The following is a 64,097-nucleotide window of genomic DNA, read 5'->3' as shown; positions in this document are numbered from 1 at the left end:
GTACCTAGACGGTACAAAATATTTATTAAAACGTAAACTAATATATCGTTCATTTTTGAGTAATGCATATACAATTTTGTATTTTATAGTCTCACCTTTGTAATATTAGAATATCTAAGTCGATAATGCAAAATTTACTTAACAGTCACAGTGGACTCTGATTATCAAGACAATTATTTATTTATTAACGTGTGTATAATGAATAATTAAATAAAAAATAATGTAATAACATATATTTTAAACGTGTATATACATATATACTGTATGATCGAAAAAAACGGCCTCTTGTTTGTTTGGAAATGACAATTTCACAAATGATTATTAGAAATTATATTATTATTATTCATTAAATATTGAATCCGTAAGCAAGTGTGAAGAGAATTGGCTAGATTCATTATTATACCGTATAATCGAAAAAAAACGACGTCCAGTTGGCTTGTAAATTACGATCGATGATATTCCCCATATAATTCTACATATAAAATGACATAAAAACTATACAAAACGACATCGAAAAAAGACGGCGTCAGCGATAGCTATGAAATGAAGATCGCTGTCATTTTATATGTAAAATTATATGGGGAAGCCATTCCCCTTCACACTTGCGTACGGATTCAATGAATAATGTAATTTTTAATATTTGTTACCTTCAATCATAAGAATATCCTAATATTCCACAAAAAAATAAACAATTCTAGAAGCTTTGTGTTATTTTATTTATTTTTAAATTTTTATTAATTACTCACTGAGACTATTATTATACACCTAAATTAACAAATTTTTTGAAAAAATAAGTAGCCCACCACAAGTTTGTCCACCCCCAGCAAATCTTGGCAGGTAAATTTAAGTTTTATATAACAACTATACATATAGATTTTTTATCACTAGAATTTTTAATTTTTTTTTAATAGTTTACAATTATTTTACATATTTGATAACAATACTTTATACATTTTTTACATGTAAACTATATAAAAAAATGTTTATTGCAGGAATTGTATTTCCTTGATTATAATTCCCTACGCCACTGGAGAAATCCATGCTGAGTAGCATTATTTATAGTTTCAAACATTAATTATAATAAAGGATATTGAAAATACTACTTGGAATTATTAAAATAGTTTGGTTTGGATGTGGTACAAAACATATTAAAAAGCATTTGACATATTTTACTGCTATAATGAAAAATGTACATTTTATGACCACATAACAAAAGTTGTGTATCGATTTTGGATCTGTGAAATGTAATTCCAGCCACTTTTTTTCTCGCTTCGGCCTTTGCAGCCATACGTTGAACATCTCACCATACTAAACAATACAGTTTATAAATTTAAAACAAAACAGTTGTCACAAAAAACATAAAAATTCTCTCGGTGTCACCTCGAAATCTTGTCACCAAAGTATGGCCGCCGATCGAATTTTGGCCTCACTAACCGATCACGGGAGAATATGCGTGTTAGCTGTCCCCTCTCTTTCCTTGTCGCAACCAAACCTAATGACATAACCTCAAATTTTTAATATAATCAAAACAAATAATATATTAGCAAGCAAGCAATTCGGTATTATAATGAATAATAAAAAAATAAACTGGATAAAACACAAAAATACATTTACGTTCAACAGAAAGGTTCTTCAGAATTTAAAAAAAAATATGAATAATCCAAACCTCATTCAAACTACATCTACCAATATTGAAAGCCAACATGCAAATTTGCCATCCACAAGCAGAGATCGGAATCAACCTGAGATATTTCCAACTGAAAGTTGCCAAAACGATTAGGAACAGGAAGATGTCTGGTTAAGAGAGAGTGAAGAAGAAGCCTCTATTAATGAATGTGGTAAGGAGGAAAGACTTCGTTCTAACATAAGAGAATGAGCTCTGCGCTTTAACATTACACATTCTGCACTTAAAAAGCTTTTTTCTATAGTAAGTTCTTTCATAACTGTTCTACCAAAGTACTAAAGGACCCTAGAACTCTTTTGCAAACTCCTACCACTTTAAATATAGATCAAATTGAATTAATGGGTTTGTTGCAATTTAATACATACAATGACATAACACAACAATGAAGACTAGTTTATTGTTTGGCTACCTAAATAAGCAAAACTTTAGAGGAATATGATTGCTGATTACTGAAAATCCCAGTAGATGGCGTTATAACGCGTCAGTCTGACGCGAATTTTTCAAAAACCCTGTCTTTACGTAATCATTGCGTAGCAATATGATTGAAAATGTGTAATAAGCAAAGTCATTGTGAATTTGAAGTAAAAAAATATTTTCTACGCACTTTTTTAAACTAAAAAAAATTATAAGTTAAAAGAGAAGATTTTAGAAAAAAAAATTGTTTTTAATTTTTTTCATATTGTTCCACCACTTCAAAAAATTCTAAAAAATTCCTGAGTGTAAAGAAGTATAAACGACATTTTCTGACGATTTTTAGTGAGTGACATATTTCATGAAGGTTAAAAAAATGAAAATTTAATTTTCTTTCCTCCGCTAAAAATCGGCTTTTCGTTTAAGAATCATGATCATATTATTTTTTCATGTCTTAGACTTCTAAGAATTAGAAGAAATCATCTTTAATTAATTTTAAATTTTACTATAAAAATAAAAATAAAACTGAAAAAACAGTTTTTTTTGAAAACCTCGAAAACCGTTCAAAAGTTCAAAAGCTAAAAATTTAGGTGATATATTTTGATTCTGCATCAAATCGATCCCCTGAGTGCGAATCAAAAAAGCCACGGGGGCATATTTTTTTTAAATGGGACACCCTATTATAATTAGATTTTTAGTTTCTACGATTAAAATACAGGTAAAATTTAATACACAACTACAATTTTGAGTCCCGTGCTTCAACACATTCATTTCGCAACTTGCTACATAAATAGCTATTAACTAATAATAAAATTGTAACTAACTATTAAACTACTTGTTAAAGGTAAGTTATACATATTTTTGTTTTGTCAAGGTAACTATGATGTTATAGCACAATAATTGTATTAAAAATATGGGTAAAAATAGAACAAATTGGAATAAATCGCAAACTATTAAAAATAGATATATGACATGCTTAATAAAAGTTGAAGATTTTGTAAAATCTATCAGAAAAAATAAAAATATATAGAGTGTATCTTTTAAACAATTTGAGATTTTTTTAATTTTAATATTACTTAGTTGAAATTCATAAATATACAGGGTTGTTCACCACATACGACACGGAGTATTGTAGCTAAACGATGAGATTTTTACAAATTGCAAGTTTTGGGTTCGATGAAGGACTATTAGAGGTACAATTTAAAAACAATTTTACAAGATACAGAGTGTCCCAAATAAATAAAAAATATCAAAGTTGTATTTTTTTAAATGGAACACCCTGTATATTATTACATTTTTAGTTTCTTCGACTAAAATAAAGGTAAATTTGATTAAGGTCTATTATACTTAAACCTTACCGTTTTTGAAATATTTTCAATTTTGTGAAATTGCAGTAAAAATTTTAAGGCTTCATTTCTCCAAGGGTATCAAAGTTTTTAATACTAAATATTTACTGAAGTTTATTTACTGATCAGTTATTGTGTTGCAATAATAAAAATAATACTACCTTATACAGAGTGTCTAAAAATTTAATTTAAATAATTATTAGCTTCAAACGGCAATAACTTCTTTAATTTAAATGGAATGCCCTGTATATTTTAGGAGAATCAGATGCACAATTAAATTGTCTATCAAATTGTGTTATACCATTTTTTACCTATCCCTTCAAGTTTTTGTAGAAAATGCATTTTCTTATAATTTAGACCTCATTTATCAATATATCCATGGAATATTGACATTTTAGATTGTTTTTAAAGCAGCAAATGTACAAAATGTACAGACTAGTAATATTATCGTTTTTAGCAAAACGATAATATTACTAGCCCATTTGTATGCAAAAAAAAAACTATTTAAATCTTTATAAAATAGTATACAATTAATTAAATATAACACCATTATTTCCGCCGATATACTAATTAATTACATACTTAATTGTGTTCGTTAATAAATTATTATAAATAAATGTGGATTTGTGTCAGAAATCAATATAATAATAAGTTATCAAATTAAAGACTCTGTTGTTATAAATAAGCATTTATTATAAAATGAAATATCATTTTTAAGGTGTTACTTTTTATCACACTGTCTAATAACCATACAAAATTCAGTTTTTTAGTATTTGGAGCAATTATTATTAATCAACGCAAACAGTTATTGCCGTTTGAAGCTAATAATTATTTAAAATAAATTTTTAGACACTCTGTATAAGGTAGTATTATTTTTATTATTGCAACACAATAACTGATCAGTAAATAAACTTCAGTAAATATTTAGTATTAAAAACTTTGATACCCTTGGAGAAATGAAGCCTTAAAATTTTTACTGCAATTTCACAAAATTGAAAATATTTCAAAAACGGTAAGGTTTAAGTATAATAGACCTTAATCAAATTTACCTTTATTTTAGTCGAAGAAACTAAAAATGTAATAATATACAGGGTGTTCCATTTAAAAAAATACAACTTTGATATTTTTTACTTATTTGGGACACTCTGTATCTTGTAAAATTATTTTTAAATTGTACCTCTAATAGTCCTTCATCGAATCCAAAACTTACAATTTGTAAAAATCTCATCGTTTAGCTACAATACTCCGTGTCGTATGTGGTGAACAACCCTGTATTTTAAACACCCCGTAGCATTTAACCAAAATATCTTTATATATGTATTTTTTTCATCTCTATAACTCTCATACAAAATTTTGGTACTCCAACTTCAGAAACAATGGCATAACTGACAATTTTTTACCACGCTGCACTGCTATTTAAACAAATTTAAATATTACAAAAACTATTAATTTTAGGTATATAACATATAAAAAAATATAAAATTTTACGCAGAATCTAAAAATAAAATAAAAAATTGGGTGTATATTAAAAAAACATATATTTTATCCGCACATTTTTTTGAAGCACCCTGTATACTCTATAAGAAATTTTAAAATGTGTATCTTAACCTTTCCTATAACTTGTAGTTGTATTTAACATATTTTTGTAAACCTCGAAACAAATGAGATAATGGACTTTACTCTATAGTTGACTCACCCTGTACAGATTAGGTGAAAATAAAAACTCCAGAAATGTTGGTTGCATAATGCGGTAAATTATTTAATTTTCCTTTTTGGAGAACGCCACGCGTACACACCTATACGATATTCACAAAACGTTACAGTAAATCATTCAAAACAAACACAAATTGTATTTCTCCTGTGTTTTGTTCAGGTGTATCCTCCTCATCTCCTTGTTCCTCTCTTGCTGATCAACTTCCTTCTTCAATGGTTCTTTTGATTCTTCAACCACGTCTTCATTGTTGAAGTACACGACCAGAACTTCGTTGGTAAAAACTACAGATTTACTGTTTTGCGGAAAATATTTGTATTTATATGTCTGCTCTTCTTCGATCATCGATGCATCTTCATTATATGAAGCATTTTCTTCTTCGTTTGATTTACTCGTGTTGGTTTTCTTGAATGGGGTTCTGTTACCTTCGGTAGGCATGGAGTGGCTCTCGTTTCTAGGTACTTCGAAGTTTTTAAGGATCATATTTTTCTTTTTGGACTCTTTTCTGTTTTTCTTGTTCTGTTTATCGTACTGACTCCAGTACGACCCTTTAGAAGTACCGGCGCACCATTTTTCGTTTAATTGAGGTGAAGATTTCGGTGATTCGGCCATACGTTGACTGTTTTGATGTAAAAGACAGGGATCTGTTTTAGTTTTCGTCATGATTTTATCAGCTTTAATTAAATTGTCCAGACTATCTCTTGCATTGACTAAACTACTACTTAAATCATTGGATTCGATCACTTCTGATTGGTTTAGTTTTGCCGAATCCGTTTCAGAATTTCCTAAATTATTTTGGTGCAAGTCTTTCGAGCTCCAGGATTTTACCTTGTTCAGTATTTTCTTTTTGATATTCTTTGAGTTCTCTAGATTATTCTCGGAATGGCTAACGTTTAATTTGATTTCGTCCATTGGAGTTTCTGAATTTGAACTGTAGCTCGCAGAGTAAGGGTTTGCATTATTAGTAACATTTGGTGGTTTTTTAGACATTTTATTTAAATTTTGAAAACTGTCAAAATAACGTTTGTCATTTTTTGACTGATATAAAAAAGGTATTAGTTAGGTATATTCGGGTATATTCTAATTAAAATAATGTAATCAATCATATCGACATTGATACTAAGGTCTATAAACCTGACTAAATGAAATTTTGGCAAAAATATTTAAATTGGTTGTATAATTTTACTTTATAGAGCAAATGATTGTATCAGATATTTAATTTAGTTTAAAGCTGCCAAAATTAGTTTAAACCGAATTTTATTATCGCTATGTTGGTCACATTACGCCGTTTTCCGCAAGATTGTCGTTTATTATTTGACAATTATCCTAATGTCAGTCATTATTTTGTATAATATCGTGTTGTTGTATCTTTGTGAGTATTTTCATAGTTTGTTTTTAAAAATTGTACTTTTAAGCACAAACAGTTCTTTTAAGAACTAAATTTTCGAGTTTTTCTATTGCATTTCTTGAAATTGTGTGTTGAAAATATGCCGAAGCATTTAAACAGTCGAAGCAAAGAGCTTGTAGCTTCACTGATACACTATTTTGAACGAGAACAATCTACTTCTTTCTCTGCTTATCCATTAATGGATGTTTGTGACCACACTTTCCATGACTTCCCTATCTCTGGCTGTGTGGATCAACGTCTGTATGTTACTAATGCCTGTCCACTGTCTTATGTTCCGCAGTCACGACATTTTTTTCAGTCCCAAACCTCTTCTGCCCTCCATCTTGCCCTCGATAATCAACTGGAGAAATTGATATTTATGGTTACGCATGACGTGACCCAGGTATGAGGTCTTTTTTTATAGTGTTGAAGGAAGTTCATGTTCTCTATTAATACGTCTTAGTACATCCTCTTTTCTTATCTTGGCCGTACATGGTATCTTGGGGATTCTGCGGTATATCCACATTTCGAAAACTTCCAGTCTGTTTATGGCACTTGCTTTTAGTGTCCAACTCCCACGCCGCACAGTGCTTCGTCCCGTGGACAAAAATCGAAAAAAAGTTAAAATTTACTAATATCTGAATATATAATTTTATACTTATAGGAATGTTCAACCATCCTGTATATTATTTTTCATAAACAGCGTTTTTTGTTAGCAAATATTTTCACTAAAAATAAATTTTGCGATCATTATCTTATCAGTGAAAAGAATAACATTCATAGTAGTTCTGTATATTATGGAGTTAAACGGTACGTACTTAATTGAAAGCCACTATGGATATTGTTAAACAAGGAATGTACTTTAAATTTATCTTCCTGCATCCCTTAAAAAAAGAAAATACCTTGGGGTCTCATTCCTTTTAATTTTATTTTCTAGAAAAAATTCAAAAAGGCTTTACCTGGACATGGAACCTCCAAGAATTAGAGGAATACGCAACGCAGGAGAATCAGGTAAAAAATCTGAACGATGTGAATGGCTTATAAGGGTGATTCTATTATAACTGTCACTCTTCTTCATTTTTTTTGGTAAATATTATTCTAGTTAATTGTAAAAATTAAAGTTAAATATTATTATTCAAACTAACTATTCTAAAACATCAAAAAACATTTGATTTAAAGCCAAGAAAAACATTATAATAAACTTGATACTATGTACCTGTGTACCAATATCCTCTGGTTCATGTATATTTTCATCGATAGGTTTGTAGCTTCTGAATAATGGTCTAGGTAAAGCATCTAGCTCATTTGCTAGTTCAGAATTAGAATTATTAGAGTTAAGCAACTCGAATTTTCATTGGAGGGCATTGTCATATTTATTTCAAACCAATAACCAACGAGAATATTTGTATAATTTAACAAAATTACTGTAAATCACTATAAATAACGATGCATATAACAAAATATGATTTTTCCATACTTGAGTGATATATCTCCACATTTATTGTAGAATTACCCATAGTAGTATCCCGTAAAGTAGGAGTATGGGCTATTCTGAATCTGATTGAAAACAAAGCTTTTGATAAATGATTTTTAGAATGCAAAAATGGCATAAGGAAGAAAAGTCAAGAGTCTCTACGGGAAAAATATGCTCTGGCAGTATAAAATAATCATATTGTGTTTGCGAAAGAGAGATATGCAGATATTCTTTTGTTTCCGGATGAATGTAAAAAGAATAAAAGAGTACTTACATTGGTCAGTACGATGCTTGATATTTTTTTTAGAAAAAAACTATTGTACCTGCCTCTAACTAATAAAAAAAATTCTAACTTAAAATATCGTAAGCGTTGTGTAAATAACTTATTTAGTTATTTGTATAAGTTACGGCTAAATTAAATACTTAGTAATAGTTTTAAAATTAACTAGCTATTTCTGGTTAAAATGAAGATTTGATGTCAGTTATTCAGTCAAACATTATTTTTTTTCCATAGCGAGTTACGTTTTAAAAAATATTCAGAAATTATTATTTCAAGGAATTTATTACGAGTAGAAAAAATTTTGTGCTGGGTTGGCGTTGGTTTCTATGTAATTTGACAAATAAATAAAGCTGTCTCTTTAGTTGTCAGTTTTGAGTCAATATTTTTTAATTCTCTTTCGTGTCGATTGCTGATTGAATTGGAGCCAGAAATGGCTCAAAACGAAATAAGTAAATTACCAACAGATATTCAGGCTGAGGCGACAAACGCCATATCCAAACTACTTCCATTTAAATCCCGAATATATAAGTCGTTTCAGAACGTTCTACGACGTTTTCCGACACCTAACCTCGACTCTTCTCTATTTAGCCAGAGATCATCAGGTATTTCTCTATTTTCTAGTTCTTTATCCACACTCGAGGTGTCCACAGTAAAATTTGTTTTGGTATTCTGTGATCGGGCTACAATATGAGTTGTTTTGTTCTTATGTCGTCCACAATTGTGTGTTCTGCTCCCATAATCTCTCTTACTCTGTCATTGGTTATTTGTTCTCTTTTCGAGCAGATCTCCTCCAGTAATCTATTTCGATCGCTAACAACAAACAACAAACAAACAAACAACGCTTTATTGTACAAAAAGCCAAAACAGCTTCATCGACAAAGCACTCACAAACAACAAAATCACAAAAAAATACAAACAACAAAAAATACACAATACAAATAATACAATTCAAAAAAATTTAAGTCTTTAAAATTACAAAAAGAATATACATGGAAAATTTTAGAACAGTACGCAGTCACAACCAAACCAAAACAAAAAAGTCGTTTACCGCATATAGGACTCTCTCCAGTAGGTATGATTTTAGAGCCTTGTGAAATGCGGGAAAGAATGAAAGCGATTTGATATTCAAAGGCAGATGATTGTACATTTTTTTGGCATTGTACAGTATTGAACCCTTAACTAGTTCTGAGCTCGGGGTTGGCAGATAAAGATCGTGCTCTGCATTCCTAAGTGGATAGTTGCGAGATGGCCTTCGTGAATAGCAGATATGTGCTTGCGCATTAAGCAAACGGATTCAAAAATGAATAAAGAAGGAAGAGTCAGTATTTTGAAAATTTAAAGAAATTCTGGCAGTGATTTCTACTGTTCAGTCCCAATAAATAACGAACTGCTCTCTTTTGAAGTCTGAAAATACAATCAAATTTTGTTGCGCAGCAAGTACCCCAGAATGGAAGGGCATAACGAAAATGTGACTCAAAAAGGGCATAGTAGGCTATTCTAGAGGTTGAGAAGTTAAGTTCCTTAGAAACTGATCTTAGCGCAAAACAGGCAGCGCTTAGTTTCTTTGATAGAGCTTCGATGTGAAAGTCCGATTTTAACGAGTTGTCTACAACAAGTCCTAAGAATTTCACAGAGTCCACGACGTCAATAGTGGTGTTATTAAGTACAAAAGGTTGTATAGTACTTTTATATGACAAAACTTTAGTTTTTGATAGGTTGAGGCATAGGAGATTAGAATCGCACGAAGATTTAATGGTGCGTAAGTCACAGGATATAGTATCATATAGTGTCGTAACATCTGGGCCGCTCCAAGGGAAACTAGTATCGTCCGCAAAGAGGCAGATTTTACCGCTAATGTCTAGATTTGCAATGTCGTTGATAAACACCAGAAACAAAATAGGGCCAAGTACTGAACCCTGAGGGACACCACATTCTATAGGCTTACAAGAAGACATAGACGTATCAATCCTCACAAGCTGCCCTCTGTTGCCAAGATATGACTTAAGCCATTCGAGTGGCACTCCCCTGAAACCATAGTATTGCAATTTGTTAATTAAGATATTGTGATTTACACAATCGAAAGCCTTAGAGAAATCACAGAAAATTGTCGTACTATTCAATGCTAAAAAGTACAATACTGGTCAATGAAAACATTGATATTTCAACGTTAAGAATAAGCTATACCGTTTAAATTTCCGTAGTAGTATAGTAACATCTAAACTTTGTAGATATAGCAAGCTCATAGCTTTCTTGAAGCAGTCGTGTAGCGGTTACAAACCGAAAAAGTCAAAAATTTTAAACCCAGAAGATGTCGTGGAATTTCTTTTCAATTTGCTTTTTGCAATTAAAGTACCTACTATTTTATCTACTATTTTTGATAGATATAAGACAAATTTAACAGTTGCTATGGAAAAAAAATAATAAAAAATTAGGATTGACCTATTTTAATTCTGACCACTCCAATTTTATCATTTTTTACCAGTACACAAAATGTATGTACCCATCTATGTGATAACGTATCAAAATTGAATATGTCAAATCTTGTAAATCAGTTACATTCATATTCTTTGACAACTTCTCACTATACAAAACATTCAATTTGAGCTGAAGACTCCTATAAAAATGCGATTTCTTTGTTGGTGAAAGAGGGGACAAGCGCATTTCTACGTGACAAGATGCGACGCTGCGTCCGGCCAAGTTACAAAGTGCTTTTAAAACGGAAGGGACGGCATCTTGGTCCGGTCCTGGTTCCCTGGACACGGCGATAATGGAAAATGATAAACGACTTCGTCCTCGCCATCGGATGAACTTTGCCGATTGGCAGACAGTCTATTTCCAGCAGGAGGCGTCATTTTATATTAAATTCTTCAAGCTTCGATTGGGGTTAGACTGTTGTATCCCCGACTGTATCCCAGTTATCAATAGGAGTATAATAATTTATTAAAACTTTACAATATTTACTTTAAAAACTCACTAATTATTTTAAAAATATTTCTGTAAATATACAGGGTGAGGTCTCATACAAAGTAGGTCTCAAAATGAATTTGGCAAAAACTAAAGTAATGTAGAATTAACTAGTAAACAGAAAAGGCATTACAATAAATAACACAACAATGGAAATAGTAGAAGAATATATTATATATTTGGGACAATTAATATACAGCTCGGGATCTCTACTACCAGAAATCAATAGGAGAATTAAGTTAGCGTGGAGTACTTACGGAAGAAACTTAGCCATACTCAAATCTAGAATGCCACTCTATCTAAAAAAGAAAACATATGACTAATGTGTATACCCAATCATGACCTATGCATATGAAACTTGGATACTTAAAACGGACTTTGTAAGGAAAGTGCAGGTCGCACAACGCTCAATGGAACGAAATATGCTGGGAATAACCAAGAAAGACCGTGAAAGAATAGAGTGGGTACGACAAAAGGACCCAGGTAATAGATGTCATCCACAGAATCAAATCCCTCAAGTAGCAATGGACAGAACACTTGGCAAGGCACGGACACTGGCAAGAAGGACAGACAACTGATGAATCACAAAATTACAGCATGTACCACGAGAGATTAAGAGACTTGAGAAAAGAAAACCAAATCTGAGATGGGTCCATGATATTAGGAAACTAGCTGGGATAACTTGGGCCCGTAAAGCCAACAATATACAATATAGGGTCCAACTACAAAGAGAGTATCTAAAGATGTGCTTCCCCTAGGAGATGCAAGACCTTGTCGTTGGTGGGGAAGATTCTGGTCAAGTGCTGGGGGGAAACCCCCTAGCACTTGGCTTGGTGTAAAAAGCATCTCACTCATTGTCTTGTCCCTGGCTGTAGTGTCGTGGCCAGGGAATTGCACCAAGACATATAACGATGCCGGACAGGGCTACCCCTGTCCGTCATACCAGGCACCCTCTACTGACTGTGGTCATGTATCACGAGCAGAGGGTGTGGGGAGGGGGTCTTAGCTTAACCGCCTGGACCAAGAGGAGACGACCTCACCAAAAACCTAAATCCTATGATGGTGGGACCATGTCAAAGGGATGCGTGGCTAGATAGAAGACTAGCCTCTGCTGGTCTCAACCTTGGGGTACAAGGGGTACCCATTGTATTCTCGTCTCCCTTACTTCTACGTGCGGGCCTCTGTAGAAATGGACCAACTAACCCTTGCGGTGTAATTGACCTCAAATCCAAGGAGGTAATAGAGAAAGAGGGGTATAACCTCTATTATAGATTCGGGACAACACCGGTATCAGGTCTAATGAGAGACCAAGTTAAAGAGGTGCTAGAAAATGGAAATAGATCCTCCAGCCTCCACCTCACAGGTGCCTCAGCCGGAGACAAGCTCCCCGACTGTGAAGGGTACGGAGGACTAAAGCTCAACCGCGGGAGGGTTTACCTATATCCTCGTAGGAGGTACATGCCCACTCCTCGGAGGATGAACGTCTGTTGTCGGTGGGGGATGGGAACCCCTGTCACCCCCTACAACAGGATGTATGATGAGTTATAGAAATATAACTCAAGAAAGGGGGACACAACATATCTTTAAGGTCGCGGTGATTAATCCCCCCTCTTACTTATTTTATTCTATTCTATCTAAATATGTGAGGGAAGCTACACCATAATTGGAACTGGTTGAATAAGCTGAAAATGATGATGATGATGATGACAGAGTTAGACATAAATAAGTGCAAACATTTTCAGGGCTGGTAGATCTCAATAAGAGAAATATATTTTCTCTTTAATGTTAATCAATTACGTCCAAAGTAACCAAGTTATTATCCAAGTTATTTTACTTTCAATGAGAAAAATGCTTAAATTTTGATAACCTCTGGATTTTTTCTGAGTTTTCTTTCTAGTAGAAATTATCTACTACCTATGTTGCCATATTATCAAGATGTAATTTTAAAAAAATCCAATTTTTTTTGAAAAATACAAAATTTTCAAAAAATGAAAATAAAAAAACTCATAGACGTGTTTCTGTTAGGTTATTCAATTGTTATTCCCACCAATGTTTTATTTTTTTGAAATGAGATTATGCTTATAAAGTGTCTTTTTCATAAGTAAATATATCTAAATATGTTATAAATTGCTTGGTATTTTTTTGTTCTTATTTTGAATACTATATTTAGCCCTAAAGGTCTTCCCCTAGGAGATGCAAGACCTTGTCGTTGGTGGGGAAGCTCTGGTCAGGTGCTGGGGGGAATCCCCTCTAGCACTTGGCTTGCTCTAAGAAGCATCTCACTCATCGTCTTGTCCCTGACTGTAGTGTCGTGGCCAGGGAATTGCACCAAGACATATAACAATACTGGGCGGGGCTACGGACAGCCTCAACCTTGGGGCACCGGGGGGCACCCCATTGTATTTTACCCCTTACTTCTACATGCGGGGCTCTGTAGAAGTGGACCGACTGTCCCTAGCGACTCATAGGAACACTATGAGATCTGATAATAATAGTAATAAAAATATCACCGGTGAAGCTGGGAAACCCCTAGCGACATCAGGGAACAGTAACAATGAAAGTTCCAAGGGCCAAACCCCAAAGAGAACTACAGGAGAGGTGGCTGACACTTGCGTGAGACCATCCTCCGCAAGTGGCATACAAGCTACCACCTCCTCCAAGGGTCGGGAGCCTACCTCCCACCTCTAAACCCAACAGGCGACACAAGCTACCGTTTCGTCTACCCGGCCTGGGTCGTAGCTCCTCGACTGTGAGGGACACGGGTCTCCGTAGGAAGTCCTGGGACTGTATGATGAGTTATAACTCAAGAAAGGGGGACACAATAGATCTCTAAGGTCGCAGAGATTAACCCCCCTCCCACTTATTCTAATTCTAATTCTAGCCCTAAAGGTCAAAAACCTCCCTCTCATAATTATACACTTATCAGATATCAGCTGCTAAAACTGACGATAACCATTAATACAGTTACGCCTAGAGGATTCCGTTTTTTTTTATTTCATTAAGTAATTGTTTAGAATAATGGCACGGCTTCGAAACACAGTAGAGCTGAGACCATAAGCAATAAAATAAACATATACGTTTTTGTTGTGTCGAAAGATATGAAAAAGCCATGTATCAACGGTTATCTGATGCCAGGGCAACACGCATTTTCGTGTCTGGCTTTAGAAAATGTCTTGTTAGGAGAAAAAAATATAGAGAAAACCAGGAAGGACCTTGATTTTATATACGAAAAATTAGTCAATGACTTATTAAGAACAAAGAAACAATAAAAAACAGAATTGCCTAGTTATAATAGAACACCCTAAATACAGGGTCGTCCAAATTTTAATCGTGGAACTTTGGCAATATAATATCCAGATAAAAATAGTTAAAAAGTTAAAAGAAATATTTAAAAAAATAATTAAAAATGTTCGTATAAATCTATGTTCTATAAAATGATTGGTTTCGGAGATTACGATGCAGAAATTTTATTGTTATTTTATTTTTAAATAATTTGTAATTTAACGTCAATATTTGGATGAAAATGGTGTCTGGTTGTTTTTTAACAATCGAAATTCGTCAGTATGACTCCTACTTCTAGAGGGCGCTACCTACATGTTTCTAATTGTTATGAAGAGTAATAACTTTTTGTCTGTATCTGTATTACACTACTGAGGTCTACGTAAAAAATATCTTAGTTAAAATTGCTACGGGCAAAGCTTAATTTACCAGGTACAGGTAAACAAAACATATAGGTAGGGTCTCTTACAAGTAAGTGTCATACTGATATCAAAATTAAATTTTTTATTTAAAAATCACCCTCTTATTTAAAATTAAGTTATCTGAAAAAAAACTAAATGAAAATGAATTTTCTACACCATGTATCTCCGAAATGAAGCATTTTAGAAAATAAAAAAATTATACGAACTTTTTTGCTTATCTTCATCTGCAGAATGTATTGTCGAAGTTTCCGGAGTACAACTCGGACCACCCTGTATATTGAACCTTAAAATACATGAAAATTTTAAGGTGCCCGTTTTTCGTGCTGCTGATTATGTATTTATACAGGGTGTTTCGTGGGGAGATTACTCATGTAAAAATTACATTTATTTTTCATATCAAAATAGGTCCGATTCTGCTTTGTTTCGTAGCTACAGGGTGTTAAAGCCTTAATAATTTTTCGATTTGTTATAATTTTCTTCCAAGTACTTTTAGTGATTTGAATTAAATTTTGAGGGTAAAAGTTATTACTCGTATAAGTGCTACATATTTTAATGCTAAAAAGTGTCGAAAATTTATCAGGGAAATGCATGTGGAATATGGGACTTTCTTTGGAATATTTTTCAAAAAAGGAACACGTCCACCACTGACTTTTTTTCTTCTGATATCAAAATTGTATTTTTTTTAAATTATATATATTATTTTTTTTTAAAGATTTTTAATAGACCTGGATCAAGGCAAATTAATAAAAAAATGCGTTTACCTGATCAAGGAGGACGAAATCGACAAAATATCAAGAGACAACTTTTAATCGGAAGAGGAAACTAACAAGAGGAAAAAAAATATGCGGCACTTATAGTACCTTTTACCCTCAAAATTTCATTCGAAACGCTAAAAGTACTTGTACAAACACTAATAAACACTAATATTACTAACAGAACATCTATATTATTTGTCCGGAATTTGAAAAATAATTGTCGGACCGAAATCAACTATGTTAGTAATAAATATTAGTGTTTGTTAGTGAATGTAAACACATTATAATTCTTTATTGTTAATTATAGTTATTATCATTAATTCCCTCGTTAAGGCCAGAATGTCAAAATGTCAACACTGATTTTTCAGGCCTTTGACCGAAACGTTTGCCTTGTTGTTTTTGAAGATTAAAGATCACGAAAAACGTACCTTTGTTCCTTATTTGTCCTATGACTTAATTTGGAAAAAAGAAGAAAACAGAACCTAATAGCCAAGAAAATTAAAATAAAAAAGAATATTACATAATTATAATGATAGAACACTCTAAATACAAGGCGGTCCCAATTGTAAAAACGAATTCGCATAAAAAATAGCAAAAAATCACACCTCTATATACAACGCCTCTAAAAATACCCCCCTATTGACTTCATGCCATTCGATCCCTCAAAAAAGCCTCTTTTTTCCCAATTATCTAGGGGTCGAGTTTGTGTAACTAACAAATAAGTAAGGATTTTTTTCCTATTCATGGTCCCCAGCTATTTTTTTCTTTTCCCCCACACAAAAAACAAACTTACACCGACCGTGCCTCATACTCTCCAGATAATGATGATGTATAATGTATAATGGTGTGCGTTTTGGGAATTAAGGGGACTGGATAGCAGGAGGGGAATTTTGACTCCAACGTACTTTGAATTGAAATACGAGTTACCGGAAATTAAGCTTCGGCCGCATATCGACAGGGGTCCTGTCACTTATAAGCGAAAAAAAATATCGATAGGGATTCTATTTCTTATTATAAGTGGATTAAATATTTAGTATGACCGATACTATTATCACACTCAATATTTTGTAGTAGTGAGATGAACGGCCTATTTAAAAATAAACATATTTCTTTAAATTCAAAACATTCAGTTTTAAGACACTCTGTATACATAAATAAAAATATTGATTATTAAAATATTATTCGTAGTAGAACTCACTGCCAGAATTTCTTTAAAAACTACACAATACTGACTCTTCCTTCTTTATTCATTTTTGAATCCGTTTGCTTAATCCGCAAGCACATATCTGCTATTCCCGAAAGGCCACCTCACAACTATCCAGTTAGAAATGCGGAGCACGATCTTTATCTGCCAACTCCGAGCTCAGAACTAGTTAAAGGCTCAATAATGTACAATGCAAAAAAATGTACAACTATCTGCCTATGGATATCAAGTCGCTTTCATTCTTTTCCGCATTTCGCAAAGCTGTGAAATCATGCTTACTGGAGAGAGCCCTATATGTGGTAAACGACTTTTTTATAGATATTTAATCTTGAACAATTGTGAATTTTTAAATTTTGATCATCTCACACACTGGTTAAAAGTCTAGTAGGTATTTAATATTTTATAATAACTATTAAGTGATTATAACCCTATAATATAAGTGATTATAAATTGTAAAAATTTTATTGTTACATTTTTTTGTGTACTGCAATGTATGTATGTATGTATGTATGTTCTATTTGTGATTTTAAAGACTAATTTTTTTGAATTGTATGATATTTTTTAATTATTTGTATATTTTTGTGCTTTTATTTGTTTTTTAAATGTTTTGTCGATGAAGCTATTTTGGCTTTTTGTACAATAAAGATGTATTTATTTATTTATATTTATATTTATAAATTAAATAAAGACATTACTCAACGTTATTTTTGTATTCTTTTCCATAAAATACCTCTTAGATCATTTCCAATTTATATCTACTATTTTTATAGTTATTACCTATCTTTATCACCCGTAAATAAGATAATTAAAAATTCTTAAAAACTCTTAATTTTACAACTAACTTATCAATCCAATTGGTTTTAGTTTAGCGGTGTATAAAAATAAATGTTTGGCAAACTTACCTTTCAGTAGTAGAATTTAGTTAATACCTATAGTGTTTAGTTAAAAAATTTTAGTAAAATGTCTCAACCTGCTGTCATACCTGGTGGTCTTCGTCCAGGACTGACCATAAGAATTAGAGGAATTGCCCAGCCTACTGGTGACAGGTATGTGTAACCAATTTTTGTGATATTATAAAGAAAACTATAAAATATTTGTACCTTATAATTCTGAATCGGTATAAAATTTCTGATTGCTTAGTATTTTTTAAAAGAAATATTTAGGATCTTTTGGATGAGCAAATATTTTCTTTTGAGATAAGTACGTTTACGTTATTAAATTAACAAATTGTTAAATACCTTATAAAAAGCCGTACCACTCTCTATATTGAACTAAATATCAGAAAAACCCAAATATTATAATTTATTAATTTTTATTTGGATATCTTTATATCACTCTGAACGTATTCAACCATTTCCTATTATGGTCTTATGGTATTATGGTCTAGGTATTATGGTCTAGTACTCACATATTTAGATACTCTCTTTGTAGTTGAGCCCATTGTTGTCTCATCTCAGGCTCAGTCTTCTTCTTGGTCTCTTAATTCCTCGTCGGTACCATACTAGTAGTAGTTACCATGTGATTTTTGTGGTCCATCTGTTGTCTGTCCTTCTTGCCAGGTGTCCTGTCCATTGCCACTTGAGGGATTTGATTCTGTGGATGACATCTATTACCTGGGTCTTCTGTTGCATCCACTCTATTCTTTTACGGTCTCTCTTGGTTATTTCCAGGACATTTCGTTCCATTAAGCGTTGTACGACCTGCAGTTTCCTTATAATGTCCGTTTTGAGTATTCAGGTTTGGCATGTATAGGTCATGACTGGTAGTACACAATGGAAAACAGCTAAATAATAAAATTAATAAATTTTTAATTCGATATATTTTTATAACCAGCTATTCATATATGGGGAAATTAAAATAACTTTCGTTGCACATCATAATACAACCACCAGCAAACTTCATAAGACTACGCATGGTGTCATTGATGACCTGCAACGAAAGTTGTTTTAATTTCCCTATTCTAGTATTTATTTATACGGGGTGTTGCATCGTCGAGCGGGACATAGGAAATCCCATGTAAATTTTAATGGGGTCAATTATTGGCTTCCCTAATTATTTTAGAGAATAATTCTATTCAGGTTTATTGAAGAGTACTAACCTAACCCACATTTAAAAGAATAACTTTAGATATTTTTTGATTAGCCCGTTTACGAGTTATCGCCTATTTCTTTTTAAATATTTCTCCTTTATTATGGCTCTGTATTTACTTATGAGCACCAGTCAAGGTAAAAGATAACTGTCAAATGAAGTTTTCATTTCAGAAACTTATCTATTTAGTGCTTTATTATTATTATTAAAAATTCATACCTACATCGAAAATATTAGCAATGAATTACACTACCGAAGAAGAAGTATTGATGATTAAATGGTATTATCAAGGAAATAGTTTTCAAAAGGTGTCGGACATGTTTGCTGCTCTGTATCCGAATAGACCGATACCTGGAAAATCTACAATCTTAAGGAATATCCAGAGATTTGAGACCAAAGGTACCCTAATAAATAACTGCAGATGTGAAGCAAAGCAGGAACAAAGAGAAAATGCAAGAAATGATACCGACTTGGAAGTTTTATTGTGTGTGGAAGAGAACGATGGAAAGATCAGCACAAGGAAACTTGAGGATGAAATAGGAATAGATCACACTACAGCGTTTCGAATTTTGAAACGACATAAATACTATTCCTTCAAATATGAAAAGCACCAAGAACTACGAGATGGGGACGGAATACGGCGGCAGGCGTTTTGTTTTGATATGATGGAAAGAGCAAACATGGATAGGGAATTTTTAAAAAACATCTGTTTCACTGACGAATGCAGATTTGCAGACAGGACCTGACCCATCGCCTAAAAATATTCCTTTCCATATTTCAGTTAGACTAAATCAAGGTAATTAATGTAAATATTATACTTAAAATTGCAGAAACTACATTTGAAAAAGCTTTCACGGCCACGATTTTTTCTTTTGCAGACATAATATGGGATTCATAAAATTTGTTTGTTATTTTAATCGTAACATACCTAAATTGTTTTATTATAGAATAAATAGATCTTGAAATAACTCTATGATGGATAAATTGATGATCATTGAATGTTTATAGGTTATGTTGCTAGAAACACCTTGAAACGTGGGAAATGGGACTCAGAAATTGGAGACGGTAGCCTTCCTATTAACAAAGGACAACCTTTTGACATCAGTATCACGGTAGAACCTCACCGATATATTGTAAGTAAACTACGGATTTTGAAAAATGCAATAAACTTATCCTTTTAAATTAGGTCAATCTTATCTTCAAAAAACACTTATTAACAAGTGATATACCGAGAATCAAAAAGTTTCCCACTACTGGGTAATGGTTTAATTCAGTTTTCAGTTTCCAATTTTGAGTGTTTACCAACAATAGATTTGTCTTGTGTAATATTTAATTATAGATTTTTTATTGAATGGTGATCCTATAAATTAAGTTAAGAATTTAATTAATTAATTAAGCTAAATAATTAACTTAATTATTTTTAATTAATTAAATTAAACATCAATTAATTAATTAACTTGATTGTTTTTAATTAATTACGTTAAAAAAATTAATTAAGTTAAAAAAATAATTAATTAAGTTAACTAATTAACTTAATTATCTTTTTTTAAATAATTAAGTTAAAGAATTTAACTTAATTTATAGGATCAATATTCAATAAAAAATATGATAAAAATGTTTATAACAAATAATATACTACGTGTTTATTTATTTTAGGTTCACATAAACGGTCAGAATTTCTGCGAGTACCCCCATAGGTTACCTTTTGATCAAGTGTCACACATTAATGTTCATGGTGACTGTTCACTCCAAGGTGTCAGTTTTGAAACTCGTGGTCAAGGTAAATCTTTAGCTCTAGCTTCTTTTTTCTTTTCTTAAACCATTCTTAAATAAATGTTTCATTTCTTGGCATTTGAGGTTTTCTTCTGATTGTGAAATAAAATTAGTACATCTTGTTTGGCGTTTCGCCTTGCATTTAAGGCTTTCTCAAAAATTATTTATTATCTAAAATAATACATAAAAAAATTACAGGAATAAAAAATCATATATCACAATATAAAATAAAGGTGTTATTTTTTTTTTCTATGAATATAGTATTAATTATAATTTAAAAATATATAAATACATAAACAAAACATTAATAAACAGTGGCGGATAATGGCCCATGGGGCCCGGGCCCTCCCTAAAATCTGTAAATTGGGTTAAATATTAGGCTTTTGGGCTAAAAATGGCACCCTAAAAGGCATATTTTGCATTATTTTTTATTTGGGCCCCCCCCCTAAAATAAATTTCTGTATCCGCCCCTGTTAATAAATTAAAAACAAGCCATATAAGGATACACCTATATAACAATGCAATGGATGTTTTACAATATTTTCTTTTTTGGTACGTACTTTACAAAATGTACTAATTTTATTTTACTATCAGAAGAAAAAAACTCCTGTGGAACAGGCATATTAAGAACACTACCAGCAAAGCCATAAAGGCTCTCATCATATGCAGAAGACTGGCCGGAAATAGATGGGGCTGCTCCCCTAACATTTTGCGCTTGATGTATACCATGATAGTAAGACCCATGATTACTTATGGAGCAGTTGCCTGGTACACAAAACTAGAGCGACGGACGGCAAGGCTAAACCTATGCAAAGTCCAGAGACTAGCATGCGTTTGCGTCACAGGAGCCATGAGAACCTGTCCAACAGCAGCAATGGAGGTCATTCTAGATCTAACACCACTGCACATTGTCATTGGTAGATATGCCAATGCGACAATGATTAGAATGGTCACTAACGGAATTAGTACTGGGAGAATTGTCAGATCAGGGGCTTGGAACACCCTCATAAAGGAAATACCACTCCTGCAACTCCCAGTGGACGATATGCCAAGAACGTACAACTTTGAGAAACATCTCAATGTAGTATTGAGCAATAAAAAGGATTGGAAGAGCGAAACGCTTGCCCAGCAGTTAAAAGACCATACCATAACTTGGTATACTGATGCTTCCAAAACCAATACGGGAACAGGGATCGGAGTGTTTGGACCGAGAGCTAAATACTCCGAACCAATGGGCACTTACCCTAGTATCCTACAGGCAGAAATCTACGCTATCGAAAGATGCGTACAACTTATCTTAGATAGCAACTATCGGAAACAAGAAACAGCCATCTTGTCTGATAGTCAAGCAGCGTTAAAAGCGATCAACTCAGTATCGATCAATTCGAAATTGGTCAAAGAATGCATAGAGAAGCTGAATAAATTAGGCAAAGAAAACAAAGTCCTCCTACTCTGGGTGCCTGCTCACCAAGGGATAGAAGGCAACGAAAAAGCAAATAATCTAGCTAGGAAAGGAGCGAACACTCCACTAACTGGACCAGAACCGTTCTGCTCTCCAAGTGGTAACCAACTCAAGGCGGAACTCAAGAACTTGGAAGATTCCATCCGCAACCTGGAATGGAAACCTTGCAACGGTCTAGGACACTCGAAGAAGTTTCTGAGGGCTTACGATCAAGAAAAATCACAGATCTTCTTGGGTTTAAGTAAGAACAATCTTTGGATTATCACGGGGTTTTTAACAGGACACTGTCTTCTCAATGAACACCTCGGTAGATTGAAACTAAGAAGAAACGGCGAATGCAGATTCTGTGGGGAAAATGGGGAAACACCAGTACACCTCATCACTGAGTGCGCCGAGACGACAACCATTCGTGCCATGAATTTTGGTACGACTGATATTGGAGATGGAGAACTACCCTCTATAAAACCGTCCCAGATACTGGCTTTTGTCAAAGCCCTTGGACTGTATGATGAGTTATGACTCAAGAAAGGGGGACACAATGGATCTGTAAGGTCGCAGTGATTAACCCCCCTCCCACTTATTCTAAATTCTAAAAAATCAGAAGAAAACCTCAAATACCAAGAAACGAAACTAGGGTCAGCTAGTTTTTAATAAATGACATATTGTTGCTTATCAATTGTTAATAAGTGTTGGTTAGACAAAATTATTATTGTCATTTCAGAGGCTACTGTATCGTCGTTTTTTTTTCATCGTATATGGTGTCTGTATATTATAATTAAATGTTTTTTTTTTCATTTTTAGTTGGAGTAACAACTAGAACTACCACTGTTCGAACTCAGCACTTCAGTAGTAGCAGTAGTGGGGCCTCATTATATAGAAGTACACAATAATCCTATACTTAAATCACTCAAATAATGTACAACATTTGTATATCTTTTGTAATAAAATTACAATGTTATTACCTTAAACATATTATTTTGTTTAACCTGTTTATCTTGTTTAACCTATTGTTTTTTTTTAACCTATACCGGGTGCGTCTCAAAAGTGGCTCGCCCCCTATAACTTTTTTATTTTTTCAGATAAAAAAAACGATATTTGGTATGTTAGTATTAGGACATAAATTAGGATTGATTGACATATTCAATTTTTTTTGGCCACTTCCTGTTTTACCGGAAATTACTATAACTTTTGATTTTTAAATGGCACCCTCGGTATTTTTTTACTTTATTCGAAAGAAAACGACACTCTGAATAGAATGACATATCATATGCCAACTTTTGACATTTTAGTTTAAAACAAAATCGTATTTTAAATTTCAATCTAGAGTGCCATGGCTGTCTCAAAAACAATAATTTTTAATCAAGGAGGCTTGGAAAAATAGATTTGATAGACTAATGTTTGTAGTGTCTTGTCCTGGCCGGTTAAAAGATGCCCAAATTGTATTTTTAATCATATCTCAATTTTTTCAAATGGAACGGGGGTGGCTCAGCCATATTTGGAAAAATCATTTTTTAGAATAATTTGGTACCACCTCGGGTACCACACACTTGGTATTTCGAATCAAATTATTGTTATGAATCGCATGTTGCAATTTCCAATAACCATATTCAAAAATGTCAAAAGTTGATATATGATATGTCATTCTAATCAAAGTGTCATTTTCTATCGAATAAAGTAAGAAAATACCGAGGGTGCCATTTAAAAATCAAAAGTTGTAGTCATTTCCAGTGAAACAGGAAGTGACCGAAAACAATTAAATATGTCAATCAATCCTAATTTATGTCATATACCCACATACCAGATCTCGATTTTTTATCTGAAAAAATAAGAAAGTTATAGGGGTGAGTCACTTTTGAGACGCACCCGGTATACAGCCCAGGTAACAATTTGATGTTCTATAAAAATCGTAAGAACGTTTCCAGAGCAATTTTTATAGAATAGTGTTTGTTCTAAGAACATTTTTAAAACGTTGTTAGAACACTTGTACGATAGAAATGGGCACCGTTTTATAGAACTTTTTAGCCTTTTAATTGTTTTCTTACTTCTGCAGAAAACCCTGTATATTATTCTATTTTTGGATTCTACGATTGAAATAAAGGTAAATTTGATTAAGGTTTATCACACTAAAAACCTTACCGTTTTTGAAATATTTTCAATTTTATGAAATTGTAGTAGAAATTTTAAGGCTTTATTTCTCCCAGGGTATCAAAGTTTTTAATACTAAATATTTACTGAAGATTATTTATTGATCAGATATTGTGTTGCAATAATAAAAATTTTACTACCTTATACAGAGTGTCCAAAAATTTATATTAAATAATTACTAGCTTTAAACTGCAATAACTTGTTTAATTTAAATGGAACACCCTATATATTTTACGTGAATCAAATGTACAATGTAATTGTCTATGAAATTGTATTATACATTTTTCACCCATCTCTTGAAGTTTTCGTAGAAAATGCGTTTAGTTATAATTTGGACCTCATTTATCATTATACCCATGGAATATTGACATTTCAGATTTTTTTATAGCACCATAATATGTACAAAATGTACAGATGGTAAATATTGCAAGCCCATTGGTATACAAAAAAACTATTTAAATCTTTGTAAAAGAGTATACCAATTAAATATACCACCATTATTTCCTACAAAAAAAACACCAAAAGTTAGTTAATTACATGCTTGTAAATTGGTTTAATTAATAAATTATTCTAAATAAATGTGGATTTGGCTCAGAAATCAATATAATAATAAGTTATGAAAATGAATGTCTCTGTTTTTATAAATAAGCATTCGTCAATAAATGAAATAAAATTTATAAGGTGTTACTTTTTACCACACTGTCTAATACACACATAAAATTCAGTTTTTTAGTATTTGGAACAGTTATTACTTTAACGTAAACAGTCAATTTAATGTAGTTTGAATACTGGGAGCATATTAATTGGTCCTCTTTAACAAAATAGCTATTTATGTAACTAGTACCTAAAATGATGTTTTTTAGGACGAATCATTACTGTTTGCGGACGAGGCGTTAGCCGAGTCCGAAATAGTAGATGAGTCCTAAAAAACATAATTTAGGTACGTGTTACATACACTATTTTTTGTCATACGCTTTTTACAGTTTTTAGAACGCATATTTGCAAATTTTCCATATTTGAAATTATAATGTTTGAAAAAGTTGGCTTTATAAATTCATATCTTAGTAACGAGTTTGTTTATTTCATCGCATTTTGACATGTCATTCGAAATTTGTCACAAAATCACACAAATTCATCAACAATTTTAAAATGTTCCAAAATCCCGAACATATTGCTAATAAGGCCAAAGAAATCGTGTTGGATTTACTTCCTGTGAAGTCTCGTGCCATTTACCAGAAAGAATATGATGTTTTTAATGAATGGAAAGACAAAAATGGCGTATTCGTTGTAAATGAAGATGTATTGCTAAATTATTTCACGAAAAATGTAAGTACCTAGGTACTTACTTTAAACAAATAACTTAGCTTTTGATATTGTTAGTATTTAATAATTTAATTATAAATATATGTATAATTTTATGTGATTTTGTGACAAATTTCGAATGACAAAATAAAACAACCAAATAACGAATTTAGACATTTTAGTCCATAAAGGTTGCCATGACGACCTTTACGGCCTAGGCCGAAAAAGAAACATTTTACGGACTGAAATGAGTCCGTAAAATAGCTGTTTTTGGGAGCGTATGACAAAAAATATTTAAACAGTTTTATTTTTATTTTTTAATTAACTAAGCGAACTATATCGACAATATTAGTATCTGTACCCTTTGAAAATTTGTCAAATCGTTAGAAATAAGCTAAAATGTCAATATTCCATAGGTATAGTGATAAATGAGGTCTAAATTATAAGAAAATGCATTTTCTATGAAAACTTGAAGAGATGGGTAAAAAATGGAACAATACAATTTGATGACAATTACATTGTGCATCTGATTCACGTAAAATATATAGGGTGTTCCATTTAAATTAAACAAATTATTGCCGTTTGAAGCTAGTAATTATTTAATATAAATTTTTGGACACTCTGTATAAGGTAGTAAAATTTTTATTATTGCAACACAATATCTGATCAATAAATAATCTTCAGTAAATATTTAGTATTAAAAACTTTGATACCCTTGGAGAAATAAAGTCTTAATTTTTTTACTGCAATTTCATAAAATTGAAAATATTTCAAAAACGGTAAGGTTTAAGTGTGATAAACCTTAATCAAATTTACCTTTATTTCAATCGTAGAATCTAAAAATAGAATAATATACAAGGTGTTCTATTTAAAAAAATAAAACTATAATATTTTTTACTTATTTGGGACACTCTGTATCTTGTAAAAATATTTTTCAATTGTAGCTCTAATACACCTTCAACGAACCCAAAACTTACAATTTGTAAAAATCTAATCGTTTAGCTACAGTATTCCGTGTCGTATGTGGTGAACAACCCTGTATACAGGGTGGTCCCAACTATATTCCGGAAACTTCGGCAGCATATTTTGCAGATAAAAATAAGTAAAAAAGTTCGTATAAATGTATGTCCTAAAATGCTTAGTTTCGGAGATACAGGGTGTAGAAATTTCGTTTTTATTTCGATTTATTCTAAATAATTTCTGAAGTAACGTCAATATTTGGATGAAAATTGGTGTCTGGGAGTTTTGTGACACGAGAAATTTGATTATGATGTCAAAATGACTCCTATTTGTAGAGGGCGCCACCTACATGCATTTTGACTGGTTTGAAGAGTAATAACTTTTCGTCTGTATACCTGTATAAAACTACTGACTAAAAAATATACATTTCCATGACTTTTTACGTAGAAAATGTCTCTTGGTAAAAATCGCTAGGAGCAACCGTCCTTAAGGTATTTAAAATGGAAATAGTCAATACATGTCATTAACAAAAAATAAGCACACGTTGAATAGAGTTATTTGACTAAAATAAAAAAAAATTACTTTTTTAAATTAATCATAATTTTTTCTGCGAAAAATGATGATTAAACAGTTTATGTTGAACTTTTGACACAAATAGATTTCAAATTTAAGATTTCAGTCGAATAACTATTTAGTCAATAAGTTTAATTTGTCAATGATGACAGGTATTGATAATTTCAATTTCAAATATCTCGAAAACCATTACTCGTAGCAATTTTTATCGAGAGACCTTTTTTATGTAAAAAAAGTTGAAAATGTATATTTTTTTACTCAGTAGTTTTATACAGGTATGGACGAAAAGTTATTACTCTTCAAACCAGTTAAAGCATATGTAGGTGGCGCCCTCTACAAGTAGGAGCCATATTGACATAAAAATCAAATTTCTTATATCCAAAATTCCTCAGACACCAATTTTCATCCAAATATTGACGTTACTTCTTAAATTATTTGGAAAAAATCTGGAAATAAAAATGAAACTTCTACACCCTGTACAGGGTGGGTCAAATTCGACGCTTTTAAATGGAAACACCCTTTTCTATAATAGGAGATAGACAAAAACTAATATTGGTGTCTGGAGCTCAATTTTCATCAAAAACATAATGGTGAAAACCGCACATCAATATCTGTTATCGTTTCGGAGTTACGGGGTGTTTTTCAAAAATGTGCATTTTTAACAAATCACTGTAACTTTTTTGCTATGGAAAATTTTGTATTTCTATGAAAACATTTCCAAAGCACCTTTTTACGTAGAATTTAATGGTTTAAGTATAATTTTTTTAAAATTAATAATTTAAGAGTTATCAACAGAAAATTGAGTTTTTATTTGGGACACCCTCTATATTTTTAAATAACTGAAAAGAATTTAAAATTACTTTTCCAAAAATATAGCACACTTGATATATTATAATCCCCTTCGAAATACAGAATTTTTAAAAGTTCGCCACTTTTAACTAGTAGGCTTTGGACCCCTAATTGATGATATGCCTTTAATGGAACTCGAAAACATATTTTTCCAGCAAGACGACGCACTGCCTCTGAACGCTGAATTTTTGCAGCCAATTTCAAGAATAATTGAATAGCTAAGATCCCAGCCGTTGGCCGTCGAGGCCGCGTGACTTAGTGTCTATGGATATATTTGCGGAAGAATAAAGGTTCTTATTTTTCCGTATAATCTAGACAAGTATTAGAAATACTTAGCAGTTATGAGAGGGTATCTTTCACCCCCACTGAGTTAATGAATTCCGCGAGAAAAGTTCAAAAACTGCCCTGTCTATCCATAACAGAAGACGGTTGATATGTCGAACACCTGTAGAAAAATTTCATGTGTTGGTTTGCTATTTATTTTTATTGTTATTAGATATAGTTTAAATGTGTTGATGTTGGTTAAATATATTTTAAATTGCTATAAAATTCTGCATCTCTCACAGCAAATATTATTTTCGTTTTAATTGATGCTCACAGCTAGAATTTTTTTGCATTACAGCCGGTGCCGGTCAAAGCCTACTTATTTAAAGCGGGCGAATTTTTATATACTCTATATCTCGAAGAGGAATCGAACAAAATATCAAGTGTGTTATATTTTTGGAAAGGTAATTTTAAATTATTTTCAATAAATTACAAATATACAGGGTGTCCCATATAAAAAATCAAATTTTCTGTTGATAATTCTTAAATTATTAATTTAAAAAAAAATATACTTAAACCATTAAATTCTACGTAAAAAGGTGCTTTGGAAATATTTTCATAAAAATACAAAATTTTCCATAGCAAAAAAGTTACAGCGATTTGTTAAAAATGCATATTTTTGAAAAACACCCCGTAACTCCGAAACGGTAACAGATATCGATATGCGGTTTTCACCATCATGTTTTTAACAAAAATTGAGCTCCGGACACCGATATTAGTTTTTGTCTATCTCCTATAGAAAAGGGTGTTTCTATTTAAAAGCGTCGAATTTGACCCACCCTGTACCTCCGAAACTAAACATTTTAGGACATACATTTATACGAACTTTTTTACTTATTTTAATCTGCAAAATATGCTGCCGCAGTTTCCGGAATACAGTTTGGACCACCCTGGAATTACCTTGTTTAACTTTTGACGCTCAAGTGGTGCTCTTAAAATGGCGGCAAATACTCGTAGGTGGTTAGAAGAAAATTCTGTTAAATTTGTTAATTTATATAAAAAATATCAGTATTTACGTAGCACACAGAGGATAGAATACAAAATTAGTTAAAGAATAGTCATTCCAAGTAAACCGAGTACAAATTGCGTTACACGTTAATGTGTGTTGTTCTTTAATTCTTGGTGCAAATTTTCCCAACAAGAAATTAATTTAAATTAAATTAGGATCTCTAAACTATTAGGTATTAAATTATTAGATGCACCATAAGTACTTCTGCTGCCAATCCATTTTTGGAACTCTCTTTGGAATATTCTTCTTTTACATCTTGGTTTTTTACTTGTTTTTTACGTAATAAACTTTCTGTTAACGTGTAAACGCGTCTAATGCGAGCTCTAATTTTAATTATTTATACCCAAACTCACATATCCTGTCTAGATTTAGCGCTAGAGATCGCAAGAGTTAGAATAAGTATAAAAAACAAACAGAAAGAGCGTTAGTTTGAAATGTAATTAGTAAATACAATGGGGGGTGTTCGCGAGCAGTGAGCTCTAGTCACGAAAATCGCGGATAAATTCTAGAGTGTACGATACGACCGACACGCGACACTAATTCATTTCAGAAGGGACATTCGCATTCGTTACAGAGCAGACAGCTGGAAAATTTATAAACTTACCGCTTATCTCACCACCGTTAAAACAAACAAACGGGTTTTAGGATAAAGAGAAAAAATAGGAAAGAATTATTATATGTTGTAATGTGAAGCTTGTTGAGTTCCGTGACTGTAAAATATTATTTTAATTTTTTATATATTTTTTTTATTAATAACAATATACAAGGTGGTCCGAACTGTATTCCGGAAACTTCAGCAGCGAATTCTACAGATAAAAATAAGTAAAAAAGTTCGTATAAATGTATGTCCTAATATGCTTAGTTTTGGAGATACATAGTGTAGAAATTTCATTTTTATTTCGATTTTTTCCAAATAATTTCTGAAATTACGTCAATATTTGAATGAAAATTGGCGTCTGGCAGTTTTTTGACATGAGAAATTTGATTTTTATGTCAATATGATTCCTACTTGTAGAGGGTGCCCCTACATATTTTTAACTGATTTGAAGAGTAATAACGTTTCATCCGTACCTTTATAAAACTACTGAGTAAAAAAATATACATTTACGTCGTTTTTTACTTAAAAAAGGTCTCTTGGTAAAAGTTGCTATGAGTAATGGTTCTCGAGATATTTGAAATCGAAATGATCAATACCTATCATCATTGACATAAATTAAACATGCGTTGACTAAATAGTTATTAGATTTCTTCTTCTTCTTCTTCTTTTAGAGGGCGTATCGCCTGTTTAGTTCAGGTTTCCTCCTCGTCTAAGCAACTCTTGCGAGGTTGACTGCCAACTGTCTTGCCAACGTTTAGGTGGTCGTCCAGTAGGTCTTCTGCCATGGGGTACGTTGTTGCGAATTATTATGGCCATTCTGTCGGGCCCCATTCTATTGACATGCTGGTTCCATTCTCTTCTTCTCTGCCTTATCCATCTGATAACTTTGTTTGTTTGGCACTTTTCTCTTATGTCTACATTTCTCTGTCTGTCCCTCAATGTGTATCCAGTTATCATTCTTAAGGTCTTCATTTCAGTAGTTCGTAGGATTCTCTTTGTTACTGATGTTTCAGCTCTGGTTTCCGCACCATATGTCATCACTGGTCGTATGCAGGTTTTGTATATTCTTGACTTACATTCTGTACTCAAATGTTTGTTTTTCCATATGGGATATTTAAGATGTCCTGATATTGCGGCAGCTTTATTGGCTTGTTTCCTTACTTCTTCTTCCAGGAATCCTGAGCTTGTAATTTTGCATCCGAGGTATTTGAATGACATTATCTGATTAATAGTTTTGTTTTTTATTACCAATTTGCACCGTAGATGCTCCTTTGTAATGGTCATGCATTTGGTCTTATTTGTGGAAATTGGCATGTTAAGTTTTTCTGCCTGTCTGTTAAAAGTTTGTAGCATTCTTTGGAGGTCGTCCTCTGACTCTGCAATAAGTACTGCGTCATCGGCATAGCATAATATGTTTACTTTATGCATTCCCATTCGATATCCTAATCCAGTATTCTCGACGGTTTTTATTACTTGATCTATGATTGTGTTGAATAACAGAGGGCTGAGGCAAACCTTGGCGAATACCAGTTGTAGTTCGAAGATTCTGCGTTAAGGTAAAGTTTGTTCTTATTTGGGTTGTTGTGTTTGTGTTTAAGTCTTTGATAGGTTCTGTGAGTTCTTTCGAGACATTACTGCTTTCCAAGATGGTGATGATGTCTTTTAGTTGGACTCTATCAAAGGCCTTTGTTAAATCTATAAAACATAGATAGGCTGGAGAGTTATATTCTAAGGATTTTTCAACTAGTTGCCTGAGTATGAATAGTGCATCGGTAGTTGATCGGTTTCTTCAGAATCCTTGTTGTTCCTCGCTTATTGGCACTATTGAGGAGATTTTGTCCGCAATGATCTTAGTCAGAAGTTTTAACGAGGTGCTCAGTAATGTTATTCCTCTATAGTTTGCTGGGTCTGTTTTATCTCCCTTTTTAAAAATGGGTATTGTTATACTTTGTTTCCATTCTTCTGGTATTTTCTTATGTTGTAGTATAATGTTAAACAGTTTTGTGTATTCCTCTATGATAGCCGTGCCTGCGTTTTTTATTAGCCCGTTTGGTATTTTATCTTGATTAGGGGATTTTCTATTTTTAAGTTTCCTTATTGTCTTTTCTACTTGCTTGTAAGTGATTTGCGCATGATCTTCTGTATTATCTCTTTGGCTTGTCTCTTGTGCTTCCATTGGTTCATCTGTTTCTGCGTATAAGTCTCTGAAATATTTTTCCCACGTATCTTCTGCAATTGTTCTTAGTTGTATTGTTTCATTTGTTTCTCGTTTCAAACCCCTCAACATCTTCCAAATACGTTTTTGTGCTCCGTACATATCCGCCTCCATTTGGCTACTAAATCGCTGCCAATATTCTTCTTTAATTTCTCGTACTCTATTATTAGTCCTGTTCCTTATTTCGGTATAGATATTTCGATTCTCCGGTGTTCTCTAGTTATTAGACTGAAATCATAAATTTGAAATTATTTTTTGTGCCAAAAGTTCAACAGAAACTGTTTTATTATCATTTTTTGCAGAAAAATTTATGATTAAGTTAAAAAAATAAAAATTTACTGAATTTATTATTTCAGTGAAATAACTATCTACTCAAGGATTAATTTAAGAAAATAAAAAATTCCCAAATTTTCTATTCACTTAAACTAGATATTTACTCAACGTGTTTATTTTTTGTCAGTAATGAGATATATTATTCGGATATGTTGATATGTATTATACAGTTCCGACCATCTTGTATACTCGCAATTGAAAATGAAATGAATTGTTGGCCTTTACTAGTAAAACAAATTTACAATAGCCCTGAAGAATATAAAAAAATGTGTTAATATGTATTATATATTTTTTCAAAAGTTTCTTATTATACAGGGTGTCAAAAAAATAGTGTATCTAACTTTGGTGGGTGATTCTACAGATAAAAACAAAACAAAAAATTCCTATGAACATATGCCTTAAAATCCTTCCCGAAGAAGATACAGTCCTGGAAAGGTTAAATAAAAATAATATATTTTGTTCATTTTTAAGAACATTGGTAAACCGTTTTTCCTGAAATTTGATACTCTTACACACATTTTAATGGTAAAGTGAATAGCGCTTGTGAAAAATTTCCTAACAGCCCTGAAAAGATACTTTCCATTAGGGTAGTGAGTACTACTGGCGGTGCTTCTTTTAGCTTTATAGATAAAGTAATTTCAGCGTGACAGTAATTTCATGACATAAAAAGGTAAGATTTTTTTTCAAAAAATGTGCTTTCTGTTTAGTTCGAAAGTGTAAACCGTTTTCAAGATATCTTCATTTCCGATGCATCAATTTTAGCATTAGGAAAATCAGGAGATTCATTTATTTAATTTTTCTCTTTATATTTTATCATTTCACTAATATTAAAATCGATGCATCGTCATCTTTTAATGCTTATATCTTGAAAACCGTTCACCGTTTCGAACTAAACGAAGAGCAACTGTTTTAGGTAAAAAAGTTCTAGCTTTTTATATCATTTGTTGACATTATTGTATCTATCTAAGGATAAAAGAAGTACCACTAGTAGTACTCTCTACCCTAATGGAAAGTACCTTTTCAGGACTGTTACTAGATTTTTTACGGTCGTAATTCGCTTTAGCATTAAAATGTGTGTAAGAGTACCAAATTTCAGAAAAAACGGTTTACCAATGTTCTTTTAAAAATGAACAAAATATATTATTTTTATTTAACCTTTCGAGGTATGTGTCTTCTTCGGGAATCACACGCCAAAGTTAGGTACACTAACTTTGGCGTGTTTAACATCCTGTATAATAAAAAACAATTTTTTGTGTACGTATCTCTGTTAACTATAACATATGAAATTGTCAGTGTCTTGTATTAAGGTTCGCCGGCCAGCCAGCCATACAAAACCGATTTAGGCCCGTATGGAAATGAAAACTATGCAAATTTCCAAGATAAGGCTTATAAATAAGGGTCAGATAAGGGCATCAGATTGCATGTGTATGTGTATACGGTCTGCAATGCCGTAAACTGCCAAAAATCCATATCTGTTCCGTAATATATATGCGTTCGGCTTGCTTAGTACAAGGCTGTATATTATGTATGAATAAAATTCGAATATAACAAGCTTAACTGTTTTTTGTTGTTACTTTGTTCCGGTATAAAAGAAATTTACTAAATGTAGATATAAGAAAAAAAAATTTATTAAGTTTTAAAGAACATAATATATGGCTCAGATGGAAATAGTAGAAGAATAGGTATATATATTTGGGACAACTAATACAAAGCCCGGGAAATCTACTACCAGAAATCGACAGCAGAATTAAGTTAGCATGGAGTACTTATGAAAGAAACTCAATCATTCTACGCTACATCATAACTGGAAATGGTTAAATAAACTAAAAATGATGATGATAATGATGGCTCAGATAAGATATGGTAAACCGGATAAATCTTGCGTTGCTCAACGTATTGTTGATGATTAGTTTAGTCACACCTACTTGATGCCAACTGAGTGCCTATATAAACGCTCAATTTGTAGATAGTTGAGCTTAGTTTTAATTATCTGCTGATGATGTTAACATGGTTAAACGCGCGTCCAGTGCAAAAGTAAATAATAGATCATCATCATCATCATCATTCTCAGCTTATTCAATCATTTTCAATTATGGTGTAGCCTCCCTCACATACTCTTTTTTTTGTTGGGCCCATTGTCTATTGTTGGCAATGCGGACCCAAGTTATCCCAGCTAATTTCCTAAAATCATGGTCCCATCTCAGGTTCTGTCTTCTTCTAAGTGTTTTAGTTCCTCGTTGGTACCATGCTGTAATTTTTGTGGACCACCTGTTGTCCGTTCTTCTTGCCAGGTGTCCTGTCTATTGCCATTTGAGATATTTGACTCTGTGGATGACATCTATTGCCTGGGTCTTCCATCGTATCCAATCTATTCCTTTACGGTCTCACTTGGTTATTCCCAGCATATTTTGCTCCATCGAACGTTGTGTGACTTGCAGTTTCCTTATGTCCGTTCAGGTTTCGCAAGCATAGGTCATGACTGGTCAGCTGTGTATTAGTTTTCCCAAATATATATATTTTTCTACTATTTCCAGTGTTGGGTTATTTATTAGAATGTCTTTCCGTTCCACTAGTTTGTTGTACATTACTTTAGTTTTTGCTAAATTCATTTTAAGATCCACTTTATTTGCTGGCTGTATTTAGTTCATTAATTTGTGCATTTAGTTCTTCAGGACTATTGGTAATTAGGACTTTATCATCAGCGAATCTTAGATGGTTAAGATATGCTCTATCTTGTGACATAAACTTTCCTTTTATTGAGAATTTAAGTCAAAATGTTGCGAACGGCTACTCTTATATCGGAGGCGGTGGGAACAAGCTTTTGCTTCTGCACTTGACTAAAAATATAATACCCACCTATATCTTACACTGCATACCAAAGGGCGCCACTTATTTCAAAAAGATGCTGATACTTTACAAAGGATAGTACAAACTGAAATAAGAAAATTTGTACAAGTGTATTAATTGAATGGAAACTAAAATTAGTATAGCTATTAAATATTTTGAGAAACTGGATCAACCAATGAAACAATTCAAATACCCCAAAAAATAAGATTTATTACTTGTTAGAAATATTCGGTACCTATTCGGCACAGCAGTTATGTACAGGGACATCATTTTAAGTGTCTCGCTCGATTTATAATTTTCCTGTTTGGTATTTAAAGATAGCAGAAAGATTTTCTTATGTAATTTTTAGCGAGGATGCCGATTCTCTACACCAAAATTTTTTAAAACATCAATTTTGACAGACACGACGCCATCTTGATTTTTTTTAAATGGAAACCCCCACATATTTTAGCATGGTCCGGTAGACATATTTTAGCTAATTTCAAAAATATATAGTTTAGTATACTTTGCTCTTACCGTTTTCGATATACAGTGGATTTAAAAATGAATTGTTCCAGAATCATTTTAAGTGTCTCACTCAATTTAAAATTTTCCTCTTTTCTATTTTAATATAGTAAAAAGATATTTAAATGTAATTTTTCGCGAGGATGCCGATTTTCTAGATAAAAATTTTTTAAAACGTCAATTTTGACAGATACGACGCCATCTTGATTTTTTTTAAATGTAAACCCCATCATATTTTAACTTGGTCCGGTAGACATATTTTAGCTAATTTCAAAAATATATAGTTTAGTATACTTTGCACTTACCGTTTTCGATATACAGTGCATTTTAAAATGAAATCTTTAGAATTATTTTAAGTGACTTATCTAGTTTATATATTTTTGAAATATATATTTTTGAAATTAGCTAAAATATGTCTACCGGACCATGCTAAAATATGTGGGGGTTTCCATTTAAAAAAATCAAGATGGCGTCGTATCTGTCAAAATTGACGTTATAAAAAATTTTGGTGTAGAGAATCAGCATCCTCGCGAAAAATTACATTAGGAAATCTTTCTATTATCTTTAAATACCAAACAGGAAAATTATAAATCGAGTGAGACACTTAAAATGATGTCCCTGTACATTAATATACAAGAAATATGTTTAAGAAACACTATCTTAAAACTTGCTTAAAATTATGTCTTTTCAAATATTATTCAAACAATTATAATATAAAAAAAATACTTCTAGAGACGGTCTTGGTTATATCTGAATAATAATTATTTAAGTTTGATTTGACTTATTTCGAAGATTCATGAACCTTTTTGTTTATAATATATAGTCAAGGGAAAAAGTTTAAAATCTGTACCCAAGATTGCCCTTACAGGTCAAAGATCGTAATGATATAAAAGGTTAACATAAATAGATGTTAAATCCGAATAATCAATCAATATAACATGGTTATTTTAATAATAAAATACAAGTAAAATTTAAGCAATGATGAAGGCAAATACTTGAAGTGTTAAAAAAATATAAAATGTAACAGAACGTTAAATTTTATAAATTAGGGGTTAAAGTAATGCTGAAGGCAAGTACTTAACCAGTTAAATGTAAAATGTTAAGAATAGTTAATTTCTTAACACACTAATGATTATTTAAAATCAAATTAATAAAATTTTAGTTTACTATAAAAAATATACTGGCCTTGTATACCAAATTATACCAAAAAAAGGATCTTCTTAATGATAAAAAAACATCACTGCATCCAACTTCTCCTCAGAGGGATGCAGGGCTGAAATCTAACCGAACAAGCTGCTACTGATTAACTCGGTGATTGAAAAACTCGAAGAAAAACTTCTAGACACAAGTGTAGAAACACTGTAGATAAACGTCTAGAAATACTTGAAGAAAAATCCAAAGAAAAACGTTGAGAAAAACCTAAAAAGAAATGCACGGTATAAGTTAACCTTACATTTAAAAAAACTTTAAAAATTTACGACGGTATTAATTTACCTCATTGTGAAGGCACACATTCAATAATTTAACATTTCTTCTCAAATAAGGGCTGGACACTTCTCATCAAAAAATCTGGAATCTAAAAGAAAGGCATGTAAAGATTTTTTCTAACGAAAGGAATGTCAAAGAAAATCTTACCAAAACTATAGATCCTTTAAAATCTAAGCAATCAAAATCTATATGGAACCTTCAACCATCTATAAGATCAAAAAAATCACAGCATTTTTCCCATATTGTGAAAAATACCAGCCAAATAAATTTAATTCTCAAAATATGGCACGGTGACCTCGGCAACGGCCAAATCCGACGTGACGATTTTGACGTTTCCCGTCTTGTCCATAGACAAACTAACAAAAGCAAGACGCGTCAACGCTGTACTGCAAAACGGCAACAAGTTTGATAAGAGTTTATTACCGCGCTTGCGTCAACTGGCCTTTTAGACGAGGACGGTTTACTTATGGATTGTGTATTTTGTAGTAGTCTTTTAGACGAGGATGTTTTACTTATGGATTGGGTATTTTGTATTAAAGGATGTTTAATTAATAAGCGTTTATTAAAATCAAATACATTTATTTCCATTTCCATCGGTAAAATAAACAATAATTTCTGGACGTAACAGATATAAAAACAAAAAGTCAAATAAACGAAAACGTATTCCTCTTTAATAAGAGGAATACGTTTTCGTTATTGATTTTTTCGTTTACAATTAATAACAAAAAGATAATAAAAACAACAGTTATATGGCAAACGAAATAAAAGCATTATTCTTCAAAAGGTACAAAAAATAATTATGTATATTATAATATTAATAATAGGAACAACAAGAAACATCTTAAAAATATACAACTTTTTCAAATATAAAACAAAAACATAAACTTCACATTTCCACAAGAATTTAAAAAATATTAACATTTAGAGTCTATTATAAAATATAAAGCACGAAAATTCAAATCATAAAAAGATGTAAAAGATAAAGATTCTTATAACTTACAGTCAATTTGTAGGACCTTCGGTTTGTGTACGTTAGCGATGTAATCACAATAATATGTATAATCACAGTAATTATTATGCTCTTCATAAGTGTAAAATGTTGAAACATTACTTGTTTTCGTTTTGTACGCTAATAAAATAATAGTAATAACCAACCAAAACGCAAAATCAGGAATTCAAGAGTTCGTTCAAGGCAAAAACGTTTTTCGTTTTATTTAGGTTAGGTTTGACGAGTGCGACTGCGCGATGAATTCTGACTCAACTGGCCAGCGCAAAAACAATAATTCGACTTCCTCAATCGTTTGAAAAGTCTTGCTTTTGTTAGTTTGTCTATGGTCTTGTCGATACACCAGGGTACGATCCAATATTTTCGATAGAGAGCGTTCCGAAATTTAAGTGTTGTAGAAATGTAAAAAAATATCGATACAATGATAAAAAACAAGTAGCGTTTGGAAAATGAAAATGCTACAATCTATTTTTAATCCTTTATTGGTCCAGTGTGGCCGGCCGTAGCTCCAGCGTTAGTGTGTCGATCTGCGGAGCGGAAGGTACTGGGTTCGATCCCCAGCCAGTACGGTTGCTTTATTTATTTAAATACAAATATTTATTTATCTAAATAAAGCGACCAACGAGTCGCCACCTCAAGGAAGGCAATGGCAAACCACCTTGAGTAAATTTGCCTTGTACAGCCTCTCAAATAGTGCCGTTCTGATTCGGCCATAAACTGTAGGTCCCGTGTACTTGTGAAACACTGATAACACACATCACAAGTACATGCGAGATGTAGCCGACGCTCTATATAGAGTATGGCACGTTAAGAAGATTGGTCCAGTCCAGTTGAGCCCAAATAATAAATAATAATAATTGAATAAGCATCTGTTATACCATATTATGATCGAATAAAAACGGCGTCAGCGATGGCTGTGAAATAAAGATCGCTGTCATTTTATAAGTGAAATTATATGGGAAATATCATCAATCTTCATTTCCAAGCCAACTGGACGTCGTTTTTTTCGATCATACGGTAGATCCAGTAGACGTCGAAAGATCTAATCTACGCTTTTCTATAAAAAAAAGCCAAATAAAAAACGACACAAAAAAGAGTAAGTATAATAATTTATGAACATATCCGCCCACACTAAATAACCCACACAGAGACACAGAGTTGGTTTAACTGTTGCGGTTAATCGAGATGCGGCGGCAACATCGCACCGCTTCTTAACGAATTTATGGCGATCGCGCAAATTGATGGCACTTTTATGCAGGAACCGGACTTTTTTTCATTAGCGCGGGGTCGCTCCATAAATCATACGGCTCGTTTCGCCTCCAGGGCTAAATCGTTTAGAACATATGTGTGTTTGTATTTATTTATTTCGGGGTGGCTTTTTTTGCGGTTGCGGTTAGGGGGATGAATATAGAAAGAAACAAAAACGAAGTTTAGATATATGCTATATGCTTGATTTGTATACTTACCACGCTCATCTTTAATAATTCGAAATACTCCTCTCTTGAGTTATAACTCATCATACAGTCTCATGGCTTTGACAAAAGCCAGTATCTGAGACGGCTTTACAGAAGTTAGTTCTCCATCTCCGATATCAGTCGTATCAAAGTTAATGGTACGCATTTTTGTCCTCTCCCCACACTCGGTATTCTGGTGTTCCCCATTTTCCCCACCGAATCTGGAATTGCCGTTGTTTCTCAGCTTCAATCTAATGATCAATCTAAATCAATTGAGGAGACAGTGTTTTGTTAAATTTTCCCAATCCGAAGATAGTTCTTGCTATGTTCCCAACTAGCAAACATTGTTCCCAGTCCATCCCAGTATAGTTCCTAGGCCTACTCTGAAACTTAAAATGTTACTCTATAAGAAATAGTCACTTTGAAGTATATTTCGAGAGTGACCGGTACTAACCACCTACCATAAAAGTGGAAAATAAACACCTCGATTGCAAGTCGCAAACATGTAATTTAAATAAGTGGCTGGAACTACCCGAATCTTCGAATATGACACCATAAAAGACCAAAAATTTTATAGTAAGTTTTCAAAGTAGGGGTGTGAACAAGTGCTACCATAATGCCTCTATTATGTTTTGTTACTTTATAGTAACAACTTAAGTTACGAAGTAGTCGCGGCCACGACATCTAGTGACTTCTATAATTTATAGTAGCATTGAAACTAGCTAAATGGTTATTGTTACCTTCCTAGGTCACAATAAAGTAGCCGTCGCTCATCCATTGCCACTAAAAAGTCACAGGGATCAAAAACGGCTACTTTACAGTGACCATAACTTAATACACCCTAATAAATGTAATTGCCTCAGATTGCATCGTGTGCTGCTCTGTTTTAGCAGTTGTTGTTTATTTTCTTTTACTTGCTTTTAAGCTTTATTAAAATTTTATAAAATGCCTAAGGTAAATAAAAAGAAATTGAGATATTCTAGTACTTTCTACCGAAGAATTTAATGCCGTCTTACTCTGTATTGAATTGGCATATTCGCGTCGGCGCACAGTGGGGTATTTGACACTGATAGTTGATCGAAATTTTTTTATGTAGACCTTATATAAATTATTGCTATTTTCAATTAAAGAGGAAATAATATGAACACAATAAAGGATAATTCGTCGATTCTAAAAAAAAAAGAAAAATCGCTGTTCCAGTGTTTCCACGGATAATGCTACGACTGATCCGCGAGCAATGCCCATACCACTAAAGTCGCTACTAATGCCAAATTGTGCTATACTGCTAATGGCACTAATGCGATCGCTTTGTACACAACAATGCCATCGCGGTTTACACCTCGCATTAGTATATCACTGATTGGCAAATTAGAGGAAACCAAGAATGTTTTTAAAGGTCCAAACGGGTAGGGTAGACCTAAGATATGTTCCGGTACTTCCACGGATCAACCTACTGAGGTGATCTTGATCCGCGAGCAATGCCCTACCACTAAAGTCGCCGTGACTAATGCGAAGATTGTGCTTTACTTAAGTCAAAGAAACTAATGCGATTTCTTTGTACACAACAATGCCATCGCGGTTTACACCTCACATTACGTATATCTACATTTACAATTTAGTGTTAAACCAAATGTTTCCCGATACTGGTATTTCAGCAAAATCGCAAAAAGTCCATCATGAATTCCTTTTACTGTATGAATGCAGGGGGCGGATAAGTGAATTTGTATAGACAATATGCTGAAACTACTTCGAGAGGCCTACCTAAATTGCTCAGTATAATAAAAATGTCAAAAATTTAACTAATTTTCTATAACGCCTATACTCTTTAGTTGCACAAAAAACGTAAGTATTACTTAATATCAAAATAAATAATACGTTTTTGTACAAAGGCGACCTTATTGCTGTGGTGAGCAATTTCTTCAATCAACCTTTGGGTGAGAGAAAAACCGAAATAGTGATATTATAAGAATATAAAAAAAACAATAAAACAATTTTATTTATTTTTTTTATGAATTAGTAAAAGAAATTGATAAGTTGCAGTCACAGAAATTGACAGTTATTTTGGTTATCACATTTACGCAGTCTTTTTGTTAGATCACAGTTTATGGAAAGATGTGATAAATTATTTTAGTCGATTGTTTCGACATTTGTTGTTCTATATTTATTTTCACCATAGGACATCTTGGAAAAGGAGCGTTCTGAACAACAGTGATTTATAATGATAAAAATAAATTTAGCCATTTACCCCCTCTTATCTGTGAGAAACAACGTCAACGTTTCGTTGAAATAAATGAATGCAACTAAACACACTCATAGCAACGAGGTTCATGGCAGACTCTGGCTTAACTGGATCATTTATCTTTTTTTGGGAAATCTTATAACACATTTGCTTTTTCGAATTTCGATCACCTTTTTTTCGGGATAATACCCCACCGTGCGGCGTGCGCGTCGCCAAATCATGTTTTCGATATTTTTTGTCTTGCAAAACCATATAAAAACCAATGAATTGTTGCTATATTTATGTCTCACCGACTTGGCTCCTTTTATTTAAATCCATAATCGTGCTTATCCAACGTAACGCACCGACGTGTCTCACCGAAATCTTTCTGCGCCGTATACTGCCGCATTCACGTGCCGCAGACTTATCTGAGAATTTTGGAGTAATGCACTTTATGGTTTCAAAGAATCGTTGACCATATAGTTCCAAAAAAGTTATTGTTTCTATAAAGTCGCCTTTGGGTAGCTATAATTGTCACTTTACCAATCCGAAGATTTTAAAGGTCCAAACGGGTAGGGTAGACCTAAGATATGTTGCCGGTACTTCCCGGTAGCTTCAACCTACTGAGGTGATCATTGAGAAGAGAGTGTTCTGTCAAATTTTCCGTGACAATCCGAAGATTGTTTTTACTTAAGTCAAAGAAACTAAAAAAATTTTCTCGAAAAGTGACAAGAAAAAAAGCGCAGGAGAAAAAAGAGCTACGCAATCTACATTTACAATTTACGTGTTAAAGCAAATACATCCCGATACTGGTATTTCTGGCTTAAACTTTTTAACGTGAATTTTAATTTTATTTCACGATTCAACAGTTCCCACCTATGGGTCTATTGTTTTTAGCGGGGTCTGGGGGCCCCTTGTAACTTCGGGGCCCTGGGCTGCAGCCCAAACAGCCCTTAGGTAGATCCGGCCCTGCGTAAATGTCACCTTCGAAAGAATCGCTACCAAAACTTCTTGCTTAGCCAATTACAATAAAAGATCGACCATCACCAGTAGAGAAATCCAGACTGCAATGAAGTTACTTTTACCTGGTAAATTGGCAAAGCACGCCGTTAGTGATGGTACCAAAGCGGTAATTAAATACTGCAATTCTGTTCTACTAGCAATACGTAGTATGAAATTTAGCACGGGGTTTTCTGGGGTGACGTAATTGAGCACTAAGAGGCAATTTTTGGAAATTCGTCTTCTAAGGGGGTGAAACGAAGGGTGGATATTGTATTAAAAAAAAACAAAATCTGTCCTAGCAGTATAAGATTTTGCACAGAGGTCACAATATGTGGCGTAATTGAACAGTTAGAGGCTATTTTCGGAAATGTATTTCCTGAGGGGATGAAAATGGGAGTAAAATTTTGTACAATTTTCTTTAAAAATAGTCCTAGGAGATTGAAATTTTGTATAGAGGTTCCTTAACTGACGAAAGTGAGTACTTAAAAGCGATCTCTTATTTCATGAATTTGAATGCTGTATACAGAAAAAATTTAATCTCTCCTAGCAATCTGAAATTTTACATAGAGGCCTGAATTAGATAGAAGCGATTTTCAGAAATTCATCTACTAAGGGGGTGGTGAAATTTTGTACATTTTTTGTACATTTTTTGAAAATTAGTCCTAGGGTATGATATTTTGTATAGAGGCTCCTTAAGTGGCAAAAGTGATTTTTTTGGAAATTCACCTTCTAAGAGGGTGAAATAAGGAGTAAAAGTAGTCTTAAAAATGTGTTACAATCGGTTTTAGAAGTTTGAATTTTTGCATAGAACTTTCTTATGTAACGTAATTGAGCACCAAGGATATAATGAGAAGGTCTGAGATGAGGGGTGAATATTCAGAAAAAATCTTTTTAGGAGTATGAAAATTTGCACAGAATATTGTGCTGTTAAGTGATGACAGTAAGTACTCAGAAACAGTTTTTTGAAATGCATCCCCTAAGAGGGTGAAATTAGGGGTTAAATTTTGTACAAGTGAACTTTTGAATATTTGTACAAAAAATTGTAACGCCTTCTAGAACTATTAAATTTACACACAGAGGTCCATTAAATAAAAAAAAACGTAAGTACTAAAAATCTATTTGTAAAAATATATCCCTTAAGCAGGTGAAATTAGACACAAAGTTCGACAGCAGTTGAGAAAATTGACAGCAGTACCAAAATCAGTACAAAGTAATCATAGTAATCAAAGTAACGTAGTAGTCGAGTAACGATTATTAACGAGTAATAAAAAGTAACGAAAATTAACATCGCTAATTGAAATATTTTGCCTGTCCGAAACTTCTCCGCCACTGTCTCTATCGCTACCAGACCGACTACTCAAACAGCGAGAAAAAGGGGCCGGCTGCCTAGCCAGCCCCCTCATTAGGGACGCCCCTGGCCCGGGGGTGCGCGGCTTCGCGTTAATCTTCGGCACGCTCCCGGGTACAGCTGCACCGGATATTAGGTGTTAGACATGGTGAGAATTATGGCCAGAAAGGACGTCAGATAAGGGCCTCAGGCCGGCGTCAATAAGACGGGGCTTGCTGGAAATCGAGTAATTTGTAATTAAAGTCGTAGAAAGGATTTAGAAGAGGACATTTAGGTGTACTATTTTTATGATACTTTATCCATTTTTCAAGTATACTCTGTTTTTTTTTCTCAGGTAAGATTTCGACAGACGATGACAGAAGAAAAGCAGATGACGTCCCATACCAATCTATTTATTTTACTAAAAAAAGTTTCTAATAATTTTTAAGTTATCTATGGATGGGTTTAAATATAAATCCGTCATGCGTCGTGTCTTGATGTTTTTAACCAGTTTTATTGGTTTATTTAAAAAACGACAGATCGTATTTCAATTTTATTGGTTTGACGGAACGATGAACGATAAACGGACGCCGATGCGTATGAATTCGCCTTTAGATTTTTGTCATTTTTGACGCTTGTCAAAGTCTTGCCAAATTATAGGTTATAATTTTGTGTCAACTTTTGTTAAATACCCTGCGTTTTGGAAGATGATGCATTTTGATTCGTATTATTACGTGTGTTTTGTGTCTTTTGAAGTCAAGTGGAGGAAAAATCGAGTGAAAATTAACTGTAGACCCAGAGCACAGTTTATGGTTAATACTCGCTACCCAGGCAGAAAGTCTTATACACCAATGAAGTTGCCATCGTTAAAGTTTGTATACCATCTCGTCGTAGATAAGTGCATCTCATATATGGTAGAAGGATCAAACTAAACACATACTAAAAACTGGAGTAGCTGTAAAATATCGACATCACACGATAGGTAAATAATGGATTTTAATTACTGCAGAAAAATAATGTCAAAAGGTACTGGTTTAAAAAAATTAAGATTAAAGTTAATTAATCAACCTTTAAAGGTATAAAATTTGGTAGGTGTTATTATTAATAAAATAGTTTGTTTTATTTACCTATGTTGTTTTATTTATTCCTGTGGAATATTACAAATTTTTGTATTTGTACATAAGTTATATTGATAAATATAATCATAAATGCGGGTAGTTTCATAAAGCTTGAAAGTAAAAGTTTTTTTATATTTTTTTTTGGTATGTAGTGTCTTGTTCTTGTTTGTTTTGTATTAACACATACCGGTTTATTAAATAAAATAACTCGATTACATTTTTCAGTTTTATACAGTTTTTTTCACAATATTTTGAAGTAATCACTTGTCATCTTGTCAATCAAATTTTAAATATTTCCTGCTATGCGTTTCAGTTGTACCAACTTATTTCTTTGTAAAATAAAATAAACTACTTTGAATTTAAAATGACAGACACATCTATCACTGTCAAGGATCTTCTCGTTGGACAGACTATATTCTAGTTTCTCGGTAAGTTTCTTTGTTTGCCAAAAATTCGAAAAATGGACAAAATGCATCTAGAAAATCTGCCCCTCTTGTATTATTAAATATTTTAGAAACAACATCATAAAAAATTGTTTATTTACCCTTCGTATCCAAAAAGAAACGAATAAACATAGCGATTAAATCTTTGACATTTTAATGGAGCTGTACAGTAGAAATATCAAGTTAAGGGTTCCGTTTACGTTAGCCAAAGGTTTATTTTCATTCTATTCCGGTTTTATTTGCTTGCGGTCAAAAAAGGGTTTTGGATCCTCTTTCCGATCCGCAGCCCTTTTAATCCTTAATCTTTTATTTGGAAATGTTTGAACGCTTGCCAGACAGCTTCTTTTAATCTTCGTACAAATAACAGAAAGGGATTGATATTATTTATCGGGTCTACATTGAAGGACAGAACAAATTTGATATCTAGATATGAAATACATTCTCTTGATATTATGGGAAAATATTTAAGTATAGGGAAATTAAAATAATTTTGGTTGCGCATCATAATACGACCACCAGCAAACTCCATAAGACGACTCATGGTGTCATTGATGATCCCAAGTAGCATCTATCTGACTTCGAACTAAATCTGACCTGAAGCGACGTCAGACTTTGTGCAAATTTAGGTCAGGTGCTGGTGATACGACCGGTTACGTCGCTTTCCTATTAAAAGCGACGTCGTTGGATATCGAGTCCAGTAAAATCAACGATCTGTCGACGTACAAAATAACAACGTACCATTTTTATTAATTTCCCAACGTCGTTCCCACGTTGGCTTGCACGACGTACATATACTTGAACTAGCCCGACGTCTACCCGTTGTCCGAATAGGATACGTCACACTGATAATACCGAAAGTAACGTCCAATTATATTTTGTTGTATTTTATGTTCATATTTATAACCTAATTTACGTATCTCTATTTACGTCCGTAAATACAACCCATTAAGTAGCATTTGCGTAACTTAATTTTTTTATTATGCCTAAAAAAAACACTAAAAAGGCATTTAGACATTCATCTACATTTTACAGAAAGTGGTCGAGGCTTTTGCGAAATAATAATAGTAGTAGTGATGTCTTGTCTCCACCCATAAATGCTTTTTATCAGGAAGAGATGCTGCATTACACTGGTGCATCTTAATTTCATTTTTTAGCTTAGGAAACCAGCAGACCCCATCCTCCTCCCACATGTGAGGTACTGGTTCCAATTCTTTTAAATTTTGTATATATATACTATCTTAAAAAAGTGGCTGCCCTTTTTTTTAAGGAGAAAACAAAAACTAAAATATAGTTGCACAAATCCACAAATCACTGATACGCAAAGTGAGGTTACGTGGCGTACGTTGGAATTATATACGTCATAATACGATTGCCGGTCATCCGGTTTGATGACTTCGGTCGTGTGAGACGACTAATATTGGAGACCCGGTCGGAATTGGTATATTGGTAGTTCATATTAAGTCGGACACAGAAATCCGCCATTCTTAACAGGTATCCGATTGTCAGCCATTTTAAAATCGTTTTTGTTTTTAAAATTTATATTCACATTTCGATTTCTAGTAGAATAATATTGATAAGGTTGAGTTTGGGAGGAACGACAGTACAGTTTTATGATTAAACCAGCTAGAAAATTAAAAAAATATTTTGCGAGTAACTTTTTTATAGCTATTTTTAATTTCATAAATCTACCTAATTTTGAAGGCGCTCGTTGTTTTCCGGAGCATTTTAATCAGATATATCAAAAAAGTGACTTCCGTTGACAAAACTGATGTCTGGATTAATGATTCAGAATTATTATAATATGAAATTAGATAGGCACTTATAGTTATATTCGAGGAGTGATTATGAATCCATTTGTAATTAGGTAGTTTGGTTAGGTTTTTATGTATTCTTGGTAGCGAATATGAAACCAAACGTAACGTAAGTGCTTAGCGACGAATTTTAAGTAACTAAAATTCAACGTAATATGACATTGGTAATTGGTAGAATTACATTCCCTATTAGGTCAGATACCGACGTCGAGGCGACCCGAATCTGTATTCCCTATTTAGGTGCAAATAAGGGTAGTTGGGCGGTCGAACCGACGTTGGTACCCGACGTCGGGTTTATTGAACGCGACGTATACCCAACGTTAGATAACGTCCAAATGCTACTTGGGCGATGTGTGTGTTAATTTCCCTATATCTATATGTTACAGTAAATTCCCGATATCAGTGACTATCGCATTCACTGATTTGCTAACAGTACGCCAGTATAAGTTATATAAACTAATTTTCAAACAAACTTTTATTAATGAATACAAACATTCAAATTTGATTTGATTTTCGACTGATCTTCTACGAGCTGGCCGTAGCTCAGGAATGAAAAGTTTGAAACCATAGCAATCATACTCATTCGCACAGCTTTTCCCTTTTACATATAGAATCGCCAAGAGAGAGGGAGCATCCTCCTCAGGCTAGCGCACCAATGAGTCAGACTTGCAATTGGATATAATATTGTCTACTATTCTGCTAAAGCACTTCTACCTCTTTGCCAATGCCTCCAAAAAACCTGTAAAGACTTGTATGTTATTTAGAAGAATAACCATTCTGAAGCAAATCGGTTTTAATATTACTTAGTTCAAAATTCAAGAGCACCTGCTGTGCCGCTGTCCGGCACTGGAATACCGACGCTTCAAAACTTTAGGGCAAGGTTTTTTGGAGGGACTAGAGGAAACAGCAGAAGCCAACATCAGCGACATCCGGGACTTTGCAAAGAGGTGGAAGTGCTTTAACGCAAAAAAAAAGAATGAGAGGAAGGTTTGGTACAACAATACAGGCGTATCGCAATGGGCCCAAGGCCACTGAATGAGGGATCAAATATGATCCCAAACTGCAGTAACCTAACCTAACCTAGTTCAAAATTCAGAGATTCTTAGTCACTGCATATAGTGATTATCCTCCTCAGGCTGGCGCACCAATTAGCCACACTTGCGATTGGATATAATATTGTCTAGAGATTTTGCAGAGTAGCTCTTCTGACGCAAATCGGTTTTAATATTATATAATATAGTTCAAAATTCAGAGATTCTTGGTTACTACTTATAGTAATTGCTCGATGACCTCTTTGGCTGCTTCAGAATGATTCGACTGAGAATTTGTCCCATATGTGTGGGTTTTCTATATACAGCGGTGCTAATCGATCAATTTCTTCTACTGACAAGAATATCCAGAAACGGTAGACAAAAATGTTTCTCTTTCTCATTCGTGAATCTGATTGAGTTACTTCGTGAATTAAAATGATTGAGAAAGGAATTTATTGAATCCAGATTTTGGGTTTGATGACTGCGGTACTACATGATAACACTACTGATGACATTGGTCTCGAACTATTCTATATAGGTAGATTCACACAATGAACAATTTTTGTATTTACAGTATTTCAAAATGTTTAACGGTTTCGCAGATATTCGTGGTTGTATACTTAATATGGCATTTTCCACAGTAAATTTTTATCAAAGTCACTCAATGATTTTTAACTCGTATTTTGCCGTTGAAAGAGTCATATGAAATAATACTGCATACTGCATGAATCTGCGAAAATATTAAAAATATTTAAATACTTTAAATACAAAAAAAAATCATTTTTTAACTCTCCATCTAATAAAAAAATAAAAAAATACAAAGTGTTCCATTAAAAAAAAAGGAAAAACAATAATTTTTATTTTAGAATGTTTGGTGTAGAATTTTGAACACCCTGTATGATTTAAGATTACGATATTGATAGGAAAGTAAGTATAGACCATCTAAAGCAAGAAATACATAATATAGTTTCGATTTCAGGACAGATCTTGTATTTGTAATCATTTTTTAAGGTAGGTTGAAAAATTGGCGCCGGGAGGCACGTATAGTCGCCCATACTAAAATTTGTTAATAAAAAGTTGGTAGGCAGTTTTTTTAGTTTCAAAGTTAAAAGAATTTTTCTAATTTTTTTTATCTTAAAAACTGCGACTTTGACTGATTTTGATGTTTGTTGCAAATATTATTCCTAATTTTTGTTGCAAATATTATTCCTAATCTTAAATTGAAAACCGCGTTTCGCTAGCTACTCTAATTTTGAAGTTACGATTTTTTTTAATTTTTAACCCCCTCCCATACCCTCTGCTATACCCCCTTACCAACCCCCACCCCCACCAAAAACTAATGGCCAGATTCTCGGGTGCCACAGTATTCTGTGCTAAATTTGGTTAAAATCGGTTTAGAAGTTTTTGAGTTATCGTGTTACAGACAGACGGACAGACGGACAGACGGACAGACGGACAGACGGACAGACGGACAGACGGACAGACGGACAGACGGACGAACGGACAGACGGACAGACGGACAGACGGACGAACGGACAGAACGGACGAACGGACAGACGGACAGACGGACAGACGGACAGACGGACGGACAGACGGACGAACGGACAGACGGACAGACGGACAGACGGACAGACGGACAGACGGACAGACGGACAGACGGACAGACGGACAGACGGACAGACGGACAGACGGACAGACGGACAGACGGACAGACGGACAGACGACAGACTGACAGACTGACAGACTGACAGACTGACAGACTGACAGACTGACAGACTGACAGACTGACAGAGCGAAGCCGGAGCCGACAGGCGGAAAGACTGACAGACTGACCGGGCTGACAGACTGACAGACGACGAACTGACGGGCTGAGCAGACTGACAGACTGACGAACTGACAGACTGGCAGACTGACAGACTGACGGACTGACGAAGACTGACAGACTGACAGACTGACAGACTGACAGACTGACAGACTGACAGACTGACAGACTGACAGACTGACAGACTGACAGACTGACAGACTGACAGACTGACAGACTGACAGACTGACAGACTGACAGACTGACAGACTGACAGACTGACAGACTGACAGACTGACAGACAGACACACACCATGAAAATATTTTGTATTTAGGTCATTTATGACCCAAATAACTCATTTTGAGTGAAATTAAAAAAACCTTTTTTGTCGATCTTAATAGCCTACCATACCTGTTGGTATGGTCGGCTAAAAATATATATTTTTTTTTATTTACTAATATCTTTGAAATTACCGAAATATATTTACACGTATCTTAGGATTATGTAAAATGATCTGAAACAAAGCCAAAAATGGCAAGAATATACAGGGTGTTTGCATTTAAAAAAATATTATCTCAATTCGCTCATACTTTTTTGAGCCACTCTAGAGAAGTTAAAATATTTTTTCCTGAAATACATCCCCGTACATACTTTAGGTATGCACTTAAACAAAATTTCAAGTTTTTTATTCTAGGAGCTACATATGTCCGACGCACTATTGCCGGACCCTGTATATTTTTTATTTAACTAAGGCAATTTTGGTACTGAAACCAAGCCTGACAATTTAAAAGATACCTTTCAGTAATCAATTTTTATTAAGGCATCTTGATAAATATCAGATCATTGCTATAATCATGCCACAAAATAATAAGGTAATATTTTAGACAGAAAAATAAATGAATGAAAATATAATAAAGGTGAACTATGAAAATCTTGCGGATTATTTCAATTCCCTAATTTACATTCCTTTTTCCCATCTCCAAATTGAACGCAGAGCGAGTGTTAAAGAAGTAATAAGACATCGCGGCCATTTTTCTCTTAAATTGAAACTCATCCAGAGCTTAATGCCCGCATTTATTCATGGGGGTTCACCTTCTAACTCGGTTAACTGTAACAGGAATGAGATTTTATTTTAATGCGCGTATTCAATTACCTTTATAACAAATACGTTTTTTTATCTACTACTACAAAACTAATTATTAACTAACTAACAAAATTTATTAACAAAAAAGTACAATACTAAAAACTATACCCTCCGGCAGAAAGTTCCGCTAACCTAAAAATTTTACTAAGTTTGATTTGGTTAAAACACCCTGTGGAAAAAATGAGACGAGCATTTTGGATAAAAAACACTTTCCTGTAATCTTAAATTTCTACATTTCCTAACATTTCATTTTCTCAATTATCCCATTATCTCTATTCTTTTATGAGCTATTCATTTCTATGAGCTATTATTTCGCCGGCTCCAATGAATAAGGGCAGTTATTTTTTCTTGATCTTTAGCTTGATATCCATCAAGCTATAGATCAAGAAAACCCTTTACAAGGGCTAATACTAGCATTAACGAAGGAACCTCCGTTAATACTAGTTTGTAGTAGTTTGTAGTGGAATAGAACGACGACGAATATCTCTTTTAAGTTTCTTGCACAAATAATCGATTGGATTGAGGTCGGGACTACATGGAGGCCATTCCAATTTTCGTAGTCCAACCTCATCCAGGTACTCGTTAACTACTCGTACTCCTAACTCGTTACCCCGCGCAACGTAGGGCCTGGCATTATCATGCATCGGTATAAGCTGATTTCCAATGAAAGGAGCAAATGGAGCAACAACTTCTTGGATGACATACTCAATATAACGGTGGGTATTGAGAGCTCATTTTCAACAAATTCAAGATTGTAAAAATATTAGTACTTTATTTAAAAATGTGTAGCTCATAAATCAATAGAGATAATCGGATAATTCAAAATATGAAATGTTGGGAATACATATAAGATTACAGGAAAGGTGTTTTTTTATCCAAAATAGTAGTAGAATTGACTTTATTGCAAAAAACTAAGTTTTTATTTACCCCGGTATAAACCCACCTAACCGAAACATATAAGCCATTAAAATAATAAAAAATAATACCAACAAATTTATCTACAAACTAATACCATAATCATAAAAATCGGATTACAAAATTAAAAAGTTATGAAACATTAAACTTAGTCAAAATATTAGGGTGGCGCAATTTTACGCCGCGCCGGGGAGTTTATTTAATATTATATCTAATAAAACTTACATACTAATGTTAATATGACGTCTAAATTATGTCTACTTTATCTGGACTACACTAATCACTTTAGATGTAAATGAGCCTTTAAACTACTCTATAATATTTATTATTGTTTAATATCAGAAAGACAAGTTTAAAGCTCCTGTGTTCCGAAATAAATACATTTTAACAGTTCTTTTTTTCACCGAAATATTCTAAAAGCAAATACAATTTTTACAAATTTATCTCTCTCTCCTTCTTGTTTCTCTATTTTTACCGTTATCTCTGTAGCATTAGCTTAACAGCGTGTACCTACTAAATTCCCCATTTCGGTGGCAATGGCAAGAACAAGGAAAACACATTACAGTTTACCATTTTCAGCACTTGGCGCTTACGGCGAAAACTTAAAGAAAAGCCTTGAATTTCTACAAGCCTCGTGCGATGTTTAAGTGTAAAACAGATATGTGTCTCGTTCCGCGCTTTATCTAATATATTTATAGAAGTGTTTTCAGTTTCTGTTGAATTTAAAAGACCACAGCATTATTCGGAACGTTTTATAAGCCAATAACTTCTTAAAAAGAAATTTTTAAATTGTTATTAAATTTCTTATTTAAAACAGTTATAAGAATATAAACTTACTTTTCTAAAAAGTCCTAATAAATGTCAAAATGAGAGGGATTTCTTATAATAGAAACTGAAAACTCCGTTTTATTTTTTAGTATTAATTTATTGAAATAGTTAGAAATTTATAAAGAAAATTAAGGAAATAATTTAGAAAGGGAAAAAAAGAACAAAGAACATCAGGAAGAGGAAGAGGAAGAGGAAGAGGAAGAGGAAGAGGAAGAGGAAGAGGAAGAGGAAGAGGAAGAGGAAGAGGAAGAGGAAGAGGAAGAGGAAGAGGAAGAGGAAGAGGAAGAGGAAGAGGAAGAGGAAGAGGAAGAGGAAGAGGAAGAGGAAGAGGAAGAGGAAGAGGAAGAGGAAGAGGAAGAGGAAGAGGAAGAGGAAGAAGAAGAGGAAGAGGAAGAGGAAGAGGAAGAGGAAGAGGAAGAGGAAGAGGAAGAGGAAGAGGAAGAGGAAGAGGAAGAGGAAGAGGAAGAGGAAGAGGAAGAGGAAGAGGAAGAGGAAGAGGAAGAGGAAGAGGAAGAGGAAGAGGAAGGAAGAGGAAGAGGAAGAGGAAGAGGAAGAGGAAGAGGAAGAGGAAGAGGAAGAGGAGGAAGAGGAAGAGGAAGAGGAAGAGGAAGAGGAAGAGGAAGAGGAAGAGGAAGAGGAAGAGGAAGAGGAAGAGGAAGAGGAAGAGGAAGAGGAAGAGGAAGAGGAAGAGGAAGAGGAAGAGGAAGAGGAAGAGGAATTAAAGTAAAATCTATTAATTTAAAGAAGAACTAAATTAACATTTTTTTCCAAAAGTTTCTTTTTCATATTTTTTTTATCTGCAACTAGTAAAAAAGTAATAAACTTTTACACTCTCAATAAAAATGTTTTCCAGAAGCAGTTAATAATGAATAAGAGTAGTTGAATTTTTACTTTCTGACTAATATATGTATGATAAATCAATTATGTCAATTTCTTTTGTCGCCTGAATGGAATACACTCTTGCTAAACTATTTAAATGACACCTATCATTGTATTTGCACCACTTAATGTATTCAGCGCTCTAAATGTAACATACTTGTCTGACAACGGGTGCCCTACAGCGTCAATGAAGGCATTCAACCGAATAGTAAAACGAGTGGCATGCGGAGCTGGGTAATTTTGAAGGCTTAATGAATTATAATCGGAATTTATAGACCTAGTCGGTGCATATTTATAGGGGTAGATACATTATGTTGGTAAAATGAAGTTTTTTTTTTAAATAAAGCACATCTAAATAACATAAATATAACATTTAGTATTATTTATTTACATATTTACCAATATATTATTTTACGCTATTCAGCAAGAGTTTGGGAACATCTTAAGATCGTGGGTTTGATAATTTTTGTTTGTTTTTAAATTAACATTTTTATTTTCTTTAATTCACTTTTGTATATTTATGTTGGCTTTTTTGTATTTAAGTGGCAATGGGCAATGGACAGGACACCTGGCAAGAATGATGGACAACAAATGGAATAAGTGAATTAAATTATTACGTGTAAAAAAAACATTTGTTAAACGTAAAAAACTATTACACGTAAAAAACTATTTTTATTATTTTTTTATTTTACGCGAATAAAACTGTGTAAAAAACTATTTTTATGAGTATAAAACTTTTTGTTACCCGTAAAAAACAGTTTTTTTCGCGTATAAAACTATTTGTTACTAATAAAAAAGCATTTTTATGCAAAGAAAATCTATTTTTTCCGTATAAAAAAATATTTTTTACCGTAAAAACTATATTTCACGCATATAAAACTATTTGTTACCCGTAAAAAACTATTTGGTTGTGAAAAAAAACTTTAACGCATAAGAAGCTATTTTTTACGTGTTAAAAAATATTTTCTTAATTTATTACTTTTTTAAGATTTCAAAGTGCACTTTTTCAAACATATCCTTCAAATACTTTAATTTAATAGAATCTTATTAAACAGTAGATGTTCTCTATAAAATTACTTTTAGATAATTGTGATAATACCCTAAAATGAACAAAAAATAAATACTATTTAATTTATTTATATTGTATTATTAAATATTACGTCCGCCTATGACAGGGTCTCATCTTAGAAATCGCTATAGACGCTACGGAAATCAAATTGATTTGTTTTCGTTTGCGTCTTTTGCGAGACACGCCGAATGCTAAACTCTTTTGGTCGGGCCACCCCTATTTAATTCTGTTATTTTGTCTTAAAACGTTCAAAAAACGCAAAAATCGCTTTCTGTGGGGCCGCATAGCTAACAATAGACAGCAATGGGCCTAATTATTTAGAAGATTATCTGAATATTATCTATAATATACTATTACCAGAAGATTATCTAAATATATAAGGGAGGCTAAACCGTAAATGGAAATAGATAAATAAGCTGGTGATGATAATAATATTTATGTTGAAATTATTATTATCTATTGTTATTCATATGCTGGAACGCTTCTATATTGACATTTTTCTCTTAAGATAATGGCATCTCTGAATGTTATGTCGTTATCTAAACACCTAACTTAATAAGCTATAACTAATATAATTTACGACCTCAGTCTGACCAACCAAGTGTCCACACTGTCCCTTCTACTCTGCCTTCCCCTGCTTTACGTCACACATGCATATAGCATGCGAAGGGGATAAAGGAAAACAGCCCGAAACCGCACGAAAATTGGTATTTTATTGGTTTTACTGTTGTATGTAGGAAAATTAACAACTCGCTCTGAGGGGAGACTGATTTATTGCAAGGAATTGTAAGTAAATATTCGGTCCAGAAGCTTTTGACGTTTTAATCGGGCTATTTTTTATGATTACAGGGCATTACAGAGTAATAGAGCATTTATTTGTTGTAATTTAGTCTTAGATACTGGAAAAAGTTATGGGTTGTGAGATAAAATGATAAATTATTTCAAAAGGTCCAAAATCTCTTTAATTTTGGCCCCTTTTAACCTGTTTTATTGTTTTTTATTTTATTTTGTTCTATTAATAAGAAATATTATTCAGCTAGCAAAATATTGCATTAAACTTAACTGACACTTATGAATACAATAACAATAAAACTTCAAATTTATAATTAATCTATTATTATTAATCTTATTTTATTATTTATTATTTTTATATTACACTATCACCTATCAAAACAAACATTGCTTTATTCATATTATTGTTAGGGTAGAAAATATATATTTGGAGATATTTAAACCCTCAGTGTCTATATTAAGCTGTTTGCTAATTTGTTTGTGTAAAATAATCCTTAGTCTGATAGAAATTCAGATATGTTACATGCCCCACGTTGGGCGCCAAAAAGTACAACCCACACAAAACTGCTGAGAGTTCTGGCTATTAAACTAAAGTACCTTGGAATTAAATAAAACACTGATAATTTACACCATGCTGTAAGTAAAGTTAACATTAACACCGGCTGTTAGAGTTGGTAATACAAAATTAAAAAAAAAACGGAGGTATCTAGATTTGGTTGTGTCCCTGATGCTCCTGAGTAATACTAAATGGTTCGCTACACCAATGTCCTGATGGAAATTGTTGTTGTCCTAGTAGCAGGTGGGGAGCTTCTAAGACTTCACAGATCTCAGCAGTCGTGTACTACTGTAAAGGAGGGTCCATTATTGTACCTAAAAAATAAATAAGCAGCAATAAGATGTTCGACACTAATTGTAATTACCCAGTGATGTGGTATTGTTCTCAAATAACAAGTTGATAAATAGCACTAGTTAAATAAACCAAAAATTAAATATAAGTAACCTTAAGAATTAAAATTAATCAATTTTAGTATTTTATTTACTTAAAAATGAAAACTAATGTTTCCTCAATAACTAAACCAATGCAAAACTATAAAAAAAATATAATTAATCACAAACATTAATATCCATATAGTATTTTAATTATGGATTTATTCCAATATACCGATTTTGTAATTTTAGAAGTGTGGTCTGAATTTTTACGTGTAAGACAGAGAATAATATAAATGACCGGTCGACAGACAGGGAGTCAAAATCAAAAGCGGCATACAGTGTTGCCGGTTTTTACGTTTGTAGGAAAATTTGTGTAGAAAAATAATAAACTATTTTAAAAACTTTCATGTATACTACTGAAATAGAGATAATAATATAATCTGTTACATCTGTAGTAAAATGAGTAACTAATTGTAGAAAAAAGGTTCCAACCCTAGATGCAATATTTTCCGTAAACGCCAACTTATGCGGTTGGAACTTTTGATGCAAAATCCGGCAATACCGCTTAGAAGAAATGTATCAACCCAACTTTTATCTCTTTTTAATACATTTGATTTTCCATTAAGCTGCCTACATCACTGTCTTACACTTTAAAATTCAGACCACACTCTAAAATGACCAAATCGGTATATGACATTCCCGTTTTTACGAAATATTGACTGCACTTATAGTCTGTCCAACGAGAAGATCCCTGACAGTGATAGATGTGTCTGTCATTTTAATTTCAAAGTAGTTTATTTTATTTTACAAAGAAATAAGTTGGTACAACTGGAACGCATAGCAGGAAATTAATATATGTATTTAAAATTTGACTGACAAGTAACTTCAAAATATTGTGAAAAAAACTGTATAAAACTGAAAAAATGTAATCGAGTTATTTTATTTAATAAAAAACGGTATGTGTTAATACAAAACAAACAAAAACAAGACATCAGATACCAAAAAATATAAAAAAGAACTATTTCTTACTTTCAAGCTTTATGAAACTTCCCGCATTTATGATTATATTTATCAATATAACTTATGTACAAATGCAAATTTGCAATATTCAGCAGGAATAAATAAAACAACATAAATAAAAAAACTACTTTATTAAGAATAACACTTACCAAATTTTATACCTCACAGGTTGATTAATTAACTTTAATCTTAATTTTTTTTAAACCAGTACCTTTTAACATTATTTTTCTGCAGTACTAAAATCCATTATTTACCATGTGATGTCGATATTTTACAGCTACTCCAGTTTTTAGTATGTGTTTAGTATGGTCCTTCTACCATATTCGAGATGCACTTATCTACGACGAGATGGTATACGAACTTTATTGATAGTAACTTTATTGGTGTATCTGTATAAGACTTTCTGCCTGGGCAGCGAGTATTAACCATAAACTGTGCTCTGGGTTCTACAGTTAATTTTCACTCGATTTTTCCTCCACTTGACTTCAAAAGACACAAAACACACGTAATAACACGAATCAAAATGCATCATCTTCCAAAACGCAGGGTATTTGACAAAAGTTGTCACAAAATTATAACCTATAATTTGGCAAGAGTTTGACAAACGTCAAAAATCTAAAGGCGAGTCATACGCATCGGCGTCCGTTTGTCGTTCATCGTTCCGTCAAACCAATAAAATTGAAATACGATCTGTCATTTTTGAAATAAACCAATGAAACTGGTTAAAAACAACAAGTGACGACGCATGACGAATTTATATTTAAACCCATCCATAGTTAACTTAAAAATTATTAGAAACTTTTTTTAGTAAAATAAATAGATTGGTATGGGACGTCATCTGCTTTTCTTCTGTCGTCGTCTGTCGAAATCTTACCTGAGAAAAAAAAAACAGAGTATACTAAGCAGTAAAAATAAAATCTTCAATTTCGTAGACAATAAATTTGAAAAGAACATTATTTTAAAGCATGCACTTATTTTTGTGCTCTTTCGCACATTGTCAACGACTGTTTATTCGATAACACGGCTCTATAATTTATCTGTATTAGAAAACAATAAAGGGACACGGACAAATTTACTGTCTATTGTTGCGACGCCAATAAGTTAGGACATCTCTCCTTGGGATCAATTGTTCTGGAAAAATTGCTATTGCCGTGTCGTTGGCACGTTCTCTTCTGCTCGAACGATCCTGAAGGAACGCTTTGCCGTACTTGTTATTTATATTTCCAGGTATAACGGGGTTCGAATAAATCGGTGAAAGTTTTATTTGTTTTTATCAATTTGGTATAATTAAAGAAAATTGGTTTTTATTTCATTCAACCATGCAAGACTTTTTTTGATTCGTTATTAAAATATTTTGAAATTTGGAAAATAAAAAAAATTGCTTGTGCACTATGTGCTACAGTTAATATAAAACCGTAGACTATTCTAGCTTTATAATTTTAAAATGTTCTATTAATTTTTATTAAAAAAACGATAATTCTATTACCCGGACGGATAGCTGTGGCCATTAAACCAAAATATTACTACATATACAGGGTTGTTCACCACATACGACACGGAGTATTGCAGCTAAACGATTAGATTTTTACAAATTGTAAGTTTTGGGTGCCTTGAGGGACTATTAGAGGTACAATTTAAAAATATTTTTACAAGATACAGAATGTCCCAAATAAGTAAAAATTATTATAGTTCTATTTTTTAAAACACCCTGTATATTATTCTTTTTTTAGATTCTACTGTTGAAATAAAGGTAAATTTGATTAAGGTTTATCACACTTAAACATTACCGTTTTTGAAATAATTTCAATTTTGTGAAATTTCAGTAAAAAATTTAAGGCTTCATTTCTCGAAAGGTGTTAAAGGTTTTAATACTAAATATTTACTGAAGTTTATTTATTGATCAGATATTGTGTTGGAATAATAAAAATCATACTACCTTATACAAAGTGTCCAAAAATTTATATTAAATAATTACTAGCTTTAAACTGCAATAAGTTGTTTAATTTAAATAGAACACCCTGTATATTTTACGAGAATCAGATGCACAATTTAATTGTCTATCAAATTGTGTTATACCATTTTTTACCTATCTCTTCAAGTTTTTATAGAAAATGCATTTTTTTATCATTTAGACCTGATTTATCACTATACCCATGGAATATTGACATTTTAGATTATTTTTAAAGATGTAACAAATTTTCAAATAGTACAGATACTCATATTGTCGATATAGTTCGCTTATTTCATTAAAAGACAAAAAAATTGTTTAAATATTTTTTTTTAAAGCGGACCAATTAATATGATCCCAGTATTCAAACTACATTAATTGACCGTTTTGATTAATAAGAATTGCTCCAAATACTAAAAAACTGAATTTTGTATGTATATTTATATTCTTGTATTAGACAGTGTGGTAAAAAGTAACACCTTATAAATTTTATTTCATTTTTTGACAAATGCTTATTTATAACAACAGAAACGTTTATTTTCATAACTTATTATTGTATTGATTTCTGAGTCAAATCTACATTTATTTACAATCATTTATTTATTAATTAAAATAATTAAGTATATACGAGTAATTAACTAATTTTTGGGCGGAAATAATGGTGGTATATTAATAATTATTAGTAATATAATTGGTATACTCTTTTACAAAGATTTAAATAGTTTTCTTCTTGTAAACAAATGGGCTTGCAATATTATTATTTTTACCACTTGTATATTTTGTAAATATGTTAATTTAAAAGAATCTAAAATGTCAATATTCCATGGGTATAGTGATAAATGAGGTCTCAATTATAAGAAAATGCATTTTCTATGAAAACTTGAAGAGATAGGTAAAGAATGATATAATACATTTTGATAGACAATTGTGCATTATGAGAATCGAACTATATAGGGTGTTCCATTTAAATTAAACAAGTTATTGCCGTTTAAAGCTAGTAATTATCTGACATAAATTTTTGGACACTCTGTATAAGGTAGTATAATTTTTATTTTTGCAACACAATATCTGATCAATAAATAATCTTCAGTAAATATTTGGTATTAAAACCTTTAATAACCTTGGAGAAATGAAGCCTTAAATTTTTTACTGAAATTTCACAAAATTGAAATTATTTCAAAAACGGTAAGGTTTAAGTATGATAGACCTTAATCAAATTTACCTTTATTTCAACTGTAGAATCTAAAAATAGAAAAATATATAGGGTGTTTCATTTAAAAAAAATCAACTATAAATGTAAAATAATTTTTAAATTGTACCTCTAATAGTCCTGCAACGAACCCAAAACATACAATTTGTTAAAATCTAATTGTTTAGCTACAGTACTCCGTGTCGTATGTGGTGAACAACCCTGTATATCTCTGACTACTACTAACTGCTACTAACCAACAATTTGTTTTGTGTGGTCTGTTTTTGTTTAAATGTTTTGTTCATTCGTGTTGGGAATTTATTTTAAATTAATGTTAATCGTTAGGCAACCAGTATATCCTTTGCATAACCAAATTGTCACTCTAAATCGCTGTCTTTTTTAGAAAGATGTTACTTGTCTCGTTATTGTTCAATTCATTATTCAAATTCTGAGGATGTTGTTAACAAAATTTTTATGTTAAAATAAAATTTTAATAAATCACAATTGTTTATCTCCATCATTTATCGGATTAATAATACAGAAACCACAGCTCAATTACAAGCAATTCATTTTTATAGTGCTTTACAGTAATTTTGTTAAATTATACGAATATTTTTGTTGATTATTGGTTAGAAATAAATATGATATGAGTGGCCTCCAATGAAAATGCGAGTTAGTAACTCTAAATTCCAATTCTTAGCTGGCAAATAAACTATATACAGTTTTGAATTTCTCGTTTCTTTTTTTGAATTTATATAGAAAGCCAGAATGTTGTCGAAAAGTTCTGATAGTGAAGACTACTTTAATATTGGTACTCCACCAGAACTTACAGAAGCTGCAAAAAGAGCAGAAGCCAGTTTACTTCCAAAAAAAAGTAGGGGACGATATGAAATAACATTGAAAGCATACGAAAAATGGTGTGCCGAAAGAAATGCTAAGAATATTGCTTCGGATAAGAAAAACCGAGTGAGGGAAATGGGTGAGGGAAATGGAAGAGGGAAGAAATAAGATAATTTGACACTCTCAATTTTTTTAAAAGTCAGTAATGTCAGTATTACATATGTGGTGGTAAATAAAAGCTTATTCATCATTTTTAAAATTTACATTTGATTTCTTGTGTCCAAGTCAGCGTTGAAACACACTGTATACAAATTCTACATAATATAATATAAGTTTCTCTAGGGAAGGCACTATTCTAGATCTACATGAAAATAGAACTTTCCAGCTCTGCAAGTCGCAGCGTCCCGTCCTATAATGACATTTAATAGACGGTTTAGTGCACAAGCGAACCGCCATCACGACCCAGAATACACAAACTAGTGTACATACGATAATATGCTCAAAATTGCTTTTTATTATAGCCCTTCAAGGGAACTGCTTTGCATCGCTCGGGCTGACGTTGCTTATTTGCAAACGGAATACTGAGAAATATATTCCAAGTAATTTGTAAAACAATATTCAAAAAGTTAGGGAAAATTTGTTATAACACATAACAAACAAAAAAATACGAAAAAATATACTTATTTAATATTTCAATTAAATACTCATAACTATTACAACTGCATCACAATTTGTCAAACACTCTGTACCAAAAAAACATAATAGCATATTTTCATTTTTTATAATAACAGAATTAAAATAAAAATAGGTTTTATACAGTTTCTACAAAGTTTTTCACATCGATTTAATAGAAATTATGCTAAGGCAATTATAACCTAACTGCAATGAACATGAAACAAAAAAATATGATTAGATTTAAAATATTACACGCAATTTAAAACTCACGCCATAATTATGTAAAAATCAAAACGAAATTAGCTGTTGAACGATATTGTTAAGCCTATAAATGACATGCAAATTTTCATAGAGGAGGTGTGCAGTGTTACTGTTTTCCCTGCTAGAAATTATATATGGTTATATTTAAACCATCATTTTTAAATATATTTCAATTATTAAATACTTTTTTCTAGTCTTTGTCTTTGTCTTTGTCTTTGTCTTTGTCTTTGTCTTTGTCTTTGTCTTTGTCTTTGTCTTTGTCTTTGTCTTTGTCTTTGTCTTTGTCTTTGTCTTTGTCTTTGTCTTTGTCTTTGTCTTTGTCTTTGTCTTTGTCTTTGTCTTTGTCTTTGTCTTTGTCTTTGTCTTTGTCTTTGTCTTTGTCTTTGTCTTTGTCTTTGTCTTTGTCTTTGTCTTTGTCTTTGTCTTTGTCTTTGTCTTTGTCTTTGTCTTTGTCTTTGTCTTTGTCTTTGTCTTTGTCTTTGTCTTTGTCTTTGTCTTTGTCTTTGTCTTTGTCTTTGTCTTTGTCTTTGTCTTTGTCTTTGTCTTTGTCTTTGTCTTTGTCTTTGTCTTTGTCTTTGTCTTTGTCTTTGTCTTTGTCTTTGTCTTTGTCTTTGTCTTTGTCTTTGTCTTTGTCTTTGTCTTTGTCTTTGTCTTTGTCTTTGTCTTTGTCTTTGTCTTTGTCTTTGTCTTTGTCTTTCTCTTTCTCTTTCTCTTTCTCTTTCTCTTTCTCTTTCTCTTTCTCTTTCTCTTTCTCTTTCTCTTTCTCTTTCTCTTTCTCTTTCTCTTTCTCTTTCTCTTTCTCTTTCTCTTTCTCTTTCTCTTTCTCTTTCTCTTTCTCTTTCTCTTTCTCTTTCTCTTTCTCTTTCTCTTTCTCTTTCTCTTTCTCTTTCTCTTTCTCTTTCTCTTTCTCTTTCTCTTTCTCTTTCTCTTTCTCTTTCTCTTTCTCTTTCTCTTTCTCTTTCTCTTTCTCTTTCTCTTTCTCTTTTTTCTCTTTTCGGCAACTTTTCT

The 64,097-nt window shown here is 32.6% G+C and overlaps 2 protein-coding genes across 2 annotated transcripts; one reads left to right on the top strand and one right to left on the bottom strand.

Annotated features, from left to right (window-relative positions):
- Positions 1-5,173: 5,173 nt before the first annotated feature.
- LOC115880160 lies at positions 5,174-6,180 on the bottom strand. Its single transcript, XM_030897293.1, has one exon. The coding sequence runs from the start codon at positions 6,140-6,142 to the stop codon at positions 5,273-5,275; it is 870 nt and encodes a 289-aa protein (XP_030753153.1). The 5' UTR covers positions 6,143-6,180; the 3' UTR covers positions 5,174-5,272.
- An 11,604-nt stretch (positions 6,181-17,784) lies between these two features.
- Positions 17,785-23,209, top strand: LOC115880156 (galectin-4-like). The gene is made up of 6 exons (XM_030897289.1): positions 17,785-17,963; positions 19,217-19,222; positions 19,728-19,801; positions 20,014-20,138; positions 20,662-20,785; positions 23,042-23,209. The coding sequence occupies exons 1-6, from the start codon at positions 17,878-17,880 to the stop codon at positions 23,128-23,130; spliced, it is 504 nt and encodes a 167-aa protein (XP_030753149.1). The 5' UTR covers positions 17,785-17,877; the 3' UTR covers positions 23,131-23,209.
- Positions 23,210-64,097: the final 40,888 nt, after the last annotated feature.

This window comes from Sitophilus oryzae, unplaced genomic scaffold (genome assembly GCF_002938485.1).
Source record: "Sitophilus oryzae breed Bouriz unplaced genomic scaffold, Soryzae_2.0 scaffold_1619_pilon_pilon, whole genome shotgun sequence".
NCBI classification, from domain to species: domain Eukaryota; kingdom Metazoa; phylum Arthropoda; class Insecta; order Coleoptera; family Curculionidae; genus Sitophilus; species Sitophilus oryzae.
Note: the sequence above shows the minus strand (reverse complement) of the source record. Positions and strands in the feature narration are given on the sequence as shown.

Bases quoted from the DNA above. Each gene is read 5' to 3' on its own strand.
- LOC115880160 (XM_030897293.1), bottom strand. From the start codon at position 6,142: ATGTCTAAAAAACCACCAAATGTTACTAATAATGCAAACCCTTACTCT.
- LOC115880156 (XM_030897289.1), top strand. From the start codon at position 17,878: ATGTCTCAACCTGCTGTCATACCTGGTGGTCTTCGTCCAGGACTGACC. The intron at 19,802-20,013 runs GTAATTAATGTA...GAATGTTTATAG, and splicing joins TTCAGTTAGACTAAATCAAG to GTTATGTTGCTAGAAACACC. The intron at 20,139-20,661 runs GTAAGTAAACTA...TATTTATTTTAG, and splicing joins TAGAACCTCACCGATATATT to GTTCACATAAACGGTCAGAA.